At 43.8% G+C, this 72,089-nt stretch overlaps 1 protein-coding gene and 2 pseudogenes across 1 annotated transcript; 2 read left to right on the top strand and 1 right to left on the bottom strand.

The window, feature by feature from the left end:
- The first annotated feature begins 1,623 nt into the window (after positions 1 to 1,623).
- Positions 1,624 to 31,443, top strand: LOC105942560 (leucine-rich repeat-containing protein 37A3-like). The gene is made up of 14 exons (XM_058676459.1): positions 1,624 to 2,352; positions 4,835 to 4,906; positions 7,555 to 7,626; positions 10,247 to 10,318; positions 10,806 to 10,886; positions 20,672 to 20,743; positions 21,210 to 21,284; positions 24,779 to 24,897; positions 26,105 to 27,810; positions 28,418 to 28,522; positions 29,842 to 29,891; positions 31,018 to 31,060; positions 31,131 to 31,234; positions 31,329 to 31,443. Exons 1-14 carry the CDS (start codon positions 1,739 to 1,741, stop codon positions 31,441 to 31,443), a joined length of 3,300 nt encoding a protein of 1,099 aa, XP_058532442.1. The 5' UTR covers positions 1,624 to 1,738.
- A 6,278-nt stretch (positions 31,444 to 37,721) lies between these two features.
- LOC131482391 (small nuclear ribonucleoprotein E-like) lies at positions 37,722 to 38,075 on the top strand (annotated as a pseudogene).
- A 7,938-nt stretch (positions 38,076 to 46,013) lies between these two features.
- LOC131482371 (small ribosomal subunit protein eS21-like) lies at positions 46,014 to 46,379 on the bottom strand (annotated as a pseudogene).
- Between the last annotated feature and the right edge of the window lie 25,710 nt (positions 46,380 to 72,089).

The following is a 72,089-nucleotide window of genomic DNA, read 5'->3' on the forward strand; positions in this document are numbered from 1 at the left end:
TGTTACTCTTAAACCCGTACAAATCCTAACCAAACCGGAGGCCGCAGCTCAATCCTCAATAACACCCACACAGCCGGAGTCTTTGAAACACCAGGAGGTGGTTGCAGCTCAGCAGCCAAACCCTACAGTTCAAGAGGTCCCAGTTCAGCCTGAAGAAATTCTTAAGGAACCTTCTCCAAGCCAGCAAGAGAATTTAAATCCTCATCAAGTACCCACAGCAGGTGCTGAACCAACCCAAGAGGAATATGCATTGCCATTTCCAGATATTGATGATGCTATTTCAACAACATATCCACCACTATTCAGAAGTCAGCCTTTAAGCATGCCTAAAACCACACAGAAATCCGTGCATATTGTACTTACCATAGGCTCAAAGGCCACTTCCCAAGTTTATCCTTCCCCTAGTCAGCAGAAGGGCCCTGCTAAGCTTAGAATTTCCATTGGGAAAGTTAGCCAGCCTTCCCAGGCTTCAAAACTGCCTGAAAAGGTGGAATCTTCTCCCGCTGAGCCTCCAAAGAATCTCCAGAAGGTGAAATATTTCCCAATGCAACAAGAAGTTCCAGCTAACCCACAAGACTTCCCTAAGGAGACAGAATTAGATGCAACCCAGCAGGAGTTTAAAGCTCGGCAGCCAAATCTGTCCAAAGTCACAGTTCCACCTTTGGATGTGGTACTTACTGTAACTCCACAACCTATTATTACGACAGGTGAACTTCCTCTAATCATGCAGAAGACCCAAACTCCAGGGACATCCAAGGAGGGTACAGGTCAACCCTCACTATATCAGAAGGTGACACTTGCCACACCAGCTAATAACAAACCTCAGTATCCAATAGCACCCAGTATTCAACCTTTGGATCTAGAGCTTACTGTAACTCCAAAACCCACTACAGAGGGAGAACTTTCTACATCAATGCAGAAAACCCCACTTCCGCTCACAGAAGCACCTACAGGGGCTACAGGTCAACCTCCAGTGTACGTTGGGGTAACAGCTCCAACAGCAGGTCGGGATCAAGCTCAACCTTCAGGATCATCCTACATCACAATTCAATCTTTGAAGCCATTACTTAATACTACAGAACCTTCTGGAGAGGGTGAGCAACTTACAGCCCTGAACAAAACTACCACTCCACACGCAAATCTAACTCTAGCCACGACTCAACCTTTGGACCTGGAAAATACTGTTACTCCAGAAACCAGCAGTATGGCAACTGAAACCTCTGCAAACACACAAGAGGCTTCAATCCAACCCCCTGAAGAAGGTACAACCCAATATCCAACCACAGTGCAGCCTCTGAACACAATGCTTACCATAACACCAAAACCCATGATGAAAGCTGACCCTTCTATAGCCCTGAAGAAGACTACAGTACTCTCTCCAACGTACCAGGAGGCAGCACTTTCGAAACCTGACCAAGTTCAGGCTCAGCCCCCAAACCTGACAGAAGTCACAGTTCAGCCTTTTGACCTAGAACTTACCTTAACTCCAGAACCCAATGTAGAAGGTGAACCACATTCAACGATGGAGGAAGCTACAGCTCAGCCTCCAAAGCCACCTACTGAAGTGGTGTATCAGCCTCCGGTTTTTTATGAGATGGCAGTTCCAAAACCAAGTGAAAATCAAACTCCAGTGTCACCCAATGCCAAACTTGAACCTTTGAAGCTAGAAATTATTGTAACCCCTACACAGCCTGGACATTCTACCGACTTGACAGCTGCATCTCCTTATCCTTTTTCAATGTACCCACAGGTGACACTTCCAGAGACAGACCAAATTCAGACGCAGCATACAAACCTGCCACAAGCCACAGTTAAGCCTCTGGACCTGGAAGTTACCATAAACCCACAATATACCAAAGAGGTTAAACCTTTTACAAATGTGCAGATGACCCGAACTCAGCCTCCAGAGCTGCAAAAGGTTTCCACTCAATCCCCAGTAAATAATGAGATGACAGTTCCAATTCCAGGGTCTGATCAAGTTCGACATTCAATATCACCCAGTGCCACAACTCAGCCTTTAAATACGGACCATACCGGAACTTCAGTGCCTGCTACAAACCTGAAGAGAACGACAGGTCGGCATTCAGATAAGGTTCAGACTCAGCGCCCAAATCTACCTAGAGTCACAGGTCAACCTTTGAGCGGGAAACCTACTACAGCTCAATATCCTGTAAATTACACCCCAGAAAACACTGCGTATGTACAAAAGCAACAGAACACCACCAAAAACTTGTGTCAGATATGTAGCTGCAAAGATCAGACACTTTCATGTGTTGGTCTCAGCCCAGCGCAGAAGCTCAGCGAAATTCCCGTACCAGAGGCCGGCACCTACAATGCCACCTTCATCACCTTGTAAGAATTACCTCTCCTCATATTTCCCTATATCCTGCCTGGCATGGCAGCCTTTTCCTTGGGTTCTGCCTGGGCTTACCTCATGTCCCCAACCTACACTGACTTCTTTTTTTAACCTTTTGCTTGTCAACTTATCTTCCTCCTCTTTCTACTCATGTGCCTCTTCTGCAGCCTCACTCATGACAGCCCTGACTCCTTTCCTTGACCAGTGTTTACTAAAATTCACCATATTGTTGCTTCATTGTTTCACTCCTACTCTCATGCACACCCCTCAACCGAACTTAATAGAGATGATACATAGCTCTTAAGGACAAATTTCGGAATCAGGTTGTTTGGTTTTTGAACACAGATCTTTCACTTATTACCTTTGGGACATTGGGAAAATTGTCCAGATATAATTCAGTTTTCTCAGCTGTAAAATTGGTTATGGTAGTTTTCATTTCCTTAAACTAGTATATATATTTAGAAGAGTGAACAAACACTTCTATCACATACATGCGAATGTTAGCTAGTAATAAATATTACTGTTACTCAGCCCCTCCGTCACAGCCTGAGTTCAACTTTGTTTCTCTAGCAGCCATTCTGCGCCAGAGTACTGTAGGTGCCACAGATAGAGCATGGATAACCTAAACCTTCGCCTGGGACTCAAAACATGGCTCTCATTTGTTAAACAGAGTCAGACAGGGAGTCCAGATGAAGCAAGGGCTGTATGATGGAATGATCAAGATGTAGAAGACAGTCTGACTACAAAAGATTAATCAGAAAACAAAGATACTGTATGAACAATCTTGACCACCAGCTGTGAAGATTAAGGATATGTAATGAGGAATTGAAGAGTCGTTAGAAGTTGCTGAGCAAGAGAAAGATAATTCTAAATAGGAGGATTTTTGAAAATTTTCCTTTTTAAATGTCTTTATTTAAGTGGTTTTATATAAATATGGACTTGAGAATCAGCAAGACAAAAAGAGGTCTCGTCCATCACCTCATTCCCTAAATGCTGGGACAGAGATAAAGGTAAAGACAATAAGTCACACAGTTGAAGCTGAGGAGTTCAGCAGATCCTTTTAAATGTATATCATCTATGAATACATTCCCCAAAAGTACAAAGAACATATTATAAAATGCGACAATCTGAATCCTCCATAGCCTTGATTATCCCATCCTCCAGATCCTATCACCTGGAGAGTAACTCACGTTACTGTTTCGCTGTGTGTCCTTCCTTCTGATCTCTTTTCACGTTTTGGTTTTGTTCATAACGAAGTGCTCACTCATGGCTCAGTGATTGGCCCTTCTCCCCTATGTCACATTCCAAAAGACCTTCCACAGCAACAATTAGTGTCTCTGTTTTTTATTTTTAATGAAGATTTGCTTATTTTTATTTAAATACAGAGTTACAGACAGAAGAGGAGACAAAGATCTTGCATTCGCTGGTCCATTCTCTACATGGCCACAATGGCTGCAGCTCAGCCATTCTGAAGCCAGCTTTTTCCAGGTCTCCCATGTGGGGACAGAGTGCCAAGGCCCTCCTCTACTGATTTCTCAGGTCACAAGAAGGGAGCGGGATAGGAGGGGGAGCAGCTGGATACAAACCAGCGCCCACACAGGATCCCAGCACGTGCAAGGCTACCATGCTGAGCACCCCTCTGATTTTCTAAAAAGATTTATTTATTTTTATTGGAAAGTCAGACATACAGAGAGGAGGAGAGACAGAGAAAGATCTTCCGTCTGCTGATTCACTCCCCAAGTGTCTGCAATGGCTGGAGCTGAGTTGATCTGAAGCCAGGAATCTGGAGTTTCTTCTGGGTCTCCCATGAGGGTGACTGCAGGGTCCCAAGGCTTTGGGCTGTCCCTGACTGCCTTCCCAGGCCACAGGCAGAGAGCTGAATAGGAAGCAGGGCCACTGGCATAGGAACTGGCGCCCATATGGGATCCGAGTACATGCATGGCGAGGACTTTAGCTGCTAGGCTACCACACTGGGTCTCCACAAACCCCCGCCTCTAATTTTTAACTGTTTATTCATTCAGTAGATGGAGCAATTCCAGTAGAGGACGCATGGCCAGAGCATCGCTAGTACTTGCCACAGGGTTTCATTATTTTTACTTGTAACAATAAATTCTGCCCACTTCAGTTGGATGATAATTTTCTTATTGACTTTTAGAAGTTTAGAGAACTAAGTGGTTTTGGAAAAAAAAAATCCTTAATGCCCAATGTAACCTACTACCACTATCTGCACAAGGACTGGAAAGGAAGTCGAGCTTCTGAGACGACACCTCAGTTCTTGTGCCAGTGGCTCTATGTTATTCATCGACTGAGCAAACTGGGAGGCAGAGAGCCATGGGAATTACAAGTGCTGGTATTTATAGAAAGCTGACAGTATCTTCTATATTTAAATGTTCCCCTTGAGGTTGCCACGATTCTTTCCCTTGGCCTGTTAGGTTTTTTTCCTACCTACTTAAAGACATAAACTGTGCTCCCTTACAGAAATTTCCAAGGAAACTCTATTTCTTACATCGATGAAAGTGTATGGAAAGCATACCGTTGGGCTGAGAAATTGTGAGTATGTGCTTCCAAATTTTGGATACAAAAGGCTAATTGCACTGTAAGATCTCTCTTGTTCCAGTACCTTGAGAAACAGTACCCCCACAATGTCATAGTCAACACCCACTGACTGTAACGCTGCCATTATGTTAACTAAGCACAGGGTCTGAAATTAGAAACCTCTGAAATTCACATTTGATTATATCAGCAATACATTATATTCTTTGTAGATAAAAAGTAATAGGGATCATTAAAACCTTCTACCATTCTTAACTCCCTAGCCATGAGGTCAGCACTGCACCAGCTCAGTAATATTCTTCCAGACATTTTCCTATGCATTTACCTACATACATACTTACATGCAGAAAAATATGTTGTGTGCCTATTAAATAATGACATCCTGCAACTTGATTCTTTCATTTCATAATGTGTGCTGGATCTCCTTCCCTCATGGTACTCAGATGGGTATTCTATTCATTTAAACTCCTGCATGCTGGTCCATAGTATGGCCATATGACTTTTATTTAATAATGCTTCTGTTGATGGATTTTAGATTGTACCCATTTTTCTTGCACTGCTGCAATATTCCCAAACACAAATAAGCACCTTTGCAAAATGCATTTCTCAAAAGCAAAAAGTTTGGATGAAGACTGTGGAAACATGAAATTTAAATTGCCCTCAGAAAAGCTGTGCCCACTTACAGCCCAGTGAACAAAATATAATGGAACTCAGCTCCCTACATCCTTTTTATTGGAAAGGCAGATTTACAGAGAGAAGGAGAGACAGAAAAATTTTCTTCTATCCACTGGCTCACTCCCCAAATGGATGCAATGACCAGAGCTGAGCCTGAAGCCAGGAGCTTCCTCCAGGTCTTCCACTTGGGTGCAAGGTCCCAGGCTTTTGGGCCGTTCTCTGCTGGGAAACCAGGCCACAAGCATAGAGCTGGATGAGAAGTGAAGCATTGGGACACAAATGGGCACTCAAATGGGATGCCAGTGCTTGCAAGCAGAGGATCAACCAGCTGAGCCATCACTCCAACCCCCTCTGTTTTTGTTTTCGTTTTTTTCTCTAAGATTATTTGTGAGAGAAGGGACAGGGTGTGAACAGCACAGAAAGGTTGAGACAGAACGAATGAACCAATCAATGGGTCTCACTCATCCACTGAATCACTCCCCAAATGTCTAAAACAGTCAAAGCCAGGAGCCAGCAACTTGATTCTGGTTCTCCCACAAGGATAGCAGCAAATCAAGCACTTGGGTGCTTGACGCCTCTGGCCTCGGTACGTCAGCAGGGAGCTGGTTCCGGAGCAGGGGATCAAGCACTTGGGTGCTTGACGCCTGTGGCCTTGGGTGCTTGACGCCTGTGGCAGGGAGCTGGTTCCGGAGCAGGGGACCAAGCCTTGAACCAGGCTCTTCCATAGGAAGCCCAGGTATTCCACAAGGTGGATTAAGCTGCTGTACCACAACACTGACTCTTCAGTCTTTTACCACTGGATACTCCCCATCTTCTGCTAATATGACAGGCAAATAAAGGGGTCCCATCTGAATTTGTATTTATCTGATTACACGTAAACTGAATGTTTTTATCTATTAAAAACTTATATTCTGTAAGGTTACTGTCCATTGTCCTTTTACTGGATTGTTTTTATCATTTTCTTACTGATTTTTGAAAGGAATGAGTTTAGATACATAACTTTGTAAAAAAATACTTCAAATCTGGAACAATTAACACACTTTTCATGATAGTTTGTATGTCATATCATTGGTTCAACTTGCATAGAAAAGTCAGAAATCATTTTTTAATAAAAATTTAAAAATACAACAAAGAAGAAGGATTATGGCTGGAGATAAGTTTTCTCCTTAGTCCTAATATCTCAATGTCAAGTGAAAAATGCTAGAATCAGGCAATGGAGATTTCTGATCTGTGGATTTCTTAAATAATACACTTAGTGTGTATCAGCCTTGACTATATCTGGTTTTGAGATTTTATTTCTCAAATTTGTAAGAAAAATGAAAGTCATCTGACAGGAAAAAAACACTAGTTTCCTCTTTAGAGTGAAGGAGGGACTAGGAAAGGCAAGAGATGACAGTACAAGAGATTTTTTTTATTTTATTTTACTTATGGCGGGGGGGGCAGTGAAAGAGAGAATACTCTGATACACTGTTCACTCCTCAGATGGCTGTCGTGGCTGGGACTGGGTGAGAGCCAGGAGCCTGGACTTAACCTTGGTCTCCGACATGGATGCCAAGGATTCAAGTACTCAGCCATCATCACTGCCTTTCAAGTCTACCTTAGCTTGTGGCCCTGGCACACATTAAACATGGGACTTATGGGAGTAAGGTTGGAAAAAAAGAGAAGGAACTGGGCAGCACCTCTCTTCATGTTCCAACACACACATTACGGGCTCAAAAGTGGAATTACATGTATGATTTGGTTGAAGGGTGGATAGCGTGCGTGTCTGTGTGTGTGTGTGTGTGTATTATATACAGAAATGGACCAAAAAGAGAGAATTTGAAAAGCAGACATCACTCACCCTAATTTAGAACAGGACAGGGAGGCAGCACTTTCACCAAAGCTTCCTCTATATACGCAATCACTCCTAGAAAGCGAAGAGTTGCAGTTAGCTTTCATTGTGACACCGAAATGTCTTTCTCATCTTCCAGAATCCTCAGTGAAAACGAGTTGACTGAGTTACATCAGGACACATTTGAAGGTCTGACATCCATCCGGCATTTGTAAGTTAGTTGGTCGTATGTACTTATGAGATTTTAGCTTTATTATGTAAGAAATAAACACAGGTCTGAACTGAATGATCTCTGAAGTTTCTCCTGTAAGTCTGTGCTACGGGGTATCATATCATCTCTACAAGAGGATACCTACCACACACTTTGCATTTTCAAAGTGACATAGATAAGAAACAGAAAACACTTCATTTATAGAAGAGCGTGATATGAATAGTTGTTAAGAATCATATGGCCTCTACCATAAATATCCATACACCGACTGATGATATTTATATTTAATGGATGACCCATGGATGAAATCTGATCTAAGGTCTGTTGTTATATTGGCCACAAATTAAGAATGATTTTTACATTTCTAAGAAATTATAAAGAAAAAAAAAAGAAACAAGAAAATGTAACAGACACAAAAAGTCACAAACACCACCTGGCCTTTACAAAACAGGTTTGAACAGGTTGGTCATATACAACAAAGGGAATAAAACAGTCTTCATCAGATTAACCTTGAACGACTGAATCATTTGCCAAGCAGGTGAATTACAGAAATAATGTCATCAAGAATATTAAGCTACCAGGAGAACAGACTGGTGTTAAGGATTTCAGTAGTCATATTGAAAACAGATATTAAAATAACAGTTCCTGGTGTTGGCATCTGTTCACCATCCAATCTTTCTGGGCTCATTACCGGTCCCCTTTGGCAAACAGATTCTTCTTTCAAACATACAAGGCTTAAGGAGAGTAGGTGTAAAGAACCTGACAGGATACTAACCGTCATCCTCTGAATGATCAGAACTTCTAGGTCTTAGTGGGACAAATCCAGCTGGGCCTCTGCCATCAGGGCTTCCAAACCCTACAGACTGGAGAAAAATATATGAGAATACTGCTAAGTACTAGAACTTCCATTGTTGCTTCTAGAAAATTCTTTGTAAGCTCATTATTTTATGATACACATCACTCATAAAATGCCAATCAAGTTTTTTAAAGCTAAGAGTATGCTAAGGACTTTTCATACTATTGATGAAACCACAAGTGAGGAAGACAGATTCTGCCTTTCTAGGAGATCACAATTCTGCAGAGAAACAAAAACATGTGCTCAAACCAAGACCCAAATAACACGAAGTAGATGAGAAAGTGTGGCCAAAGTGCTGCAGAGGGACCATGAAATAAGAAACCCAAATTCTAAAAAAAAAAAAAAAAAAAAAAAAAGTCACTTTTCCTCATTGTACTTACTCCTCAGCTACTCGTGTGTTTTACAAACACCTGGGTTTAGTTTACTCCTGTAAGTCGGTGTTAAACAGTGGACAATGTAGATGAGCAAGAGCAACTCATGCTTTCAAGAAGTTTACACTCTGGAGAAACAGGTGAACAGGTGGCAAAATAGTTAAGGAGCCAAAGGAGCACAGACTGTTTTCACACAACGAAAGAGTAGAAGAGACTGCCAACTAGGCCAGGGAGAATGGCCAGCTGAACAGGACCTCAGGGCTACTGGGTATCATCAGACAGAGAAAGGAGAAATACGTGGAAGTTTATAAGGGACAGCATGAGTACCTGTAGAGTACAAGCAGGGAAAGCAAGAGCTTGAAGCCACGTCTTCCAGAACCGTGGATGCTAGCGAGGCACAGGAGTCACCAAGCGGCAAGTATGTTATCACAGGAGTGCTCTAAAACAAACTGGAGCTTGCATCAGAATTACCCGGAGAGCTTGCTAGAACTTGGGTCTGAACTCCACCCCCAAGGCTACAGCTTGAGTTCGTCTAGCATAGGGCTGGGAATCTGCGTCTTCAGTAAGAACCTAGGTGATGCTGGTGATTAGAAAAGCAGATTCTGTCGCTTCTCGGCCTTTTGGCTGAGATCAAGTGTAGACAAGGGGATTCCAGAAACGGAGACCCCACAGGATGACAGTTACAGTCAATCAGCTGAAAAGTGAGGAACCAACTGTAATCAGCAGAAATAAGGGCGCCAGGACTAAGGGGGAGTGTTCTCAAGTAGGAATCCAGTTCTGTTATTTTCTGACGTCTTATCACTGTACAATTAAAGAAACTGCTTTCAGGGAATGTCAAGCAATAACAAACCAAAATTAAGTTTAATATACTAGAAAGCATCATTCTATAATTTATAATTTGTATACCTATAATTTTGCCATGTCACTCAATTCAAAGTCATGAGTTAGTTGGGGAAATACTTTGCTTTCAAATTATTTGAAAGAATATTTTTTTTCTGGTACTGAGTAAGTCAGAAAAACAGAACTAAACCAGGGAAGGTGTACAAATGTGAGAATATGCCTTTCAAAATATTAGAAATTAGCGAGAGATAACTTTGAGCTCACGATTTGGATTGATGAAGACTGTGGAAGGCCATCTAATCAATTCTGCTCTCAGAAAAGCCTGCCTTCAAAATCTATGTTGACCTATAATTGTGTATTTAGGAAGCTCCTAAAAGTGAAATCAGTAAGAGAGGTTAAGACAAAGGGTTAGTACCTTCGTAAAGTTCAAATACAAGTCCAAAGCTTTGGCATTTAGAAAAAACTGTATATTCAACATTATCAAATATAAATTTTATTATTATTACTGACTGGATACGCAATATCTAATGAAAACAACACTCCTCTTTCCTAGAGATTTATCCTGCAATAAAATAGAATTTATCGAAAGACGTGCATTTGAGTCACTCCCTTTTGTGCAGTCTATGTAAGTTACATTTTCATTATATAGAGAGAATTTTACTAAATCTCAATTGTAAAAATACCTTGCTGTTCATTTGACAATATGGTTACAATTCTACTTTAAATTTCTTTATTGGAAAATTACTAAAATTACGTAACAGGTCCTTTTAGTCTCTCACAAGAATATTATGAGATACACGGGTCAGGGTGAATCATTACAGAGCAGGGCTGCTCAGCCGTTTGGCAGCTGTGCACCTGCTGCTGGCATCTAGTGAGCTGATGTCACACTTGCTACAAAACAAACCTCCACCGGAAGGGACTGTCCCTAAATGTCACCCCGGCACTCGGGCAAGTCTCGTCTGCCTGCACCTGCATTTTCCTTACTGTATAACGTGTGGAAGTGATATTACATCTGTGTAAATTAGGCTCACTGCTGAAAAAGAATATTCTTTAAAAATGTATTTCTTCTTCATCATCTTCCTTAACTTGTATCTTTTTTTTTTGTTTGGTAGAGATCTTCGTTGCAATTTACTCATAAAACTGAGCTTTGGGACATTTCAGGCGTGGCATGGAATGCAGTTTCTGCACACCATGTAAGTAAAGTAGAGGATAAGCACATTTAAAAACAATTAAAGTGGGCTCGGCGGCATGGCCTAGTGGCTAGGGTCCTCGCCTTGATCCCATATGGCCGCTGGTTCTAATCCCGGCAGCTCCACTTCCTCTCTGTCTCTCTTCCTCTCAGTATATCTGACTTTGTAATACAAATAAAATAAATCTCTAAAAAAAAAAAACAATTAAAGTGGAAACATTTTATACAGTTACGGCTATCTTGGTATTAAGCCCTCTCCATATAAACTCTGAAACGAGTGGTCTTAGCTTTCATGCTTTTTAAATTTTATTTTTCACATTGTTTCCACAGTTGAGAGGAACACATGGCCATGTGGGCCTCTGATTCAGGCGGGGAGAGTCAGGTATAGAGAAAGGTGGGTGCGACATGTGTTTCAGTCTTTTATTCAAATGAGGAAACTGAGGTTTAAAGTGCCTGAGACACGTGTGTAACAGGAAACATGGTCTGCTTTCCAATTTTTGGCAAGCGCAATGGAAGGCATCGAGCAGCTAATTCTCAAATTAGCACTGGCGTCACCCTCGACAATGCGGCCCTGATGCATCCATGCATCATCCTTGGAATGCCACTTCTGAATTTACCTTCAGTTCCTATCCATCCACTGTTTAAATGTATTCACCGTGTATCTGTATATTTTAAAAAATCTAACACAAATTCCTCTGAGAGCAAAAAATTCTGGTGTTTTCTTAGGGTCACTTGCTTTTCAGTAAGAATGCAAAAGAATTCCTGAAACCAAGCCAAAGTTGCCCAGATCATGAAGTTATACATTACCTTTAAAGAAACCTGGGAAGCAGGGAAAGTGGTGGATACATTCTGTTTACACTAGCAGTTTTTGGTTCTGGTCTTTTGGCTCCTGGTTACTGTATTCTATCTGCCGTATGTTGCTGTCTCACCCTAAGACAGTGCTGAACCTGTGACTGTGAAGTGAAAATGAGGCACGCTATTGTCAAAACTCGGGGAAGTGGGAAATAAGGAAGGAGACGGGATGGGAAGTAACACTACACTAAGCCTCTGCTGACCTACAGGCAAAATCTGACCATTTTATATAAGTAAATTTAGGCATTTAAAAAAAAAATAGGAACACAGGATGAGGGACTACACAGAGCGGAGGAGGAACTGGTTAATTTGTCAAGTTTCTGTTACCTAACTAAGCATTCGCTTCATGGTAACCAAGAAAAACAGAGCTAGCTGACACTGAAAACCGATTCTACTATGTAATCTTTTTTTCTTTTTTTAGATTTCTTTTTTATTTTTTCATTGGAAAGTCAGATTTACAGGGAGAAGGAGAGACAGAGGAAGATCTTCCATTCACTGTCCACTGGTTCACTCCACAAGTGGCCACAACGGCTGGAACTGCCCATCCGAACCCAGGAGCTTCTTCTGGGTCTCCCACATAGGTGCAGTGTCCCAAGGCTTTGGGCCGTCCTCGACTGCTTTCCCAGGCCACAAGCAGGGAGCTGGATGGGAAGTGGAGCAGCCAGGATTAGAACCGGTGCCCATATGAGATCCCGGGCACGTGCAAGGCGAGGACTCCAGCCACTAGGCTACCACACCAGGCCCTCTGCTATATAATCTTAATGTCACTAACCCACAGTAGCTTCCAAGGACACTTGAAACAGTTACACTCCACCAAGTGTGTTCTGAGAGTTGGCCTCATTCAATGAGATCCTTTTATTAGACAAACCTGCTCCAGGAAACATTCGCCACCCTGAGAAGCAAGTCTATTGCCTCTTTGCTGAAAAGCACATTTTCCAGGGAAGGTGCCAGTAATCTTATGACCAATGACTGGGGTCTTTATAAAATTAAAAAAAATACTAATCCCTAAAATAATGAAATCCAGAAAAGAGGTCAGGCTGAGAGAGAGTCACCATAACTTGGAGCCTAAAGTTCAAGACTGTACACTTGCACAGACCCCTTCCAAGGTCCCAGTGGGGTGTTGGCAATTCTAGGATTCATAATCTTGGATGTTTTTGTGATAGAAACATCTGCATTCACCCTTGGTTTGCATGTAACTGCATCTCAATAAATAATCTTCTGAATGAAACTTGTGACTGACAAACAGCAGTGTGGTAGGATCAGTTTACTGGGTATCTGGCTAGCCACCTGAAAGGCATGCCAAGGGCTTACTGCCGACACCACACTCTGAATAGCCAAAACAATTATATCTCCTTCACCCAAAATCAATAACGAACTGCACCATGGAAAACAAGCAGTGGCTGATCATTTTCAACACTAAGGATACTTTTCTGCTTCTCTTTCATCCATGCATGTGAGTCCAAGCCCAATGGTTTATTTTACAAAATTATTTGCCATTTCTTTGGTTCTGGCAATATAAGTTCTATAAATTTAGGAACTGAAGGACTTTACAACAGAGAGGCAATACCTTACTAAAATGGGGCACAGCCACATATTTGCTTACCTCCATTATATCAACACTGTGCAAAAAAACCTCAAGCACCGTGAGTGAGTAGGAAGGAAATCCAAGCTTTCTCCAGACTGGGTCATTCACCTGTGGCCTCCTATGGAAGATACAGCCACGTTCCTTTGGGGAAACTGTGGAGACAACCTAAGTTCGCATGCTGCACAGTATAACCAACCATCCCTTTTTGGTATGCCCTGGAATTTCAGTAGCTTCCTCCCAAACTCAGAGAGGCACAAACAGGAAAAATAGTAATTCATGCCTGCCCTTTGGGGCATCTTGGGGGGGGGGGGGTGCTAATTAACCACAGTATTACTCCCAGAAATTCTGAAACTCTTTTCATATTCTTCTCATATGATATTCTCTTCCCTCATGTTAATTCTTCCTCCACTCATACAATTTTTAAGGTTTTATTAAAATAAACAAAACAATGCCCAGTGCAATGGTTCAGTGGCTAAATCCTCACCCTGCATGTGCCAGGATCCCGTATGGGCACCAGTTTGAGTGCCGGCCGCTCAGCTTGCTTCCCATCCAGCTCCCTGCCTGTGGCCTGGGAAAGCAGTCAAGGATGGCCCAAAGCCTTGGGACCCTGCACCCGCGTGGGAGACCTGGGAGAAGCTCCTGGCTCCTGGCTTCAGATTGGCTCAGCTCCAGCTCTTGCGGCTACTTGAGGAGTGAACCAGTGAATGGAAGCTCTTTCTCTTTGTCTCTCCTCTCTGCAAATCTGCCTTTCTGACAAAAAATAAATACACCTTTTAAAAATTAACAGAACAGATTTAATGGCCTCCACAATCACACTTCCCTCACTCTTCCTCTCCACCAAAAACTCCTTCCTCTCTTCCTCTGTTTTGCAGACATAATTTTAGTCCATTCTATGTTCACAGGCTTAATTCACCATTAACCATAATATTCAAACAAGTAAAATTTGGAAGACCACAGCTCCACGGGAGTATAAACAAGACCTAAAATTGACAATCACATAATTTCATTCTTACACTTTTTTTAATTCTATATTAACTGCTACATATCAGAGGAAACATGCTTTAGTAACTACTTTATTAGGGTGACTGTTTTAGGAACCATACTAAGTACTTTACACAAATGAGATCGCATACCTAATGTTCTTACAATACTACTTAGCACATGGAACAAATCTACATACATTGCTTCTAGCATATTCCGCTTTCCCAACAATTCTTGCCATTCAGAATAACAATTCCTATTTTGTTTGCTGAGGGAGTTTAAACTCAAAAGAGACCCTGAATAACTTGCCTAGACTCACACTTCCAATAAGAGACAGGCTCCACAAGCAGCTGCATTGTGTTGTACTTTGGTGCACTGTATCTTGAACTTGTCTACCCTGAACAGTGCCAGCAGAGCAGCTCCACCTCCCCTGTGCAGTCCACACAGCCAGAGCTCCAGACCAGGCCATCTCTGGGCACCCCGAAATCTCCAGCGCAGAACGAGTCCTTCAGCTGCCTGATGTGGTTAAGGCCAATAAGTCAAACTCGGACATATTCCTTATCAGTCACTTCACTACCAAGTGACAGAAAGAGATTTCAGGCCCAGGTCTGCCTGATTCCAGGGCCTGCCCTTCCTTCGTGGCTCCCCACGTGAAGTCTTCTTCAAGACTCTTCTGTACTCAGGCTTTCATTAAAATGTAAGCAATTTCAGATTCCTCAGACTTTGCCCTTGAATTAAATCGACATAGTCAGGGGCCTTGCTCTGAGAAGCTGCACGGGTCAGGGATCACAGCACACAGCTAAAGCAGCACTCTGCCTCCAGCCGTTCTGCTCTCTTCTCTGACTCCTCCCTCTAGATAACAAGGTCCTCCCTGCCTGCCTAGCGATGCCAGCTTAGACCGTGTCGGAGACTGTACTATGTTCAATGTATTTTCACTGCCTGCTCGGGTCATGCTTTATGTAACTCTGTAGGAATTCAGTATATTCAGAACAGTAATGATTTTGTTTCCTCGGTTAACAGAAAGGGAAATGTAGCCACCTGGTTTGGCCTTTTTAGAGGAATGGGGGGGGGGGGGGAAGCAGTGAAGAGATGTTACCTTATCTTCTAAGCCAGTTTATGCCTTCCCATTGTTCTACATCAAAAGTTAATGCAAAAATACCTGAGTTTCTGTTCTAAAAAGGAAAACTTTAAAACATCATGTAGAATAATATTTCTAAAACTTTGATTCTGAGACGGTTGCAGGAGCTATGAAAACTTGGCCATATTTTGTTCCCACAAGCCCATAAAAAAGGCAATGAAATAAGAGTCACTATACCATCATTTACAAAATGAGGGAAATGGGTCAGAAACAGAAATGATCTCCAGTGCACATCCACGTGAACCTGAGAACACATGGCTCACGGAGGAGAGCTGCTGTAGAGCCCTCTGATTTGAGCCGAGTGCTTTCCTGCACACCGTCTCTCCACCAATAGTGAAGGAAGATGTGCCTGACGATGGCAAGAAGCAGTGGGATAACAGAGCGGCCCCACACTTTGATTTGACAGAAGACAGATGCCAAGATCCTGTGCCAACCACAGAAGGGCTGCCTTTAAGGGAAAGTGCTGAACCATTGGATACAAGGTCATGGGCACTGCCAAGGAACAATGAAGCACTGGAGAACCGAGATCATTTGAGAACAGAGAATAACAGACTCCGCAAAAACGGGCTGTTTAAGGCTTGCATCATTCTTAACAGCTGCAGCAAAGGCAGTTCCAGAGGCCAAGGAGCCTTCTTCCACAAGGCTCACTAGTAATCTTACAGACCATGGTGCCAAAAAGAAAGGAAGAGGGTGGGGGAGGATAATCCAAGTCCAGCTGGAGAAAGCATGCTTTAACCAGTCCTCTGATACTGTTTGTAGCCTTCTTGGTAAGTATTAACTGACTTGATGAGCTAAACAAGTTAACAATATTCATCCTACCTGGAAGAGTGGAGTCGGACAGAGATGACAGGAGCGGGAGGCTCTTTCACGCATCATGAACCCTCACGCCGATCATGGAGGAAATGATGCCTCCCTCATCACTGCTTCCTCTAGCAGCACACTTGGATTCTGGTACCTGCGTTTTAAAATATTACAACGTGGTTCTTTTCCAAATTGAAACATAATTAACTTACTAGACAGCATGCGGTTCAAAGCTGTGTAGTATGTTCCTTCCCAGGGCTCCAGGGTAACTTGTATGAGCCCAGTAGGAGCCCAGAATGTGTCTGTTCCCCCAGAAAGAAGCACAGTGCCAACTAGAAATTACTCCCCATTTCTCTCCCTGACCCCTGGTCTGGGAAATCATTAATTTACTTTGGGTCCCTATGGATTTTCTTATTATTTGGATATTTCATATAAATGAGTCATACACTAAATGGCCTTTGATGTGTGGACTCTTGCACACAGCGCACTGTTTTAAAGTTCCCTCTAAGTCTAACAGGTTCCAATGCTTTATCCCTTCCTCTCACTGATTACGCCCCAAGTACAAATGGAAATGTCATTTCACCTAGTCATCCTTCCATAGACATGTGTGTTATTTCCACTCCAAGCTATTACAAATACTGCTACTATGAACACTCGTGTACAAGTTTTCGTGCAGGCATGTTTGCTTTTAATTCTTCAATTAGATTCCCAATTAAATTGCTAGGTCTTATGGTTAACTTATTTGAGGAACCACTAATCCCTTTTCCACATTGGCTACTCCATTTTACATTTGCACTTGCCATGTATGAGATCTCGTTTCCATGTGCCTTTGTCAACAATCGCCATTGTATGTTTATGATCATGACCATCCCAGGGAGAGGCTGAAGTGATATCTGATTTGTATTTCATTTGCCTTTTCCTAACAACTTCAAATGTTGAGCATTTTATATGAATGTTGAATATTCACACATCTTCATTAAATACATGCTTATTCAAATCCTTCTGATTTAAAAATTGAATTGTCTTTTTAATTGAGTTACCAGAGTTCTTTATATATTCTGACCATTCTGCATACTAGAACTTTACCAGATACAAAGTTTTCCTATACCTTCTTCCATACTGTGAATTTGTTTTAGCCTTCCTTAAAAATTATTCATTTAATTCAATTTAAAAGGGCTATAGGGACTGAAAAACAGAAAACAGAACTCTTCCACTTGCTGGCTCAGACCCACAAGTCCTACAACAACCAGAGTGGGGTCAGGCCTGAGCAGGTGCCAGGTATCAACCCAGGCCTCCCGCAAGGTCCTTGAGCCATCTCTGGCCACAGTATGTCCCTCACAGGGTACATGCTGTCAGAGACCTGGGTTGGAAGCAGGGTATCCATGACTCAAACCAGGGCTCCAAAACTCAGACATTGCAGCAGCCAGCAAGCACCATGGGCTAGTAAGCACAGCTTCTACCTGTAGTGCTGCAAGCCATACGGGCACTGGTTCGAGTCCTGGATGCTCTACCTCTGTTCATGGTCCAGGGAAGCAGTGCAGAATTGCTCAGGTCCCTGGGTGCTGTACTCATGTGGGAGACTGGGAGGAGCTGCAGCTGGGAGTCAAGCCTGATCACACCTGAATTAACAGGGCAAACACCCAGCCCATGTACGGATTGTGACCTGGAAAGTTCTTCCATACATCTTTTATTTGTTATCCACTTTGCCTGTATTATTTTCTTTCTCCTTTAGACACTTTGGTAGTTGCCAAAAGGAAAAAAAAAAGTGCTTTTAAAATTCTAAGAGTGATTTGCAAATAAACTCACTCTTAGAATATAAACTTCCCGAGGGCTGCGGGAGAGGACGTCTAGCTCGGATCCCGAACCCAGCCCGCCATGTGCTCTTGACTCATGGCGGGCTGGGCCGGACATGCCTGGGTGCGGGGCCTGCTTCCTTCCTGGGTGAGTACGCCAAGGGGGGAGGCCTCCGTGACTGGGTATGTCCGGGGCCCACCCACCGCCCTCATTGGGCGGTGAACGGGATTGGGGAGGGGCGCAACCTTGGGCCTGCGGGTTTAAATCTCTGGCTGCCAGAGGCGACCGGAGGGCTGCGGGAGAGGACGTCTAGCTCGGATCCCGAACCCAGCCCGCCATGTGCTCTTGGCTCATGGCGGGCTGGGCCCGGGTGGCCAGTGAGCCATTTGGCGCCAGGCTGTGCCTGCTGGCTGCCCGGCCGGGGAGCTCTTGGGTAATGGATGTCTGAATCGCTGCTTAGATAGCTCTAGGCTGACCCCACTGTTTCTGGGATCTGAGTCAATCCTAAAGATTCCCAATGCCAGTAACTCTTCCTTTGAAGAACTTCCAATCCCTTAATAATGCTGAGCTTTGAACACCTATCAAGTAAAAGATAAGCTCTGGCGTCTCTAGCAGGCTAGCACCTAATGGTCCTCAGAGCAACCACGTGCAGGTGCGTGATTTACGGCTAGGAATAGGCCCAATATGGGAGGTAAGAGGACACCACAACTGGGATGAGTTTCCCACCAAGGGGTGTATGTGCTGGAATGGGGGCTGCATTCTATCTAAGAAACAGTGGTAGTCACCCGAGGCACTAGTGTGGGCTGGGATTGGATGCACCAGGCCGGTTCAGATCCCAACACCATCTGGTGTTATGGAGAACCAGGGTAGGTGTGGGACTGACTAGGCTGGGTCTCAATCCCTTTCTGAGCCATGTGTGAGCTGTATGTGGGTAGGGACGAGCCATGGCTGGGCTGAAACATCCAACAACAAGAACCAGAATGGGGTGAAAGCCAGCCAGGAAAAGCCACTGTTCCTGCTACGACAGGAGGTGAACCAAGTAGGATTGGCTCAAGAACCCCCTGGCAAGCGCAAAATCTGGCACTGGGAGGGGTTCTGATGAAGGAGCCTGGGCAACTCCTCTGGCAGAACACAGTCCCTGCAGGTAAGCGCAAGAAACATGATAGGAAACAGCCCAGAAGAGGCCATGGAAAGTTTCCCACTGGCATACATTCGGCATGGGTCAGGAGCAGACCAGGCTGAATCAGTTCATGTCAACCACTGGCAAATCCGATCACCAGAACAGAGTGTGGCTTGAGCCGGGTTTGGTTGCGACAAAACCAGTACACATTATGGAATGCCAGGGCGTGGTTGCCTGTACTGGATATGAATGCAGCACCCATCCAGCACACGTGAGATCCAGCAAGGAAGGGGCAGAGCTGGCGGGGGGATTAAGGGGCTGGTCCCCTCGCTGGACAGCTACTCCCACTGGAGAGCGTGGGCTGGGATAGAGACAGACCCGACTAAGCAAGACTACAACACCTGTGCGCTACATGTGGACTAGATCAGGGCCGCAGCATCAGCTGGCAGAAGCTGGCACTGGGGACTAATTCTGTCGAGTCAAATCACAGGACCACCTAAAGAGTGCATAAACCAGGACAGAGAGACCTGGGAGGGAAAAGTGGGTTCCCCCTTCTTGGGTCACTATTCCCGTGGGAGGGCATGAAAACTAGGACGGGAGCTGGGATGGCTACATAGAGAGGCACTCAACAACATCCGTGAGGGCTGGATGGTTGAGTTGGTTAGATGGAACTAAGCTTTAATACCCATTGACAAGTACCAGAGCCAAATGGGATGTGGGACAGACTGGACTAGTCTACTACACATACTGGCAAACCAGGGTAGGGGGTGGGCTTGGTGGGGGTTATTGTGGGTCGCCCCAACTAGGCTGCAGCTCCCACTGGTTGATGTAAGGGCCGAACCAGACTGGACTGCAACACCCATTGGTTCCAGTGCAACTCGGGACTGAAAACAGAACCAACACAGCAATTGCAACCACCAGCTGATCGGGGTGATGGACTGTGCCGGGCCCTGTGCTTGCTAGAACATACAAGAAACTAATCTGGAAATACCTCAAAGTATCTTTGGAGATCTCCCCAATCGAACTGCTGGACTCAGAACTCTAACCAAGAAAAGACAGAAGACAGAACAGGACAATCATTCATCTCAGCTATATGTTGGCAGTGAAATATGGGGCAAACGGAGACTTTATGATGGACCATATCAATCAGTGGACGACCTCATTGAGCAAAACTGGCAGCGATTCATAACTGGAGAACTATTAACACCACTTGAGCACATATCTCAGAACACGCCCCACATCCGGGACTTGGGGTGGGCGGGAAACCAGGTGGGGCTTCTCCCTCAATGTCCCCCTTTACCTCAGATACATGATGGAAACAATATGGACATAATAGCATTATCCACTTCCCTACCCCTTTGAACCTTTTTTCTTTTTTTTCTTTTCTTTTTTTTTTTCTTCTTTTTCCTTTAACTGTAATTAACTATGTAAAGATTGTCAACAAAAAAAAAATATAAACTTCCCCGTTTTGTGCATACTGAAAAAGCAGATAACTAAATTTCACTGCATTTTTTTCAGAAATCTCAATCGTAATCCTCTGACCAATGTTGAAGATCCCTACCTTTTCAAATTGCCAGCATTAAAATATTTGTAAGTATTAAAACAACCTTCTTTACCTTCATCAAAAATTAAATACTTTGCATTGAGACTATAAAGTTAACATTTTAAACTAAGATAATGAAAATAAACAAAGTTACTGACCAAGATAAGGACTGAGAAAGAACTGGTGATGAGTAAGCCAGCACGCAGGGGAGGCAGCGTTGCAAGCAGGTGTATGTTAGAAACATACATCTAGAAGCAAAGAGAGGTTAACTGTTATGCATGAAAATGAAAAGCAAGATAATGGCAAAAAAAGTGCAGGTTTTACTCTTCAATATCAAGGTTGTTGATTTTAATGAAGCAAACAGTAGAATTATTTCAACCAGGGCTTCCTGGACAAACTCTTAAGCTGTCTTGTTTCTCTGAAGCCAACACTGATGTAATCACATCTTCCCAAACCTAAGGGTGGAGCTGTTACTGGGGTTCACAGCATGAATTGTCTGGCTTTCTCCTGCAGAGACTTAGGAACAACCCAAGTGACGCTCACCACAGTCGAGAACCTCCTCATGATGACCCTTCAACTGGAAAGCCTGTAAGTTATCTTGCCTTTGGATTTACCTTCACCCACTTCTGTAGCTTTGGGTTGTTTTTCTTGAAACAGATCTATTGAGGATTCATTTTCATAAGTTAAAATTCACACTTTTAATCTTCTACAAAGTTTGAAGAGCTTTGGCAAGCGCGGGGTTGTGGAGTCACCACCAAATTCCTAACTCACAACACTTGTAACATCTCTGAAATGTCCCTCAGCCAGTCCTCCGCTCCCCTCCGCACTTCCTTCAAAGCACCCGACCTGTTTCTAGGGTTACTGTTATTATCCATTGCTGGATAAGACTCCAGTTTGTGAATGTACCAACATAGCCATTCATCAGTTTAGGCAACTGCGTTGACCAATTTTTACAATTTTAATGCTGCTACAAACGCTCATGGTGAACTCTCCTTCATGATCACGTCCATTGGTTTCTGCTCCAGCCTCTTCCTCCTCAAGCTCTGGAAGCATCTTCTCGAGCTGAGCTCCTGGACACTTCCCATTGCCATCCCCTCCTGAGATTTAAAGCCCCCTCTCAGCAAGGTCTCCAAGTCAGTCAAGGCCATGGTGCTCTCTGCCTTTCTTCTTGGCCACTGATGCATAGGGGAAGTGCTAGAGTTCCCTGTAATCCTTTGCAATCGTGGCCACAAAAGATTAAAGCAACTGTAATGCTGGAGTTTATTACTGGAGGTCCTCAGGAATTTAGACAATTACATACAAAGCAGGCCAGCGCATCCCAGTCACGATTCACCTGCAATGGTCTTTTTTTTTTTCCTTTTCCAGGTAATTTAATACTGCTGCATTTTTTTATTACTTATTTTGCATTATGTGACAGTTTCATAGGCTCTGGGAATCCCCCCACCCCTCCCCACGCCCCTCCCCCCTGGTGGATTCCTCCACCTTGATGCAGTATTAGAGTTCAAATTCAATCAAGATTCTTTCCTTGCAAACGTATACCAAGCATAGAGTCCAGCTACTTATTGTCCAGATGGGTTGAACAGTTTCTTGGGGAGACCATTTCTGGTCCGAAGTTAGAGCTGGTAGAATATCATCCCAGTCAATTAAGAGTCCCAATATAACATCAACAGCAATTTGCAACATTATCTGCAATGGTCTTCAATGCACAATTATTCTCCAGTAAGGATAAGCCCAAAAGATACACAGGTATTTCTTTTAAAAATAATGATTTCAAGTTTATCACTATTTATATCATCCCCAGTTCATCCACTTTAGTAAATAGTACAACTAGAATACTCCCTATGTAAGACACAGTGTTCCTGCTAAAAACACTCCCTCATGGTGGTTGGTGATTTGGCGTGGTAGGTTAAGCTGCTTGTGATACTGACACCCGATGGTGGAGTTCCAGTCCGAGTCTCAGCTGCTCTGTCTCATATCCAGTTCCCTGCCCTGGAACCTCTGCCAACCAGCTAAGAAACCGGAATGGAGTTCTGGGCTCAATTCTAGGCCCTGTAGCACTCTAGGGCACAATAATATTATAATAAATATTACCTTTAAAAATAATTAGTATATCTCTTCCCCCTCTTTCTTTCTCTTTTGTCATTCTGAGTTTTAAATAAAAGTTTTAAAAACCTTAGCCGCTTTAAAAAAAAAACTTTCCCTGGTGGTTACATTTACAAAACCAAATGGAAGTATATTCCACACAGCAAGCAGGAAGGCAATGGGAAATGGCCCAGATGCCTGAACCCTTTGCCACCAATGGAGAGACCCTGACAAAACTGCTGGCTACCGGCCTCAATCCAGACCACCACCCATGGAGAGACCCTGACAAAACTGCTGGCTCCTGGCCTCAACCAGGATCACCATCCATTGAGTGAGACCCTGACAATACCGCTGGCACCTGGCCTCAACCAGGACCACCATCCACTGTGGGAGACCCTGACAACACTGCTGGCTCCTGGACTCATCCCGGACCACACAGAGTGATATGGACATTTGGGAAGTGAAAAGTACAACAAATCATAATAAATCATTTCTTTAAATTCAAAACCATCAAAAAGAGTAAAGAATAGCACAAAAATACAATGCAATAGAAACACAGGCACTTCAGTATGGGCTGTAGACATCCCAAGCTGCTCACACTTCACATGAACTCAACTGTTAACTGTCCTTCCTTCCTTTCTTCTCTTGCTCCTTCCTTCTCTCTTTCCCTCCTTTCCTTCCTTCATTTCCTCTTAGCCTAGTCCCAGAGATGTTTAATCAGATTAACAGAGATGTTAATCCAGAAGGTTTGGTTGACACAGCAAATAATGTGCAATATAACACACACACATATATATGCTTACATATATATAGTATACATATCACAAACAATGGGGACATCAAAACATCCACCACGGGCCCGGTGCCATGGCCTAGCAGCAAAAATCCTCGCCTTGAAAGTGCTGGGATCCCATATGGGCACCGATTCTAATCCTGGCAGCTCCACTTTCTATCCAGCTCCCTGCTTGTGTCCTGGGAAAGCAATTGAGGATGGCCAAAAGCCTTGGGACGCTGCACCAAGGGGACACCTGAAAGAGTTCCTGGCTCCTGGTTTCAGATCAGTGCAGCATCGGCCATTGCAAATCTGACTTTGCAATATAATAAAATCTTTTTTTAAAAATCCACCTCCTAAACTTGGTTATTTTTAACAGCTTTTGCTACAGTTTTAAGATTTATTTATTTTTATTGGAAAGGCAGATATACAGAGAAGAGGAGAGTCCGAGAGGAAGATCTTCCGTCCGATGGTTCGCTCCCCAAGTGGCCACAACGGCTGAAGCTGAGCCAACCTGAAGCCAGGAGCCAGGAGCTTCTTCTGGTCTCCCACATGGGTGCAGTGTCCCAAAGCTTTGGGCCGTCCTTGACTGCCTTCCCAGGCCACAGGCAGGGAGCTGGATGGGAAGCGGGGCCGCCAGGATTAGAACCAGCACCCTCCTGGCACATACAGCCATTACATTTTGGGTACTTACTGAGCAACCCCTTCCCCATCTCAGGGCACTCGCTGGCAGGAAGTGGAAATCGGAAATGGAGCCGGGAACTCCACCATGGGATACCGGTGACCCAAACAGCATCTTCATTGTGGGCCAAACAGCTGCTCTCGCCAAAGCACTTTCACTCACTCCAACAAGGATGAGCAATGCTTTTTCTCCACGTTTTTGCCAACAGTTACTACAGGACCAGAGTAGTTCCGAAGACGGAACACTCCAAACATGGATTAAGAAAGGGAAAGGACCCCAGAGCTTGGGGGAGGTCCTCCTGTGCACTCCCAAGCCAAAGTGAGACTTCCAAAGTGGATACTCGTAAATTAACCAACAAGTCAGTGACACCAAATACACACCACACCCACTGCCCCTCCTTCCTTGCACCATTTCAGAGCAGCAACTGCCCATCACACTCCTGCCCACATACCTCAACAACTCCTTCATCAAAGAGGCTTGCCTCTTTGACCTACTCTCAAGTCACCCCTTTAGAACTAACATCATTCTCTGTGTTTCCGTTTCTAGGATCTTGCCTAGCCGTTTGGCCTGCTGCCTCTGCCAATTTAAAAACAATATCGAGGTGGTGTGCAAGACAGTCAAGCTGCACTGTGACAGCGAATGTCTGGCAAATACTACACATTGTCGTGAGTTTCAACTACCTGATGATAATTTCTTTTTAATTTTAAATGTCTTATCTTTAAATTGAGAATCAGTGTTTATAATAATGTAATCATTTTTATTCACTCGTTCAGATTTAAACTCCCTGTATTTCTAGACTACTTCCTTGCTGAAAGTCAGGCTCCGAGTCACTGCTGTATAATTAAATAAGTAACTTGCATATGCATAAAGGACCTGAAAAAGAAGTGGAAGAGAAAGACAATAACTCATTTGTGTGTTGCTGGGTTGGTGGATGCCGAGCCTCAAGCACCCACTGTCTTCCAGGACACATCTCCATCACCCGGTTTTACTGCTGGTTTTCACAGTTATATAAGAGTACGAGTGATGCTGCTTTGTCCACAGCCTGAGAGTTTCTGGTTGCATAATCAGAAATGGCTGCCTGGTTCTTCCGATGGAGTTGAAAGGCTTTTCCATTCATAAACTGTTCAACTGGGAATCCACTCCGAGTCTCGCGCTTTACTAGCGACAGAACACTCACGTGCCTTTGGTGGTTTCCTGCCTCTTGGGGAACTGCCACTGGCTTTGTGACTGCTTTCTTCTCTAGACAGCTTGGCTGAGGTCTCTATCTCTGTACACCCTCCAGGACAGTTTTTCCATCAGTTATACTGCTCCCTGCAGAAGGAGTATTCTGGATCTACGTTCACATTGGTGGGAAAAATCCACACCGAGACGGGGTGTGGGGCCCTGGTTTGTCACTTCAGTGCTCACGCCTCTCTTGTGGACGTCTGCGGTCGCGGACACCTGCGATGGCCACAAGAACATAGGCCACTGGAGGGCTGCTAGAGGAAGCAGGAGGCAGGACAGTGGGCAGCATGGTTATGAAGCAGGGGAAGACCCACAGAAGGGCCAGCTGTATCTTCTGGCCTTCAGCTTCCTCCGAGTATTGAGCTTTGGCTATTGGAAAGTACTGAAATAATCCGGAACATAGCTACTGTCTTCTACACTATAGATTTTGTGACTGTCATGCTTTGAAAATTTGCTTTTTCTCCTTTTGGGGGGGATGGTGAAGGGGAGTGGGTTGTCATTTTATAGGCTTAAGTTTGGGTTCATTTTTCCCTTTAACGGGTAAATGATACCCAAATATTACCTTTGGCTCCTAACTCCAGGATATAAGACTATAGACTGGCATACATACAGCTTCAGTTATCAAAAAGCAGTCTCTTCTTTTGACAGTTGAAGAAGCATCTATTGGAAATCCAAAGGGAACATTCATGAAGATACTGCAGGCCCGGAAGACCAACACTAGCAAGGAACTGATTATTGAGCCAGAAAATCTGTTATCAGGAAAAATTAGCATGGACCTTCAAGGCTCCATGAACGAACTGCAAGACTTTACTAATGAAAGAGACGTTCTTGGCGCACTAAATCTACAAAATGTAGAATCAACATTATTACCACTCATTAAGCTGCTTTTTTCAAATGTGCAAGATGGAGACAAGTCCCTCAGCTTTGTGAAAACCCACATCAGGAAGCCCTTTCCTTACAAAAACAAACGGAAAAGGCTCTATTTTCTCGAAAAAATGCAACAAAAAACAAATCAGGCTAAAAAAGATAAAAAAACTGCCAAGCTAATGCAGTCTACCCTGTTAGGTCCCAAATTTGAGCGTCAAATTTTCCTAAGGGAATCCAAAACTGCTCCATCAGAGGAGAGCAGCCTGGAGGCCATTCCAGGCGGAGAGCAAAGGATGCAAAGAGTGAAAACAATTATCCAGGGGCCAAAGGGCTTGAGGAAAAGGCGCCGGCAGCAGAGGCAGAAGCAGGGCCTCAGCAGGAAGCAGAGCACACAGGGATCTGTGGAGAGCCTGGCAGAAGGCAGGCTGCGAGGAGCAGACCCCCGCGCGCTGCAGGAGCTTCCTCCACTGCAGAAGCCCCGGCAGCTGGAGGGAAACGGCTTCCACAGGGAGCCCTTGCTCACAAAGGAGCACAAGCTGAAAGTCTCCCCTCTCCTCAAAAAATATATCATCAGCAGGTCCTCTACCCGCTCTGACGAATCTCTCTCTGAGGCCAAAAAGAAAGAAAAAGTCTTAACTGACACCATTTTTGTTTTAGAAGATGCCAACGCCAGAACAAAAAACGAGCTTGGAAAACCAATCTCACATGCCCGGCGCGTTCATAAAACTCGCTCACATCCGGTCCTCAGGACTCCCAATGCCAAACCGAGCCGCAAGTCCAGGAGAAAAAATCCCTTCCACAGGCTGAGGTCTGCCAAGAGGCCTCCGTTCCCTGCACTGAGGAGCCTCATCAACTCCCCTTCACGGGAGGAATCCTCATCTCCAGGGGACCTGAGTTCCCAGGGAAATCCTTTCCCAGAACCTTCTATAGAAAACACTGGTGAAGAAAACCATCTTGTAGGAAATGCTTTCGAAGGCAACGTGTTAGGAGAAAACACTACAGGGCCTGAAGAAACCTTCCGCAGCAACACCATCCTTGAAAATCCCTTCGTTGCAGATCCTGCTGGGACCATGTTCAAGGTAACGCCAACTATTGAACAAGACAATGAAATAAACTGGGAATACCCCAACCTGGACACTGGAGCCCCCACCACGCCCAAAGATCTCACCTACCCTTTGATGTTATCCAAGGGGGAGCAGCTTGAAATTCAGCTAAACCAGCAGCTACAGTCCCTCATTCCCAACAGCGATGTGAGAAAGCTCATCTCTACAGTTATCCGGACTCTGAAACTTGACTGCGCTGACCCCCGTGTGCGACTGTCCTGCGCCAAGCTCATCTCCATGACGGGCATCCTGATGAAGCTCCTCAGCGAGCAGCAGGAAGAAAAGGTGGCCAACGAGCAGTGGGACGTGGACCAACTGAGAACGGACACGTACATCAACGAGAGCGAGGAAGCCCTGGGTCAGCAGGAGCAGAAGCCAGACGAGGTGAGGCCTGCATTTCTCCATCATTTAGGAGGGGCTCCTCATGCACGCCTCGTCTTGATAGGGTAACTTTGCTGTAGAGAAGGAATCAGACCTCACACACATGATCGATTGTAGAAGAAAAAGAATAACATTACTGTTATGCAATATGTTAGATATGACATGTTCTTTTTCTAAAAAGATTTATTTATTTTTATTGGAAAGGCAGATATACAGAGAGGAGGACAGACAGAGAGGAAGATCTTCTGTCCGATGGTTCACTCCCCAAGTGGCCACAACGGCTGAAGCTGAGCCAACCTGAAGCCAGGAGCCAGGAGCTTCTTCTGGTCTCCCACATGGGTGCAGGGTCCCAAAGCTTTGGGCCGTCCTTGACTGCCTTCCCAGGCCACAGGCAGGGAGCTGGATGGGAAGCGGGGCTGCCGGGATTAGAACTGGTGCCCATATGGGACCCTGGTGCATTCAAGGTGAGGACTTTAGCTGCTACGCTACGGTGCCGGGCCCAGATTTGATATGTTCTTTTAAAACCTTTCAAGCCACTGACCTGGAAGAATGGGGTTTGGCACAGTCAACATATTTTCTCCCTGTCATTTTAAACTGTGCTGTTTTTCAGCTCAAAAAAGAAGTTCCAGCACATGCGTATCACAGCAAACTCATCCTGGCAGTGTCTGTGACGGCAGGTATTATGCTACTGGTTATCATCTTCTGTCTCATTGAGGTAAGGACAGATCATTTAGATTCCAGACTACATCTTTTCTTTATAATAGATTCAGAATCCTCAACCTGAACATCAAAGCCACTTGCCCACATGCTACTTCTCAAAGTTTCTCTTTATCTACCGGAAATGTGGTTTATTCTTTCCTTGAAAAGTGTGTTCCAGGTTTTTTTTGAAAAAACATTTTTATTTCAAAAGTAGTTACCGAGAGAGAGAGAGAGAGAAACAGAGGGAGAAACAGAAACAGATCTTCCTTCTACTCCCCAAATGGCTGCAATGGCCAGATCCAGGCCTGTGTGGAGCTTCTTCAGATTTCCCACATGGGCACGGGGGTCCAAGGACTTGGGTCATCCTGCATTGCTCTCCCACGCACAACAGCAGGGAGCTGGAAGGGAGATGGAGCGGCCAGAATGCAAATCAGTGCCCATATGTGATGCCAGCACTACAGGCAGAGGCTCTCTGACCTTTTCAAACATTCCATCGTTATTGTGTATTTTTCCTTCCAGATGGCAATCGGTTCACTTTGGTAAAAGGCTTTTGTAGAATCTGAATAAGGCTGCACTGAATTTATAGCTTACTTTGAAGAGAACGGACACCCTTACACTATTCTAGAAACGTGACATCTTATGGCCTTCACACAAGCTTTAGTGTTCTTATCAGATAAAAATTGTGCAGTTCTGTTAGGTTTACTCCTGGGCTCCTGTGCCTTTTTGTTGTTTTTACAAAAGGACGTTCCTCCATTTTCCCTTTAGTCATCGGTGGTGGCACACAGCAAGCTTTTGTGAGTTATATGCTGATCTATTGTCGTGGCATGTAGTCACCTTCCCAAATTCACACACATTACTCCCAATAAAATGTTAGTCCATGACCTTGGGATTTACAAGTCGTCCCCCATCTCACATGCAGTTGGTGATGGCTTTACCTCCTCGTTTCCTTTTCTTAGTGCGCTCACTTCCGTCGCCTCAACAGCGATGAATAATAGCGATCTAACAAGTACCCTGCTCTTGCTGTCAGCTTTAATAAAGCAGCAGTGTTTGCATTTCTGATCTTCTTTTCCTCTTTTAAGAGGACTTATTGAGAATTAGCAGTTGAATATTACCTAAAGCAGTCAACAGACTGTATTAAGTCCCGAATGTTTGTAAGACCCTAAGCCAAGTACTGTGTAAGATTATAAGAGCTATTAACAAGATAGAATTCCTACCCTCAAAGAAAAGATTATCTTTCTGGGCATGTGAGATTTTTCAAAAAGAAAAATGAATGTAAAAGGTTGGAGACAGCATGGTTATGGTGGATAATGATGACTGTGTGTCTTTCCAAAACAGATTTACTCTCATAGAGTGACAGCAGAGGAAGATATAGAAAAATCTTCGTCGTAAGTATCAGTCTGATCATTTTTAAATTACATGCTTAGAAATTAGAGGGGGTATTTAGCACTCATATAGTTACACAGTCTTCTTTTACACTGAGGAAGTTGCCAGCGGCAGGAGACTGCTGGTCCTCATGACTGCCTACCTCCAGCAGGACTGAGATGGGATGAGCAACTCTGCAGGGATAGAAGAGCTGGGGAGAGGCTTGGGTTACGCTGTTTCTTTGGCCAGTGGGTATCTGCCCAGTCCAGAGGCCTTCTTAGAGGCTCTGGAAAAGGGTTAGGGAAGGCAACGTGGCAACGAGGGCAGCAGGAAAACATGCAAGTCATTCCTAAAGTGGAATGAAAATTTACTTTCTCATCTTACCGGTTTTCACACCTCTCTCCTTTTCTTTACACTTTTTAGGGTTGTAACTGGAGACAACGTTTAGACAGTAGTTCGCCTCTCTGCCTCGCCATAAGTGGGGAAACAAAAGCAGAAAGGGACAGTATCTTGCCCCATTATCACACTCCCAGTGTTCCTCAGCAGTTGGGGTCTTCTCCCTTGAACACTTCGAGCTTGGGCTGTGTTACACACACACCTGGCAGACGCAAGTAGTTCCAGAAACAAGGGACTCTTTCTCTGTTCTATTCCTACTCAAAGAGTACCTTGTGGTTGTGTGCTAGCTTTGTTCTTTAAACTGGTTTCACAACTCAGTTTCCCATCACCAACAGATGTGAAAAATCTATGAGCCAAACCACTTTGGTTTGACCCAAGCATTGCCTAATATGATTCAATCTGTATGGGGATTAAAACAACGATGAAAATAGAAATATCTGTCCCTTAACCTCCCCTACTCTCCCACTCCCCAGTGACCGATGCATGTGAGGCTTGGTGTCAAGTGCCTTCTGCCCAGTGTGGATGTGCAGTTTATTTCCTGCACACAGACTCCTGCCTAGGAAAGGAGCTGGATCGACAGTGAACAGTCTCCACCAGAGACAGCACAGGGCTCTTTCCCGCACAGGGCTCTGGGAAGCCCCACGCAAGGCGAATCACTTTCACAATCCCGGGGCCTAGTAAGACCAGAGATGCACAGCATGGGAAGTGAAAAGTGGCACTAATCTCTAATTGCTTTGTACGTTTTTCCTCCAGGGGCCTTTCGCAACGACCATCTAGGACACGCTCAAAGAATGAGGTAAATTTGTGGAGCATGCAGAGCGAACCCAGGGAAACACAAAATTCACATTTCCTTTTCTCTGTTCTAGGGCTTCTTCCGGTTCAGGTCTTTTGGTGCCAGACGCAAGAAAGCCAAGGACTCAAAGCCCCCAGGGAAGACTGAAAATAAAGAGCTTTCCAATACGGATGCTGGGTAAACGACAGGACTTCCAACCCCCTTCCCGGAATGAGGAGGCAGGTGGGCTGCGGGACCAGGCTGAAGGCCTTCCTGGGTTCTCTTCCCACAGAGAGTTCAGCGAGGTTCCTGCTGAGAAGACGCCCCCTACCGAGTCGGCGGCGGAAGGTGAAGGCGAAGAGGAGAGCGACGACCCGGAGGAGGGAATCACCAACTTTTTTTTCTAATATTGGCATTATAATCACTTATAAAACAATTATTTCCTTATATTCGTGTGTGTGTGAGAAATTCATAAGCAAATCTAGCCACACTATAAAATATTTAAATATGCTTAAAAATTTACATGCAAATAACAAGGGTCAGAGGCAAGAGATGCCCCAGATGGAGGCAGTCCTCCTCAAGGGCTTCTGGACAAAGAGCAGCTCTCCGCTCACTCCCTGCAGAGGGTCATTCTCTGAGCATCTGAACACACATCCTCCTCCGTGCTCTCTCCCCTGGTTCGCGGAGAACCAGGCATCAGCAACAGAACAGGACCTGGCCTCCTGCTCCCAGAGGGGACCCTCTCTGGATCACAAAACCTCCCTACCCTGTGCGGCTGAGTCCTGCCTTTCTTCCCAACCTCACAAAATCTCACACAATGTGTCTCCTGCCAGAGTTCCCCGGGCACCAGCCCAAGTTACTACCCAAAGTTGCTCACTGGGAATGAAAAACACTCAAGCAAGCCCGAGTCGGAAATATAAGACTACTGGGCAGCAGCAGCCACTGCCATTTATGATTAGCTTGCTTGGTGCCAAGCTCTGGGACAGGCATTTGACATGCTTGCAAAATCATTTATCCCAAAATAATTGGAAATAATTGGAAGCATACTTTTTTGTTGTTGTTATTTGATAGAAAAAGAAACAGGGCTCAAAATATGTAGGTGATCTGCCCAAGACTGCACACTCAAAAATGAGTTTTAGCCCGCTGCTACTAAGACTCCAAAGCCTTTCTGCCACTCATGGTCCTGCTATAGGACACAGGGACATAGACAGGTACAACCAGGGCTGCCTGCCCACGAGGCAACAGAAGAGATTATCACACTGCCATGACACCATGGCTGCGCCTCTGCACTGAGCTCCAGCTGGAGCCAGGCGCGGCACTGGGGATGTGGGCCCACTACCAAGCCACAGGACAAAAATGCCCCCATTGGCCACATTCCACCACTGTGGAAAGAGCCACACTACCAACCACAGGACAGAAACGGCCCCCACTGGCCACATTCCACCACTGGAAAAAGGTGGGTTTATTTGAATAGATGTTGGATGTTAACAGGGGACTGACAAGAAATCATAAATAGAGACCCTTTTACTTAGTGAGCTTTCCAAAGTCTAGGTGGAAATTCCATGTACCAGCAGGTTTCTACTTTAGCATATTTATAGTATTTACAATCTGGCTCACAATGTGAAATTCTATGTAAATACTATTTCAAATCATGTAATTATTATTCTCAATAATAAAAAAAAGCCTACCATATTTCTAATAATAATTTTGTGAATGTCAACATTACTTTCCATTTACACATCATTTGATAACCTGAAAAAAACACATTGCAACATTCTGTTATTTAAAGTATATTACCTAAATCAGAATCACAGCTGACCTATCAGAAGAAACGCTCCAAGCAAGGAGAGAATGGGGTAAAACCTTTCAAATCCTGAAACAAAACAACTGCCAACCAAGAATAATGTACCCAGCAAAGCTCTCATTTGTATTTGAGAATGAAATCAAATACTTCAACAGTAAAGAGAAACTCAAAGAATACATCAACACGAAACCAGCTCTGGAAAATCTCCTCAGGAAGGTGCTAAACCCAGAAAAAAAAATGCAAACCAAAATCAAAGATGGCAAATGGGAAGACCTCCCCACTAAAATCCATACAAGGAAAGTCAACCAATCAGAAACTCTAATAGTCGCAAATACACACTTGCACACTTACACACACTCATGGGATCCCAAAATCACACCCTCTCAATATTGTCTCTAAACACAAATGGACTAAACTCACCAATCAAAAGGCATAGATTAACAGAATGGATCATCAAACAGCACCCAACTATATGTTGCCTACAAGAGACACATCTAACCAGAAAAGCCTCTAAGAAATTTGAAGTGAAGGGATGGAAAAAGACATTTCATGCCAATGGACGAGAAAAAAAGGCTGGGGTAGCTGTCCTAATCTCAGATGACCTAGACTTCAAGCTGACAGACATCAAAAAGGACAGAGAAGGACATTATATATTGGTGAAGGGATTGATCCACCAGGAAGTAATTACAATCGTGAACATATATGCACCAACTTCAAATGCACCTAGCTACGTGAAGCAATTACTTACAGATTTAAGAGGAGACATAGATATACACACAACACTCCGCTAACAACTATAGACAGATCAACAAAACAAAAACTCAACAAAGAAACAACAGAGCTAATACAAACATTAGAACAACTAGACTTAGTAGACATTTATAGAATTTTTTATCCTAAGACCACAGATTGATATGTACATTTTTTCAGCAGTGCATGGCACCTTCTCCAGGATCGACCACATGATAGGACACAAAGCAAACCTAAATAACTTCAAAAAGATAGGAATCATACCATGTATCCTCTCAGACCACCACAGAATGAAACTGGAAATCAGCAATTCAAAATGCCCAAGGAAATACAGAAACATTTGGAGGTTGAACAATATGCTATTAAACGAACAATGGGTCAGGGAAGAAATTAAAGATGAGATCAAAAAATTTATGGAAACCAATGAAAACTCTGATACAACATTCCAAAACTTGTGGGACACAGCCAAAGCAGTGCTACGGGGTAAACTCATCGCAATTGGAGCTCATGTCAAGGCCCAAGAGAGGCGCCAAATACAGGAACTAAACACACACCTCCAGGAATTGGAAAAGCAGCAGCAGATGAGCCCCACACACAACAGGAAACAAGAAATCATCAAAACAAGGGAGGAAATCAACCAGATAGAAATAAAAAAAACCATACACAAAATCAATGAATCAAAAGGCTGGTTTTTTGAAAAGATAAACAACATAGACACCCCGCTGGCCCGACTGGCAAAGAAAAAACAAGAGAAGGCAAGAATTAACAGCATCAAAGATGAAAAAGGCAACATAACAACAGACACCGCATCCATTAAGGACATAATTAGAAATTACTACAAAGCACTGTACTCCAAAAAATCAGAAGACCACCAAGAAATGGAAAAGTTCTTAGACACACACAACCTGCCAAAACTTAGCCCAGAGGCAACAAACGACCTGAACAAACCTATAACTGAAGCAGAGATTGAATCAGTGATTAAAGATCTCCCAACAAAGAAAAGCCCAGGTCCAGAGGCTTCACTACAGAATTCTACAAAACATTCTGAACAGAACTAACCCCAATCCTCTACAAACTCTTCAATACAACAGAAAAGGAAATACCCTTCCAAACTCATTCTATGAAGCCAACATTACCTTAATCCCAAAACCAGACAGAGATCCTACAGAGAAAGAAAACTACAGACCTATCTCTCTGATGAACATTGATGCTAAGATACTCAACAAAATCCTAGCCAATAGAATTCAAAAACACATCAGACAGATCATTCATCCAGATCAAGTAGGATTCATCCCTGGAATGCAGGGGTGGTTCAACATGAGGAAGTCCATCAATGTGATACACCACATCCAAAAACTGAAAAACAAGAACCACATGATAGTATCAATAGATGCAGAAAAAGCTTTCGACAAAATACAGCACAACTTCCTGCTACAGACCCAAACCAAGGTAGGCTTGGATGGAAAAATCCACAACATAATCAAAGCAATATATGAAAAACCCAATGCCAGCATCATACTGAATGGAGAAAAACTGGAACCCTTCCCACTGAGATCTGGAACAAGACAGGGATGTCCACTTTCTTCACTGCTGTTCAATATAGTCCTAGAGGTACTTGCTGAGGCCATAAGACAAGAAAAAGAAATCAAAGGAATCCAAATGGGAAATGAAGAAGTCAAGCTTTCACTATACGCAGATGACATGATTCTTTATATAGAAGAGCCAAGAGACTCAATACAGAGACTGCTAGAACTTGTACGAGAGTTTGGTAGAGTGGCAGGGTACAAAATTAATGAACAAAAATCAACAGCCATAGTGTATGCTAACAGCCCCAAGTTGGAAAAAGATCTAACCAGCAAAATACCATTCAAAATAACAGAGAAAAGTATGAAGTATCTGGGAATAAATCTAACCAAAAATGTAGGAGACCTATTTGAGGAAAACTACAAACTACTTAAAAAAGAAATTGAACAAGATCTAGAAAGATGGAGTAACATCCCATGCTCCTGGATAGGTAAAATCAATATCATTAAAATGTCTATACTGCCAAAAGCAATATATACATTCAACGTAATCCCAATCAAATTGCCCAAAACATTCTTCACGGAACTGGAAACAATGATCCAAAGGTTCATTTGGAAACACAAAAAACCACGAATAGCTAGAACCATCCTGAAGAATAGGAAGTTAGCAGGGGGAATCACAGTTCCAGACCTCTGGACATACTATAGGGCAGTGGTTATCAAAACAGCCTGGTACTGGCACAAAGATAGAGAGGAAGATCAATGGAGCAGAACAGAAACACCAGACGGGAACCCACACAGATACAGCCAAATAACCTTTGACAAAAAGACAAACGACAACCCAGGCAAATGGGAAGGTCTGTTCAATAAATGCTGTTGGGACAACTGGTTGATAGCCTGTAGAAACAAAAAGATAGATCCACATCTCTCACCATACACCAAGATCAAATCTAAATGGATAAAAGATCTAAACCTACATCCAAAAACCTTCAAACTTTTGGAAGAAAATGTTGGAAATACTCTGCAAGATCTAGGGGTAGGTCCCTACTTCCTAAGAAGGACTCCAAAAGCAATATAAATCAAGACCAGAATAAACAAATGGGACCTCATCAAACTAAGAAGCTTCTGTACAGCTAGAGAAACAATCAATAAAGTAAAAAAGCAGCCCACAGAATGGGAGAAGATCTTCGCACACGACATAGGTGATAGGGGGCTAATCTCCAGAATATACAAAGAACTACAAAACAGCCAAAACACCAAAACAAACAAGCCACTCAAGAAATGGGCACGGGAAATGGGCAGACACTTCACAAAGGAACAAACCCACATGGCAAATAAACATATGAAAAAATGCTCAAGTTCCCTGGCAAGAAGGGAAATCCAAATTAAAACATCAATGAGGTACCGCCCAACGCCAGTAAGACTGGCCCACATGAATAAAAGCACCAACAACACTTGTTAGCAAGGTTACGGGGAAAGGGAACCCTACTCTACTGCTGGTGGGGCTGCAGGCTGGTACAGCCTCTATGGAAATCAGTATGGAGAACATTCAAACAACTCAAAATCAACATACCGTGTGATCCAGCAATAGCACTCCTAGGAATATATGAGAAACCAACATGCACTCCTATGTTCATAGCAGCACAATCAGTAATTGCAAAAACATGGAAGCAGCCAAAATGCCCATCAGCAGAGGATTGGATAAGAAAGCTATGGTCCATCTACTTCATGGAATACTACTCAGCTATTAAAAAAAACAAAATGCAGTTCTTTGTGGCCAAATGGGCCAAACTGGAAACCATAATGCTAAGGGAAATGAGTCAATCCCAAAAGGTTAAATACCACATGTTTGCCTTAATTTAAGATGATATGATGTTATGTATAACATGTTTTGAATGTTATATGTTGTATATAAACTAAAAGTGAAATGTCAATGAGGTGGTCACAGAAGGTGGTTAAGAACTCACATTTATTTTTAACATATTGGTTACTCATTACTATGTCAATTAATTCCATAATGATGTAAATTTTTGCTGATGGTATGTTGGAGCTTTTAATTGACTGGGATGATACTCTGCTGGCTCTGCCTTCAGACCAGAGAGGGTATACCTAAGAAGCCGTTGAACTTGACTGGACAATAAGATGCTGGACTCTATGTTTGGCATATGCTTGCAATGGGGGAATCTCAACTGAACTTGAGCTGTGGTTATGCAACAAGGTGGAGGAATCCACCATGGTGGGAGGGTTTGGGGAGGGTTTGGGGAGAATCCAAGTACCTATGAAACTGTGTCACATAATACAATGTAATTAATGAATTAAAAATAATAAATAAATTTTAAAAAATAAAATAAAATAAAAAATAAAGTATATTACCTGTATCATCTTGCTAAAGTTCCCATATTAAAGTAACTAAGGAATAGCCTAGTGCTCCAGAATCAATACTTCGGCAGGGTTGATTTCTTCGAAGACCTCTCTCCTGGGCTTGGTTACCATCTCAACCAAAACTCCCAAGACTGAGTCTGTGGAATACTACTCAGCCACTAAACAATGAAATTCTACAGTTTCCAACAATACAGTCCCAATTAAGAGACCATTATGCTCTCTTGGGAGGGGGCCGAGTGCGTCCAGTGTGGTCTTTGTGAGATTCCATCATGGCGTACCGGGGCCTGGGCCAGAAAGTACAGAAGTGGAAGGTGCAGCCCATCAGCCTCATCTTCAGACACCTGCAAAACAGGTCTCGCATTCAGGTGTGGCTGTCTGAGCAGGTGAACAAGCGGACAGAGGGCTGCATCGTTGGCTTTGATGAATACATGAACCTCGTACTAGATGGTGCACCAGAGATTCATTCTAAAAGTCAAGAAAACAACTGGGTCGGACCATGCTAAAAGGAGATAATATTACTTTGCTACAAAGTGTCTCCAACTAGAAATGATGAATGAAATGAGAAACTATGGAGAGGGCAATGCTGCGTTTTTATTAGATGTCCTTTTATTGGGAATATAATTCTGAAACACTTGTTCATAATGTCTTGATTTTCATTAAAAATTTTACACTGTTAAAAAAAAGAGATCATTATGTTCAATGAAATAAGCCAATCCCAAAAGAACAAACATCCTGTGTTCTCTCTGGATAAGGCAACCTTCACGCAAAACACAAGACCAACAGATATACAGGCAAACATGTATATACATATATTCATCTAGAGGAAGCGTATAATGGAGACTAGCATACCGAGAAGTAAGGGTACACTGCAGTATGCTACTCCAGATTAAAAATGAACTTTCAGTGAGACTGTGAGATATATCTCTACAACAGCACACTGGGCTTTCTACCATTGCCTACGCCTACTACGTCACAATACATTTAAAAAGAATGAAGGACTTGGGTCTGCTGCTGACTGACTATACTATAATAATACAGGAGAGAACATTCGGGACAAGGGGCCATAGGGAGCGTAGAAGGTGAAATCCCTGTGTCTATGGAACCGCATCATGAAAAAAAAAAAAAACGATTTAAGTCTGTCTTGACCAGCTTGCTCTGGTTGAACAGGATTTGTGTCCTAGCCTAAAACCTGGCCAGTCTATGGATAATCTTTTTCTTCTTTGCCCTGGCAGTAAGCTGGAAAGGAAGAGAGCAATCCAAGGTCAGGTGACACACAACAGGGCCACCAAGGGCGGCCTCTGCCTCCATGTACTGAGAGGCAAACCATAGTTCATAAGATCTGCTCTCGTCTGAGGCCTGAATGACAGGGCGAGGTCTATCCAAGGCCAATGCCATGACATGGATGAAACTCATTGGTTCCTAGAAAGCTGTCAGACAGAAAGTGCATGAGGCAGCGGGCAGTTATGAAAAGGCAGGCACAGAAAAGAAGTCGTGTTTCAGAGGAGAGGCTGAGTGGCCGAGACAGTGTGTGTGAAACAAAAGGAACTTGTTCTGGGGAAAGAGGTGACCAGAAGAGTCCCTGGCAACCACCTGAACCCCTATCAAGGAGACTGCTGACATGACAGCAGGTGCATGCCAACCAGAGGCTGGGCTTCCAGCTGAGCAGGAAGAAGTAGAGGCCAAGGATGTAGGTGCAGAGTACACGGGGAAGAAATTAGTTGATTTACTTGCCAGGAGGAAGCAAAAGCATTCTACCGAGAAGACAGCACATGGGCAAAGACACACTGGGGTGTGTGGGCTGCTGCTCTGGAGCACGAAGTGCAAGGAGTGAAAACGGTTCATGATCCTGCAACAGGCGACAGGCCCGGTCATGAACTTGACCAAACAAGCAGAGAACACTCGACCATGCTTCAGTCTTACAACAGTGCTGGCGGCCTAAGAGAGATGGAGAGATAAACCAGGCAGCCCACACTAAGCAGGAAGCTGGGATAATGTGTCAAACACAAAGCCTGGATTTTCCCTTTCAGATGACTGGCAGCTACATGAGCACAATAGAAAAATGGGCTCCCCTTTCCAGCAACATGATTTTCACCATTAACCAGTACGCATGGATGGTGGCCTACAGGTGTTCTGCCTCACCATCCCTTTAAACATAATGCATCTCCAGGCAGGCACTTTCTACAGATACTCTGGCCTAAATGCTCCTCTGAAAATTAAGGGGATTCAGTCTGCTCTTCCATTGCTCTGGTTACACAGCTTCTCCTAGAAACCCTAATTTACATATGTACAATTTGGTGCTAACATTCCCTTCATGTGACACAGAGTCCAGGGAAGCCTATGGGTGCATAGCATGGCAAGCACTACAGCAGTGAGGCGATGTGGAACCCAGGGCCAAAACCCATAACCTAGGCATCATTATAGCAGCTCAGAGCCTCTCAATTCTGCTTGCCTCAGACAGTTAGGGTCTTCAGTGGAGTGTCCTCACAGCGTGACAGCTGGCTCCCTGACAGTGAATGGTCAGGCACAGAGCAGCCCGGCCTCAGAAGCACAGGGATAACTTCTGCCACTCAGCAGGGTTACACGTCAATCGCTCCATCTCTTGAGGAGAAAGATTAAAGAATCTGTAAACAGGCCCGGCGGCGTGGCCTAGCAGCTAAAGTCCTCGCCTTGAAAGCCCCGGGATCCCATATGGGCGCCGGTTCTAATCCCGGAAGCTCCACTTCCCATACATCTCCCTGCTTGTGGCCTAGGAAAGCAGTTGAGGACGGCCCAATGCATTGGGACACCGCACCCGCGTGGGAGACCTGGAACAGGTTCCAGGTTCCCGGCTTCGGATCAGCGTGCATCAGCCCATTGCAGCTCACTTGGGGAGTGAACCATCGGACAGAAGATCTTCCTCTCTGTCTCTCCTTCTCTGTGTATATCTGGCTGTAATAAAATGAATAAATCTTTAAAAAAAATAATATAAAGAATCTGTAAACAGGACAAGGCTGTCAGAGGCGTGTACAGATCACACACACCCGCCCTGGAAGATCAGGGACTGCCTCAAATCTCCCACCTCAGATGGATCAAAAGCAGGTTCGTGTCCCAGCTGCTCCACTTCCCATACAGCTCCCTGCTTGTGGCCTGGGAAAGCAGTGGGGGACGGCCCAAAGCCTTGAGACCCTGCACCTGTGTGGGAGACCCTGGGGGAAGCTCCTGGCTCCTAGTTTCAAATCGGCTCAGCTCCGGCCATTGCGGTCACTTGGGGAGTGAACCAGTGGATGGAAGACCTTCCTCTCTGTCTCTCCTTCTTTCTGTAAATCTGACTTTCCAATAAAAATTAATAAAACTAAAATTTAAAGTTTTAGGAAACTCTTCAGTATCAATCATAATTATATAACTAAACATCACAAGGGCTCACTGTAAACAAATCAAAAATACTCTTGGCCCTAAAAGCAATCTTCTAAAGCAAGATACAAAACATCCTAAGCTCTTGGTAGCTCTTGAAGAAAGCATCAAAAAACACATCACGATATGTGTCATAGTTATCACGCGGAATTTAACCATTACAACACACATGAAAGATGATCATTATATTTCAAGCACAGAAACAGCCAACATCAAAACATGCAAATAAATACTAATAATTAAAATTATCACTGACCTCCCAGTCCCTCCAACATCTCAGCATTATGAAATTTAACTTATGCCTAACACGATAAAGCATTCCATGATTGCTTTTAGTCATACGCTAGTCCTCAGACACAAGGACTGCATTTTCCTCAATGACCATTGTTTGAAATAACATAAATAACAGGTGAATTGTCAACATATTGCAAAGGCTCATTCCTGCCCTTTCTTGGCCGGTGTATCCTTACAGGCCAAAGCGTGTATGACGGCTCTGACTTACACCTAGAAACCTGGCATCCTGGGCTGCCTTGTTTACAGCTAATGCATTCATCAACTCTGTACTATAACAGAGAAACATTTCGGTGAGGCACAACATTGATTACAATCTCCACCAGCTATCCGGTACCCTGGTCCAAATCTAGTGGAATATTCCCGGAAAAGCTCTCACTTCTTTCCCTTCCACTCCACCTCTTATCAGTCCATTCCTAGGAATTAATCACCTCCTATGCCTACGTGAAACAGGACTGACTCATCCACCAGCACTCTCCACCAATTAGGATGAAAGCCCATTTCACCCTTACAATAAAATTTAATATACCCTGGAATTTCTCCTTTTCCTCCTCACCTTAGTTCTCCTTTCCAGGCTTGTTGGAAGACCCTGATAACACCCCCCCAGAAAACCTCTTTAAACCCTTTTCCACATTAAACCAGGTGCACCTCTGCAATCCTATGACCCATCCCAAATAAGCCAGGAGGAGTGAACCCTCACTCTAGCGGCCCCAACCTTAATTCTACCCATTACTCCTATCAACACACTGAAGCATAGCATTCTTCCCTCTAAGTCACTGCTCACTCTAAACCCTGCTAGTACAGCTTGTCACACCCAAATCAATCAGAGAACACCCAGTGTCCACCTCCTGATGACATCCAAGAGTGTCACCATGTACTGCTCCAGCTGAAGATGAGAGAAAAACCAGGACCAATGTGAAGCTGTTCAAGGAGAAGGACGATCTCAGAGAAAAAGACCAGAGCCAATGAATGTCAAATTCTGGCATGGGGTCATCTCAACTTCTGGCCGTGGACTGAAAGGAAGAGCAAGGCAGGACAAGAGGCTCCGGAGCACTGGGAACTAGGAATTCTTCACAGAAGTCCCTGGAGAGACTGGGAGTGAAGACTAAAGTCCTGGGGCACAGCTGGGCAGACCCTGCTGAGCCGGCAGAACCCAGGAGTGTCTCACATGTCTACGAGGAGCTCCGAGGAATACCACCCCGGCTGTTGTTGTGTCAGATTTTGAAATCTCCAGAAAATCATCAAGTCTGAAGTCGGAGCTAAGACATAAAGGTGGTTTATTTAGGTTAACCTGGGTCTCCCAGCCACCTGCCAGGTGTCACGTAGACTGTCAGGCCTGGAGTTCACACAGCCCCCAGCCAAGCCATTAAGGCAGAATCACAAAAGGCAGAAAACATCCAGGTTCTTCACTGTGATCTGCTGCTGGGTTCTTAACACCAAAATCACACATGAGGACTTTCTTTCCATCCACGAATATATTAGTAACCATGTTGTGAAATCCACCATGGACACAACCATGAGAAAACAACAGTCTGTCCTGCATTGCATTTACTCACCCCTCAAAAACATCGCAACTCAAACTATCTCAAGATTGTAAAACACCTTATTTTACAGGGAAAAAAAATAGCATCATCAAATTAGGCAGTAATTTGATAACATAACTGTCAGCAATAAAGATACTAAGTAACATGACCAATTCTTCAAATTTCTGGCATAGTTCTTTTTTACAAAAAAAAAAAAAAATTGAGTTGCCCATGTTGCCCAACAGCACCGTGACAGTCCTGGTTAGCACAGAAACATGAATGGAATGTCTAAAGATTTTTTGGAAGTTTTCTTTTTTGCAAAACCAGCCTCACAATGTGAATAAACAGAGGAGCAAACCAAGTTTGCTATCTTCCTCAGAAACTTACTCATGCTGTTGTGAAAACGCTGCAGACCTCCGAGGCAGAATCCAGTGAGATGTACTACGACTGTGCAGGATGGCCTTCTAGAATAACAGATCAACTAGGAAGAACCCGAGACACAGACATGTGTGTTAGTGCACAGTGTGTCGGAGCAAGTGACCAGAACTTTCTCCAGCTCCTGTCCATCAAGTACGACCATAAACCCTAGAAGCCCCACCAGACACACCCAGAGGAGAACTGTCCGCCGTGGGAGCACCCACAGCACAGCGCGGGCACCACTCTATAGAAACAGACCCACCAGCTGGTCCCCCAACTACTGCCTGGCAGGGCCCTTCCTCCTGGAACCCACCTGACCCCTCTGAGGACCCGGGGCGACCCCAATGCTCAGCAGCAGATCCCCAGCAGGACCCCCAGGGGCAGATCCCGGCCCCGGGGAGTCAGGGGCAGGGCTGCTGGGCCTCCCGGTGCACAGAGGCCTAGGCCGCAGGCAGTGTCTGCAGCAGGTCCTGCAGGCCGGGCTGGTCCGAGAAGACACGAAGGGACGTGGGCAGACTACGCTCCGCCCGTGCGGCCTCGGCCCTCAGCCTGGCGCCCCGGGTCCCCACCGTGGTCACTCCTCAGCCTGAGGCGTCGGGAGGACGGCAGGGCGCCGGCCGGAAGGTCCTCCATGGGGCCCGCCCTGCTCCTCACCTTGGACACCCCCATGGGGCCGCCCTGTCCCTCACCTCGGACACCCCCATGGGGCTGCCCTGTCCCTCACCTCGGACACCTCCGAGGCTGGCCGCCTACACCCGGGCCTCGGCCTGCAGCTGAGGGCGCCCCTCAGGTTAACAGACAGGATGTGACGAGATACAGACATCCGGGCCCAGAAGACAAGATGGCGGAAGGGTTGGGGCGGGAGAAGCAAAGCAGGATGTTCACCCACCGCCTGGACCTTCATCCTGACTGGAGCGCGAGGGAGAGCCCCAGCCAGTCAGAAAACGACGAATGGACCCTCGGTGTGGCTTGGCACGACAAGCCTACACCTGCAATGCCAACATCCCATAGTAGCACCCATGTGTGTCCTGGCCCAAGTGGGAGACCTGAGGGAAGCTCGCGCCTCCCGGCTTCGCCCAGAACCAGCCCTAGTCAGTTATTACAGACGTTTAGTCAGGGGGCCCACAGATGGGGAAATCAATCTGTCATCCATATCTCTCTCTTTCTCTCTCTCTTTCTCTCTCTCCTGTCTCACTCTTTCTCTCCCCTTCTGCAACTCTGCATTTCTAACAAATAAACAAATACTTTTTTTCAGAATTAGAAAAAAAAAAAAAAAAAGACAGTGGCGGGGTAGGAAACTTCTGGTGGCACTCAGGCCTGGCAAGCAATGGTGAAACGCAGCCTGGGACAGAATTTTGGTCCTTGAAGGTCTTGACTGGGAAGGAAAATTAAAAGGGGAGATGGGGGTGGAGAGAGGCAGAGGGATCCTCGCTAGCATTATCCCTGGCTTTGGCTTCAATGACCCTGGAGAAAGGACAGGAAATCAAAACTTGTCCTTTGACCATGTGATTTCCAGAGGTTCCTTAAGGATCCAGGTTCCCCAGGGCCAGTGTTTGGCATGGTGGAAGCTCTTGGGGTACCTGCACCCCATCTGACTCCTGGCTCCTTTAACAATGTCAGCTCGTGGCTAAGGTAGCAGGTGATGGTTCAAGCACTTGGCTCCCTGCCTTCCATGTGTGAGACCCTAGGCTCAGTTCTGGTTCCGGGGTTCAGCTGGTCCCTGCAGTTTTAGGCATTCAGGGAGTGGGCTAACCAATGGGCAAAATCAATTTCTCTCTCTCGCTTCCCCATTTCAAACCAAAGTCAATAGGTAAATGTAAAAAATGTTTTGGGCCTGGCATGGTAGCATAGCAGATAAAGTCCTTGCCTTGCACAAACCGGGATCCCATATGGGCGCTGGTTCTGATCCCGGCTGCCCTGCTTCCCATCCAGCTTCCTGCTTGTGGTCTGGGAAAGGTGTAGAGGATGGCCCAAAGCCTTGGTACTTGGGACCCAAATGGGAGACCCTAAAGAGGATTTGGGCTCCTGGCTTCAGATCAGAGCAGCACCAGTCATTGTGGTCACTTGGGGTATGAATCATCGGACGGAAGATCTTCCTCTCTGTCTCTCTTCCTCTCTGTATATACCTCACTTTGCAATAAAAATAAATCTTTAAAATGAAGTTATTTCAGGTCCTGCAGCAATTTACAGAAATTATTTTATCTTTTTCCTTAACAGAAATAGGGAGTATATTTTAAATTCCTCCCCTAAGTGCCTGTTTGACAAGCACTAACAGTCTATGAAATAAAACCCAGGCAGTGGAGCTAGCAATGATCCAATCCTCTAGGTGATTGCTTTCATGCTCAAAGTTCCAGGATCACTAGGTAAAATTATCAAAAAAGAACAGATCTAAGCAAATGGGTTTGAGACCCTGCACAAAATAAGTCTAAACAAATCAGAATCCATGAATGAAGCAAAATGTTTTCAGTTATCTACAGGTTTGTAAAGCAATGTCCACTGGGTTAACATCATTCATTCTGCCACGAAGTGAGACTCCAAAGTTATCCAAATCTCCCTGTCTTTGAACCTGATGGAAAAAAGTATAAATCAATTCACACACTTTTTGTACCTATAGGGCAGCAGCTTTCTCAATGACTTACTCTCTTACATTCTATAGTATGAAAATTTAGTGCTCAGGAGAATGGTTCTGATTTACCGTTTATCGTGCTTGGGCATCTAGGCTTCCAGAAAGCGCATTTTGTTGTCATTAAATCAGGGACGTTCTCGATTCTTATCACGTCAAATATTTCTTCTATTCCTTATGCTCTTTATTCTCCATTCTGCTTTTTTTTTTCACTGCGCATGTATTACAACATTTGTAACTTCCCAGAGATTTGGGATGTTCTCTAATTTTGGTATTTTTTTTTTTTTTTTGGTTTTCTGCCTTTATTGGTCAAGCACCCAACGAAGGACCCCGATCCCACCAGCATCCTGGATTCTCAGAAGTTCTTGGAGACGATGCCGTCGGCTTTGGCCAGACGGAGGATGGAGTCGTCAGACTCCCCCATCCTGCGGATGGCCCCGCAGATCGCGTAGGTCTTGAACTGGCCATTAAACCTACCCATGACCTTGTCCACCTCGGCCACGTTCATCTGGATGGACGCGTGGTCCTTGGCCCCAATGATGCGGTTGCTGAGCATTTCCGCGGCAGGTACAGGTCCACGAACTCACCGGCGTCGTTCTGCATGTTGAAGCTGCACCTGCTGCCGCCAAGAGCGCGAGGAGGAAAGCTAATTTTGGTATATTTTAAAATCCTTTCTGTGTTGGAGATTTTGATTAAGCTATCCTCAACTCCAGATATTTTCCTTATTGGGCCCGGTGGCGTGGCCTAGCGGCTAAAGTCCTCACCTTGAACGCCCCAGGATCCCATATGGGCGCCGGTTCTGATCCCAGCAGCTCCACTTCCCATCCAGCTCCCTGCTTGTGGCCTGGGAAAGCAGTGGAGGACGGCCCAAAGCTTTGGGACACTGCACCCGTGTGGGAGACCCAGAGGAGGTTCCTGGTTCCCAGCATCGGATTGGCACGCATCGGCCCATTGCAGCTCACTTGGGGAGTGAATCATCGGACAGAAGATCTTCTTCTCTGTCTCTCCTCCTCTCTCTGTATATCTGACTTTGCAATAAACATAAATAAATCTCTAAAAAAAAAGATTTTTTCCTTATTGGTGTCCAGTCCATCAGTAAGCCCAGTAAAGGCTTTTTTCACTTCAAAGTATTCTTTCTTTTTCTACCTCCAGGACGTTTTAGACTTGTTTCTTAGAATTTCAACTCTTACATGTCGCACACTGATTCAAAACTTAGCACACTGATCACATTGTTAGCCTGATAACTCCAATAATCCTATCACACGTGAGTTTAATTCAGATGCTTGATATTCTTTCATAGTACATTATCACGTTAGTCTTACTCATAATTTATCCTGATAGTCAGATATGTGTTTCTTTCAAACTATCCTGCTTTGAAGTTTAACTTATTATATTTTACCACTCCCGAGTGGCTCCATTTCAGTCCATTCTATTTGTACAGCAAGCATTGACTATGTGGCTAATGTTGCTGACAGGACATAGTCAAGTTTTAAAACTATATACATGAGAGATTAACAGAATACATACGTTTTGTTCCTGTTTAGCTGCTGATTCCAGCTGCGCTGCCAAATGTAATCAACACATCTAGAGTGATTTCATATTCTCTCCAACCTTAAAAAAAGAACAGAAAAACATCAATTTACATTCATTTCAGAAGACATAGTCATACCGGTTTATTTTTTAACTTATTTACCTTTTTTTTTTTTAAGATTTTATTATTATTGGAAAGCCGGATATACAGAGAGGAGGAGAGACAGGGAGGAAGATCTTCCATCCAATGTTTCACTCCCCAAGTGAGCCACAACGGGTCGGTACGCACCAATCCGATGCCGGGACCAGGAACCTCTTCCGGGTCTCCCACGCGGGTGCAGGGTCCCAAAGCTTTGGGCCGTCCTCCACTGCTTTCCCAGGCCACAAGCAGGGAGCTGGATGGGAGGTGAAGCTGCCGGGATTAGAAGCGGCGCCCATATGGGATCTCGGGCACGTTCAAGGCGAGGACTTTAGCCGCTAGGCCACGCCACCGGGCCCTTAACTTATTTACCTTTAAAAACTATTCATTATTGGTACAATTTAGGTCCTTTCAATTAAAAAGTATATAAAAGTTGTGATTCAATTTCTATAGGAGGAAATTCTCCCAAACAAAATAGCAGGAAGTCAGTATATTCCGGAACGTGGCCTACTAATGGCCTATACCCAGTGAGAGTTCTGCTTGCCTACCCTCTTTTGTAGCTGGAGCTGATCAAGCATTACAACCCTACCATTCTGCAATCCCTGAGTGTCACACAGTGTATATACATTCCAAATATCTCTACTGGAATCTGTGAACTTTGATTCTAAGTAGACTTGCCAAGAGCTGGATAGTCATTCAAGCTTGTCTAACAGGAAATAAAGAATGTCCTGGGAACAAACAGATTACAAGTTTCATGATTTTCTTCTACTAGAACAGTGATTTATAAACAAGCAACTGGATGTTGAAGATGGCTGAAAAACTTGCTGATTCAGAGCAGGGACAGATGACAGAAGAAAGGCAAAGAAGTAAATAACCAGGAACAGTGAAAGAGAAGTTTGCAGGGGAAATTTGACAGAAGAAAGAGAGGGAATGCCAAGCAGCATGGAAACTGCAACAACACAGCAACAAACAGGCACACAACTCCTGAAGCCAAGCTGGAAGTGACTCCAATTCCAGATACCCAATGAAGCAGCCGGCACCCCACTAAGGCATAGAAGCATGGCTTAAAGTTTAAAATCATGTTCCCACTCTTCAGAATTTACCCAAATGAAATGAAATCAGCATCCAACAGAGTTATTTGTACACTCATGTTCACGCAGCTCAATTCACAACAGCTAAAATACAGAATTAACCCAGATATCCCTCAATGGAAGACCAGATTAAAAAATGTGTTGTCTATACATGATTGAATTTTACTCAGCCAAAAGAGTGAAATCCTGTCTTTCAAAACAAAATGATGCAATTGGGGACCACCATGCTTAATGAAATAAGCCAGTTCCAAAAAGACAAATTCTCTGATATGTGCAACTAATACAGAGTACAAAAATGTAAAAGAACAGTGACTCAATTGGTTAATCATCTGCCTTGCAAACAGCAGGATCCCATGTAAGTGCTGGTTTGTGTCCCAGTTGCTTCTTTTTCCATCCAGCTCCCTGTTTGTCACCCAGGAAAGCAGTGGAGGATGGCCCAAGGCCTTAGAACCCTGCATCTACATGGGAGATCTGGAGGAAGTTCCTGGATCGTGGCTTTGGAATGGCTCTGCTTCAACCACTGAGGCTATTTGGGGAGTGAATCTGTTGGGTCTGGAATTTATCCCACCGCCTTGAACAGAGGAGTTCCACACAAGATAATGCAAAAGCAAAGGAACTTTATTGCTAGTGCCCTACGGTCCAAGTCTCATCAAACATAGCGGAGTATTGACACAGTCCCTGACCATACATTTTCATATAGTTCATATAGGGTTTTGGCTGCAATTCCAGCAATGGGCCACTGATTCTACGAACAGGCCTTGGCAAGACTGTACTTGGTCATTTTCTATGACCCGTGACCACTGTGATGGTCAGTCTCTCTTATCCATGCTCACCCCAGCAGTCAGTGTCTATTACCATGACCACCTGATGACTAGGGACCTTTCGAGTTTCCTCTGATTTGTCAGCTCTGGCTAGGGTGCATGGTGGCCCACTTTGGGGAAGTAAGTGCCTCAATTCTAGGCAATGAAACTTAGGCCTAGCCTGTCCGAGGCCTGTCTGAGGCCTATTATGGCTTTACCTTGGTTCCCCTTGTAGCAAGCAAAGCTCCCATTACAGAAGCCAAACTTAGCAATTAGCTTAACAATTGATCAATCAGCATCATTCTAAAATAATACATCAACTTTTAATTACCATTACTTATCCAACCATCGACTAATTGCTATCTCTTAACACCTACATGTTTGCTTTAATTACCTTATTGCTCGTTATTTATTTAATGCTATCCCTTGACCTTAATCTCTATAAACACCTAACGTTCTTTTAACTCCTACATATTTTTGCCATTAACTTAACTTTATTTTCTTGTTTTCCACAGCCTCACAAATCAGCAGATAGAAGATCTTTCTGTCTCTCCTTCTCTCTGTAAATCTGCTTTTCCAACAAAAGCAAATAAATCTTTTTAAAAATGGAGAAGTGAGATGGACATTGAAAATTCAGCCTTTATCTATACTCCTAAAGAACATTAGGTTCTTATCTCGGTTTTGTTTTCTATTTTTATAGTGTTGAGAGTAGTACACCTGATTGAGAAGTGAACTCAAAGTATGCCATTCTAAAAACCTGTGAAAGAAAACAGTTGGGAGGGAGGAAGGAGAACACAGCTGGAGGGTCATGGAGAAAGTATCATGACGCTTCTGAAACTGTGCTGTGACATCTGCAGCATTTGTTCTGTTGATATGAATGCAATAATTTTTAAAAACCAGAAATGGAGAAAAACAACTCTTTCCACAAATGCCTACAAAGAAAGAAAGAGACAACATAACTCCTCAAAAGGAACATGTCAATATTAGAATGTGAAAATTTAAAGACTGATGAAATACCTCAAAATAACTTCAAAAAAAAAAAAAAACTGAAACAATCCAGGGGAAAAGCCAGGTCCATTCAACAAATGCTGTTGGTACAACTGGATAGCAGCTGGCAGAATTAAGAAGCAAGACCCGCACCATCACACTGTACAAAAATCAGCTCTAAATGCATCAAAGACTGAGATCTGCACTCAGAAACCAGCAAACGGTTAAAGGAAAATATAGGAAGCACTCTCCAAGAAACAGGAATGGGGAAAGACTTCTTAGAAAAGACACCAAGGGCCTGGCATGATAGCTTAGTGGCTAAAGTCCTCGCCTTGCACATACCTGAATTCCATATGGGCACTGGATCCAACCTGACAGCTCTGCTTCCCATCCAGTTCCCTGCTTGTGGCTTGAGAAAGCAGTGGAGGACAGACCAAGGTCTTAGGACCCTGTACCCACGTGAATGATCCAGAAGAGTCTTGTGACTCCTGGGCTTTTGATTGGCTTAGCTCCAGTCTTTGGCCACTTGGGGAGTGAATCGATGCATGGAAGATCTTCTTCTCTATCTCCTCTGCTCTCTGTAGATCTGAATAACATAACATAACATGCCATACCATACCATACCATACAATACAATACAATACACCTTAAAGAAATAGAATGGATGCCAAAAGCACAGGCAGTCAAGGCCAAAATGAAAACATCAGACTACATGAAACTAAAAAGCTTCTGTAAAGAAAAGGAAACAATTTAAAAAGTGAAGAAACAACCAACAGAATGGGAGAAATTTTTTGCACACTTCACAAGTGATAGGGGACTAATACCCAGAATTTATACACAGCTTCAGAAATCCAGGGAAGAAAAAAAAAACCTGTTAAAAATGGGCAAAGGAAATGAACAGGCATTTTTCAAAAGAATATATTCAAATGGCTCACAGACATCTGAAAGGTCAGTTGTTGACCTTATTTCGTGGCTTCTCATTTAAGGGAACGAATAGTGGAGAGAGAAAAAGATGGCCAACCATGGAGGGTTGATGTAGAGGGAAACGCAGAGAGAGAGGGCCAAAGATTGCCGGAAGAAGGAGCAAGTATAGTTAAAAATAGTATAAGCAGGTGTGCGAACCTCCCAGGACATTGCGGAATCAACAAGATCCACGCAATCTGGAGAATCAACCAAAAATAACAACAACAAAAAAACCAAGGCAGCGCTCGGCAGTTGGCTTAGCGTCGCCTCGAAAAGGGTGAGTTGGGAACCCAGCAGGGGAAAGGCCAGCGGGAATTTTGACCAGAGAATATACAGGAAACTTTGGGAAGTCATTGCACAAAGCCCCTCCAGTGGTGGCTAGAGACTGCAGGAGTGCTGAAACCTCTAGCACTGGTGGCGATATTGGTAACCTTGGCGAGACCCAGGCAAAGACAGGGACAGCTAACTAACACACATTCCCCCATAACAAAACGCTGAGGTACTGGAAGGGCACTAGGACCCTGAAGTGCGGTGGTCGGCAGCTGCGGCAGCGAGGGTGAAATCCCCAGGATCACAGCTAAACTAAATTCTGGGCCAACCCAGGCCGGTGGGGGTGGGGGAAGAGGCCGCGGAGCGGGGCCACCAGATCCCGTACCTCAGACAAAAAAAAAACAAAGCAAAAAAAAAAAATCCAAGAGACCAGACCCGGGCGCCTAGGCGCTGAAACCTAAGGTGCTGAAACCTAAGGCGCTGAAACCTGAAACCCAGAAGGGAAACAAAAAAACAAAAACTCCCTGGGCCAGAAGGAAAACAAAAGCCTAGGCTAACAAGACCTCAGGAAACCCACTAGGTGGCAACAGAGGTCAAGGGTGAGAATCCAGCAACACCTTGGGCCACAAGTATGAGACGGAATAAGAGAGTTAGTGATGTAGACACAGCTTACTCCACCCCAAAAAGCCACCATAAAGCCTGGTCAATTGCAGAGATTACAGATGAAAAAATTAAAGACGTCTCTGATAAGGAGTTCAGAAAAACAATTATAAAACTCTTCAGAGACAATGAAAAACGATGGGACGAGCTCAAATATTTTAAAAACCACATAATCACAGAAACAAAATCACTCATAAACGAGATCCTACACTTGAAGAACAAAGTTGAGAGCTTAGCCAACAGAATTACAGCAGCAGAAGACAGGATATCCGACTTGGAAGATTCCCAGAATGAAAGCAGGCAGATTATTAACCAACTAGAGTCACAACTACACAAGGCAACCAAGACGATCCAGGAGATGAACAACAACATCAAGAAGTCAAATATCAGAATACTGGGGCTCCCAGAAGGAGTGTAAAGAGAGACAGGCATACAACCATACTTGAGGAAATTATGCAGCAGAACTTCCAAAATACCTGGACCATGAACCCAATCCAAATTCAGGAAGGCCAGAGGACTCCCCACAGGGTGGACCCAAAACGATCCACCACAGGACACGTGGTAATCAAGCTACCCTCCAATGAATACAAAGAAAGAATCCTAAGGTTAGCACGAACCAAAGAGAAGCTTACATTTAGGGGCAGGACCATCAGAATCACTGGCGATTTCTCAGAACAGACACTCCAGGCAAGAAGGGAGTGGAACAAAATCTTTCAAGTACTGAAAGAGAACAACTGTCAACCAAGAATACTCTACCCAGCAAAGATTTCATTTGTATACGAGAACGAAACTAGATACTTCCACAGCAAAGAGAAATTAGAAGAATATGCCAACACAAAACCAACTCTACAAAATCTCCTTAGAAATGCGCTACTCACAGAGAAAAAGGAAGCAAGCCATAAGCAAGGATGGCAATCAGGGAGATCTCAATAAAGTCCATCCACAGAAATGACAATCAATTACCAACAACCTCAAAAACACAGGCATATGTCACAGCAAAATTATAATTTCTCAATATTAACCCTCAACACAAATGGCTTAAATTCATCACTCAAAAGGCACTGATTAGCAGACTGGGTTAAAAATCAGGGCCCAACTATATGCTGCTTGCAAGAAACACATCTAACCAGAAGAAACTCCAGGAAACTAAAAGTGAAAGGGTGGGAACAAATATTCCATGCCAATGGACGAGAAAAAAGGCTGGTGTGGCAGTCCTGTTCTCAGATGATATAAACTTCAAAGTAACGAACGTCAAAAAGGACAGGGAGGGGCGCTACATCTTCTTGAAAGGGAGGATCCAACAAGAACCAATCGCAATTCTTAACATATATGCTCCTAGCCCGGATGCACCCAGCTACGTAAAACAACTACTTTTGGACTTAAAGGGAGACACAGATGAACATATGATAATTCTGGGAGATCTGAACACCCCACTAACACCAATAGATAGATCAACACAGCAAAAGCTCAACAGAGAAGCCACAGAACTCACACAAACAATAGAACAACTGGACCTAGTAGACATCTATAGAATATTTCATCCTAAGGCCACAGACTACACCTTCTTCTCAGCAGTGCATGGCACCTTCTCCACGATAGACCACATAATAGGACACAAAGCAAGTTTAACTAACTACAAAAATATCAGAATCATACCATGTACCTTCTCAGACCATCACGGAGTGAAACTGGAAATCAACAACTCAAAATGTCCCAGGAAACATGTAAACTCCTGGAGGCTGAACAATATGCTATTAAACGAACAATGGGTTAGAGAAGAAATTAAAGACGAGATCAAAAAATTTATGGAAACCAACGAAAACCCAGATACAAAAGTCCAAAACTTATGGGACACTGCCAAAGCAGTGTTACGTGGTAAGTTTATTGTAATTAGCGCGCACGTCAAAGCCCAAGAAAGGCAACAAATGCAGGAATCAAGCACACACCTCCAGGAACTGGAAAAGCAATAGCAGAAGGACCCCACAAACAAGAGGAAACAAGAAATTATCAAAACAAGACAAGAACTAAATCAGAAAGAAATTTTAAAAACCATTCAGAAAATAAATGAATCAAAAAGCTGGTTCTTTGAGAGGATAAACAAAATAGATACCCCACTGGCCTGACTGACAAAGAAAAACCAAGACAAAGCAAGAATTAGCAGCATCAAAGATGAAAAAGGCAACATAACAACAGACACTACTACCATTAAGGAAATAATTAGAAATTATTACAAAGAACTATACGCCAACAAATCCGATAACCACTTGGAAATGGAAAGATTCCTAGACTCCCACCACTTACCAAAAATCACCCCAGAAGCAACAGACGACCTGAATAAACCCATTGCCAAATCAGAAATAGAATCAGTGATTAAACAGCTCCCAACAAAGAAAAGCCCAGGCCCAGATGGTTTTACCGCAGAATTCTACAAAACATTCCAACCAGAGCTAACCCCAATCCTTTACAAGCTCTTCAAAACAATAGAAAAGGAAGCAACTCTTCCAAACTCATTCTATGAAGCCAATATCACCTTAATCCCAAAACCGAATACAGAATTAACAGAGAAGGAAAACTACAGACCGATCTCCCTGATGAACGTTGATGCTAAGATTCTCAACAAAATCCTAGCCAATAGAATACAAAAAAACATCAGACAGATCATCCATCCAGACCAAGTAGGTTTCATCCAGGGAATGCAGGGATGGTTCAACATAAGGAAATCCATAAATGTGATACATCACATCCAAAAACTGAAAAACAAAAACCATATAATAGTATCAATAGATGCAGAAAAAGCCTTAGACAAAATTCAACACCACTTCATGTTAAAAACCCTAACCAGGGTGGGGATAGAAGGAACAATCCACAATATAATCAAAGCAATATATGAAAAACCCAATGCCAGCATCATACTAAATGGAGAAAAACTGGATCCCTTCCCACTGAGATCTGGAACAAGACAAGGCTGCCCACTATCACCACTGCTATTCAGTATAGTCCTAGAAGTACTTGCAGAAGCCATAAGACAAGACAAAGAAATCAAAGGAATCCAAATGGGAAATGAAGAAATCAAGCTTTCACTATTCGCAGACGACATGATTCTCTACATAGAAGAACCAAAAAACTCAATACAAAGACTCCTAGAACTCATACGAGAATTTGGCAGAGTGGCAGGATACAAGATAAATCAACAAAAATCAACAGCCATAGTGTATGCAAACGGCCGCAAGATGGAAGAAGATCTAACCAACAAGTTACCATTCAAAATAACAGAGAAAAGCATGAAATATCTGGGAATACATTTAACCAAAAGCGTAGAAGACCTTTATGAAAAAAATTACAAAACACTCAAAAAACAAATAGAACAAGACCTCGAAAGATGGAACAACATCCCATGCTCCTGGATAGGCAAAATTAATATCATCAAAATGTCTATACTACCAAAAGTAATATATGCATTCAAAGCAATCCCAATCAAATTACCCACAGCATTCTTCATCGAACTGGAAAAAATGATGCACAGATTCATCTGGAAACACAAAAAACCACGAATAGCTAGAACCACTCTGAAGAACAGGAAGTTAGCAGGGGGAATCACAGTACCGGATCTATGGACATACTATAGGGCAGTGGTTATCAAAACAGCCTGGTACTGGCACAAAGATAGAGAGGAAGATCAGTGGAACAGAATAGAAACAACAGATGGAAACCCACACAGATACAGTCAATTAATCTTTGACAAAAAGACAACAACCCAAGCATATAGAAACGTCTGCTCAATAAATGCTGTTGGGGCAACTGGTTGATAGCCTGTAGAAACAAAAAGATAGATCCACATCTCTCACCATACACTAAGATCGAATCTAAATGGATAAAAGATCTAAACCTACATCCAGAAACCTTCAAACTTTTGGAAGAAAATGTTGGAAACACACTGCAACACTTAGGGGTAGGCCCTCACTTCCTAAAAAAGACTCCAAAAGCAGTAGAAATCGAGACCAAAATAAACAATTGGGACCTCATCAAACTAAGAAGCTTCTGTACAGCAAGGGAAACAATCAACAAAGTAAAAAAAACAACCTACAGAATGGGAGAAGATCTTTCCACACGACATAGGAGATAGAGGGCTAATCTCCAGAATATACAAAGATCTCCAGAGAAACCAAAACACCAGAACAAACAAACTGCTCAAGAAATGGGCACGGGAAATGGGCAGACATTTCACAAAAGAACAAAACCCAAATGGCAAATAAGCAGATGACAAAATGCTCAAGTTCCCTGGCAATAAGGGAAATTCAAATGAAGACAACAATGAGGTACCACCTAACGCCAGTAAGGATGGCACACATACATAATACCACCAACACTTGTTGGCGAGGATGTGGGGAAAAGGGAACCCTTCTCCACTGCTGGTGGGACTGCAGACTTGTACAGCCTCTATGGGAATCCGTTTGGCGAATACTCAAACAACTGAAAATCAACATACCGTATGATCCAGCAATAGCACTCCTAGGAATATATCCAAAACATCTCCTACACAAGAAACCAACATGCATGCCTATGTTCATAGCAGCACAATCTACAATCGCAAAAACCTGGAAGCAGGCAAAATGCCCATCAATAGAAGACAGGATAAGAAAGCTATGGTTCATCTACTCTATGGAATACTACTCAGCGATTAAAAAAAAACGAAATGCAGTTCTTTGTGGACAAATGTGCCTGACTGGAATCCATCATGCTAAGAGAAATGAACCAATCACAAAAGGTTAAATACCACATGTTTGCCTTAATCTGAGACGAAAAGATGACAACTTGGAAGATAGTACCTGTATATTGTAATAATAGTGCAATCTCTAACAACCTGTATCCAATGCAATAAGATAACGCGATATAATCTATAAACCAACAATTAATGTCAGAATACTTAAGATCTACATCGAGGAGACTCGCAAGATGGCCGACATAGGAGGAAGACTATGAGGGAGTTCACAGACAGAGAGGGCTAGAACGCGACATAAGCGTAAGTGGAGCAGCATAGAGCTACAGGGAGAAGAACGTGAAGTTCCCTGGACAGTGTGGAGCCAAAAAAATCCACACAACTCGGAAGAGCAACCAGGGGAAAACAAAACAAAACAAAACAAAACAAAACAAAACAAAGGGCAGGGAGGATGGCTTTCCGCTCCTGACCTGCTGAGTCACCTTTGAGTGCAGACGCTGAGAGCCGCAGTCGACCCACAGACCTCAGGGCCCACAGACTCTGTGGCCGTGAGGACCAGCAGTGATCAGGACCCGCTGGCACCTGCCCACTCTAGCCGCCAGGACCCGCCAGGACCTGCACCCGCTGCAGACATCAGGACCTGAAGTAATCAGGACCCGCTGGCATCCGCCCACCCTAGTCGCCAAGCCCTTCCAGGACCTGCACCAGCCACAGCCTCCAGGTTCCATCGGGACCCGCCAGGACCTGCACAGGACGCAGTCGCCAGGAGACGCACCCGCAGCGAGGGTTCCCACCAGAGGAAAAGGCAGACTGCAAGAACCTGAGGTTTGAGTGAGTTGGGTGGGGACAGTGGTGGGTTGGAGGCTCCAGGAGTTGGCCCCCCAGGGGCATGCACAGAGCCTGAACATCCTTGGTGCTCATCTCCCAACCCCCCCCCTCGAGACTCCAGCATCTAGGGACACAGGGCGAGTGCCTGGAAACTGCCAAAACTGTGTCTGGGAGGTGACGCACAGTGGTCCTGTGCACTGAGGAGAAAGGCAAAAGGCACACGGAATACTCCCCCGTGCCTTTGTGGTCTGGCTCTCAGCTGGGCGGGGCTATCCCACAGGAACCCGAGCACGCCTCTGGGCTGGGCAGTCCTGTGCTAGCGCTGGGGCGATCAGGCCTGCGAGGGGGCACTTCCAGAGAGCACCTGGAACACCCCACGCCCTATAGTCCCGTGCTTGGGAGATGCACCAGGTGGGCACTGCGGACCAGCGTGCAGGAGGCTTTCCCAGAGAGCACCTGGAACCTCCACGCCCTGCAGTCCCTGGCACTGGGGACACACCGAGAAAGCACCTAAAATCCTCCGAGCCCTGTGATCCCACGCACAGGGGGCATGCACAGAGAGTGCCTTCACTCCCCCACGCCCTGTGATAGCATACCTGTAGGGGACGAGCTGAGAGTGCGCTTTGAATCCGCTGGGCCCTGGAAGTGGCGCCCTGAGGTCCAGTGTTCTGGAGACGCAAGAAAAGTGCCTTGAAAATTCCCACACCCTGCTACTCCATGCCTGCAGACTCCGATCTCTACGGGATAGTGCTTGGAGACCCCTCAGCACACTGGTGCCTAGGTCTCTCAAAACAGAAACACTAACACAATGAGAAGAAATACCAGAAAAGATAATGATCCAGATGAGAGAGCCAACACCCTACCAATAAATGATCAAAAGCCAATGTCTATTTCGGAGATGCGAGATGAAGACATAGAAGATCTACCAGACGAGGAATTCAAAAAAATAATGTTAAAATATGTCAGAGACAATGAGAAGCATTGGGAGGACTTCAAGGAATTCAAGAACCACATAGTCGCAGAAATACAACAAATGAAAAGTAAAATCCTTGACTTAGAGCACAAAATTGAGAGCCTAACCAACAGAATAAATACAGCAGAAGAGAGGATCTCTGAAATGGAAGACACACAAAATGAACATACCCAGTTCATTAAACAGCTGGAGACAAGTCTGAACAAAGCCAATAAGACCATACAAGAAATGAAGGACAACCTCAGAAAATCAAATATTAGGATTATTGGCCTTCCTGAAGGAGCGGAAAAAGAGTCAGGAATGCAAATGGTGCTCAACGAAATTATACAGGAAAACTTCCAAAACACTTGGAACATGAACCCAGCCCAAATCCAGGATGGTCAGAGGACTCCCAGCAGATATGACCCAAAGCGATCTTCACCCAGTGCAGGCCCTGGTCTCCCAAGGATTAACTCCACAGCTTAGCTTGTTTCTCAGAGCGTTACAGGATTGGCAATTTTGGCCTGATACATCTAGCCACTGGCTTAACCACAAGTTCCTGCTTCCTATTTGTCAAGTTATCTGCCAAGGGATTGAATAAAACTCAAGGGATTTAGGGTGGCCACTAGAGGATTGGATAAACACTGGGAGGAACTCAAGGGATTTAGGGTGGCCACTACTGGGAAGAACTCGAGGATTTAGGGTGGCCCCTTGAGGACTGGATAAACACTGGGAGGAGCTAGGGAGAGTATAAAAGAAAGCCTGGAGTTGCAATAAAGATCAATCTGTCATTGATCGGCATTCTGTGTACTGCGTGTTGTCTTGTGTTGGCTCTCTGTGCGTTGTCTTTTTTGTAACCCTAGTCCCACCGCTCGGCTCGGGGTACGTGGCAACGTGGGCGTTGCCAACAACCCAGACATATGGTGCTCAAGTTCCACTCCAACGAAGACAAAGAAAGAATCCTGAGACAAGTACGAAGCAGAGAAAAGATCACATACCAGGGAAAACCAATCAGAATCACTGCTGACTTCTCTGAAGAGACTTTACAAGCAAGAAGAGAATGGACAAAAATCTTCCAAATCCTGAATCAGAACAACTGTCAACCAAGAATACTGTACCCAGCAAAGATCTCATTCGTATTTGAGAACGAAATCAAATACTTTCATAGCAAAGAGAAATTAGAAGAATATGACAGCACAAAACCAGCTCTACAAAATCTCCTTAGAAATGCACTAAATCCAGAAAAAAAGGAGGTGAATCATAAGCAAAGATGTCCAACAGGAAGGTCTCCCCACTAAAGTCCACACAAGGAAGGGCAATTACACAGATATCAACACCCACAAAAACAAGTATGGCAGGGCAAAATCACAACCTCTCAATTTTAACTCTTAACACAAATGGCATGAACTCACCAATCAAAAGGCATAGATTAACAGAATGGATTATCAAACAGCACCCAACTATATGTTGCCTACAAGAGACACATCTAACCAGAAGAGATTCGAAGAAGCTGAAAGTGAAAGGTTGGAAACAGATATTTCATGCCAATGGACGAGAAAAAAAGGCTGGGGTAGCTGTCTTAATTTCAGATCATGTGGACTTCAAGCTGACACACATCAAAAAGGACAGAGAAGGACATTATATATTGGTGAAGGGACTGATCCATCAGGAAGTAATTACCATTGTGAACATATATGCACCAAATTCAAATGCACCTAGCTACGTGAAGCAATTACTCACGGACTTAAGGGGAGACATAGATATACACACAATAATAGTGGGTGATCTTAACACCCCACTAACAACAATAGACAGATCAACAAAACAAAAACTCAACAAAGAAACAACAGAGCTCACACAAACAATAGAACAACTGGACATGATAGATATTTATAGAATTTTTTACCCTAAGACCACAGATTATACATTTTTTTCAGCAGTGCATGGCACCTTCTCCAGGATCGACCACATGATAGGACACAAAGCAAACCTAAATAACTTCAAAAAGATAGGAATCATACCATGTATCCTCTCAGACCACCACAGAATGAAACTGGAAATCAGCAATTCAAAATGCCCAAGGAAATACAGAAACTCTTGGAGGTTGAACAATATGCTATTAAACGAACAATGGGTCAGGGAAGAAATTAAAGATGAGATCAAAAAATTTATGGAAACCAATGAAAACTCTGACACAACATTCGAAAACTTGTGGGAAACAGCCAAAGCAGTGCTACGGGGTAAACTCATCGCAATTGGAGCTCATGTCAAGGCCCAAGAGAGGCGCCAAATACAGGAACTAAACACACACCTCCAGGAATTGGAGAAACAAAAGCAGAAGAGTCCCACACACAATAGGAAACAAGAAATCATCAAAACAAGGGAGGAGATTAATCAGATAGAAATAAAAAAAACCATACACAAAATCAATGAATCAAAAAGCTGGTTTTTTTGAGAAGATAAACAAGATAGACACCCCACTGGCCCGACTGACAAAGAAAAAACAAGAGAAGGCAAGAATTAACAGCATCAAAGATGAAAAAGGCAACATAACAACAGACACCGCTGGGTGGTGGCTGGGAACTCGCATTTACTTTTAACATGTTGGTTACTCATTACTATGTCAATTAATTCCATAATGATGTTAATTTTTGCTGATGGTATGTTGGAGCTTCCAATTGACTGAGATGATACTCTGCTGGCTCTGTCTTCAGACCAGAGAGTGTATACCTAAGAAGCCGTTGAACTTGACTGGACAATAAGATGCTGGACTCTATGTTTGGTATACACTTGCAATGGGGGAATCTCAACTGAACTTGAGCTGTGGTTATGCAACAAGGTGGAGGAATCCACCATGGTGGGAGGGTTTGGGGAGGGGTGGGGAGAACCCAAATACCTATGTAACTGTGTCACATAATAAAATGTAATTAATGAATTAAAAAAAAATAAAACACACAAATCAGAAAAAAAAAAATAGTCAAAGAAGTCCTGCGTCTAATATTAAGAAAATGATACAGGTGCTTTGCTCCCTACATAATTTATACACAAGAAAAATATGACCTGGCATAAATCCTTTAGAAACAAACTGTTTTCTCTACAGTGGAATTTTCTTTTAAATACATAATTCCAGAAAGACACATGTAAAAAAAAAAAAAAAGAATTAACAGCATCAAAGATGAAAAAGGCAACATAACAACAGACACCGCATCCATTAAGGACATAATTAGAAATTACTACAAAGCACTGTACTCAAAAATCAGAAGAACAGCAAGAAATGGAAAAGTTCTTAGACTCACACAACCTGCCAAAACTTAGCCCAGAGGCAACAAACGACCTGAACAAACCTATAACTGAAGCAGAGATTGAATCAGTGATTAAAGACCTCCCAACAAAGAAAAGCCCAGGCCCAGACGGCTTCACTACAGAATTCTACAAAACATTCTGAGCAGAACTAACCCCAATCCTCTACAAACTCTTCAATACAACAGAAAAGGAAATACCCTTCCAAACTCATTCTATGAAGCCAACATTACCTTAATCCCAAAACCAGACAGAGAGCTAACAGGGAAGGAAAACTACTGACCTATCTCTCTGATGAACATTGATGCTAAGATACTCAACAAAATCCTAGCCAACAGAATTCAAAAACACATCAGACAGATCATTCATCCAGATCAACTAGGATTCATCCCTGGAATGCAACATTCGGAAATCCATCAATGTGATACACCACATCCAAAAACTGAAAAACAAGAATCACATGATAGTATCAATAGATGCAGAAAAAGCTTTCGACAAAATTCAGCACAACTTCCTGCTAAAGACCCTAACCAAGGTAGGCATAGATGGAAAAATCCACAACATAATCAAAGCAATATATGAAAAACCCAATGCCAGCATCATACTGAATGGAGAAAAACTGGAACCCTTCCCACTGAGATCTGGAACAAGACAGGGATGTCCGCTTTCTCCGCTGCTATTCAACATAGTCCTAGAGGTACTCGCTGAGGCCATAAGACAAGAAAAAGAAATCAAAGGAATCCAAATGGGAAATGAAGAAGTCAAGCTTTCACTATATGCAGATGACATGATTCTTTATATGGAAGAGCCAAAAGGCTCAACACAGAGACTACTAGAACTTATACGAAAGTTCGGTAGAGTGGCAGGGTACAAAATTAATGAACAAAAATCAACAGCCATAGTGTATGCTAACAGCCCCAAGTTGGAAAAAGATCTAACCAGCAAGATACCATTCAAAGTAACAAAGGAAAGCATTAAGTATCTGGGAATTAACCTAACCAAAAATGTAGGAGACCTATTTGAGGAAAACTACAAACTACTTAAAAAAGAAATTGAACAAGATCTAGAAAGATGGAGTAACATCCCATGCTCCTGGATAGGTAAAATCAATATCATTAAAATGTCTATACTGCCAAAAGCAATATATACATTCAACGCAATCCCAATCAAATTGCCCAAAACATTCTTCACAGATCTGGAAACAATGATTCAAAGGTTCATCTGGAAACACAAAAAACCACGAATAGCTAGAACCATTCTCAAGAACAGGAAGTTAGCAGGGGGAATCACAGTTCTGGACCTCTGGACAATCCTTATTTCAACTCACATTTCTTTGACATAAATGATGTTCAAATAGTAACAGCTAACTTCAATACCATTTGGGCATCTTACAAGTTTTAAAGTACTTAATTCTCACATTAACACACTGAATAGATACCATTACCCAATCTTTAAGGATTAGAAAACTGAGTGCAAGGGCTGTTTAAGAAAACTGTTCACCATCACACAGATACAGAGCCTCACACCAGGTAACAAGCCCAGTCTGACCCCAGAATCCGGATTCCTCACCCTCCTTTCCTCTCCATAAAAGTTCAAGAACTCTCTCCGGAACACCACATCTCCATCCACAAATGCCTACTATACAACTCTTAATTTAAAATTCCACATACACCACAAACTTAACATGTCCCTCAGACACAACCCTCTTTCAATTTTTCTCATCTCAACAAACAGTAATAGCAGCCAGGTATATCACCAAGTCAGAATATCAAGTCACTCTTACAACTTTCTAGACTTAATGCTCTCTTCATTATAAAGCATTGAACACAATTTCTATTTTCCATTTTGAAATGAAATTCATACTCAGTAAAACGTCCTACACATCCACAAATATGTTAATTTTAAACAAAAGGAGACTTAGCAAAAAAACTGTAAAAATGCACTTTAAAATGTAAATGTTTAGGCATAATCTCTCTATAAAACAAATAACTCAAAAATGAATAAAATTGAAGGTTCAAATACAGTGTTGCATAAGCAATGTGATAAGTTATGAACATGATTTAATATTTAAAAAAAAATTTAAAGCCCAATTCTAAGCCATTAAAAAGAATGAAATTCTACCATTTGCAGCTGGATGGTCCCAACTAGAGAGCATTGTGCTCAGTGAAACAAGTCAATCCCAAAAGGACAACCACCATATGTTCTCTCTCGTATAGGGCAGCCTTCATGCAAACTTAAGATCAATAACCCTTTCCATACTGCTATTCTGCATCCTCTCTGTTTTGATGGGTTTTTTAAATTATTTTCATCTCTCCCAGTTTTTTTCTCTTGTCAAATTCATTGCTGGCTCATGGATCACATAGTGGCATCATTTTACCCAAGAGGTTTTTGTGTTTTCTTTCTTCATTTCTTCACCCATGTGCTGGTTATTCAGTGGCACATTTTTTGACTCCTTGGTGCTGTACATTTTTTGTTTTAACTTCATATCTGTTGTTGACTTTGTTCCATGTCTTCTCATTCAAGGAATGTATAGTGACAGCGGGAACAAAGCCTATCATATTCAGATGTGAAGATATAATGAGTATGCATCTCTATGTCCAAATCAAAGATGGACTCCCAATCAAACTGTTGAACATATCTAGACAATGGGATGATGAACTGTCTGACACTGTCTGTACCGGCAGTGTTGGGACGCACTTAACTAACAGATTGATGGATTTATGACTGCTAATGATGGGCTATCCTATTGTAATAATATGGGGGAAATCAATCAGTGGGTAGGAATTTGAGGAGGGGGAAAGGAAATCCCAGACCCTGTGGAATTGCACCGTGAAACTCAAAATTTAAAAAAAAAAAAGTTCGTTTCTTACTATGCCAAACAATTGTATCAATATTAAATGTGTACTTCCTAGGTTAAACTGACAGCCATATTTCTAAAATTTTCACTTTGTTAAAACACTGCAAAAATTATTTTATGTTTATATGTAAATACGCATAAAACTGAATTTGAATTTAAATAAAAATAGGAATCTCCTTGACCAACCTGAAAGTTCTTAGGATGAACACAATTCTTCACTGTTGGGACTGTCCTGAATGCTAACCATCTAGCATGCGGGCCATCATGCAATGAATGGCAACACCTTTCAATCTGAACAAAAATGCCCTCACAAAATCCCAAAGAGAATGACACTGATCTGTGAATGATACCACTGACTCTCACAAGCCACTGTCACGTATATCCAGTTAACTGCCCCCTAGATCCACAGCCAGGCTCTCATTTGATCTCATACACTTTCTGCACTTCATGGTTTTTTTGCAAGATGTATTTATTTTTATTTCAAAGCCAGATTTACAGAAAGAAGGAGAGACAGAGAGAAAATCTTTCATCTACTGGTTCATTCCCAGAATGACCTCACTGGCGGGAGCTGAGCCGATCTAAAGCCAGCAGCCAAGAGCCTCTTCTGGGTCTCCTGTTCAGGTGCAGGATCCAAAGGCCTTGAGCCATCCTGGTCTGCTTTCCCAGGCCACAAGCAGGGAGCTGCATGGGAAGTGGAACAGCCAGGATGCAAATTGGTGCCCATATGGGATCCAGATGTGTGCAAAGCAAGGACTTGAGCCACTAGGCTACCGTGGCCAGACCAATGTTCTTTATGTCTTGTTATCCCTTACCTGGCCTTACATTTCTGTCTTTGTGATTCCCATCTGCTCAATCTACACAAAAAGCAAAAATGAATTATCTATTCTGTAAAAGTGGAATACTTATACTTGGAAAAATACAAACAGTATTTGTAGAAATAAATGTTTTAGGGACTGGTTTTGTGATGTAGCACGTAAAACTGCAGCCCATGAATACTGGTTTGAATTCCAGCTTTTTGATTCAACTCCCTACCAGTGCACCTGGAAACACTGAAAGATGTGCCCAAGTCCTTGGGTCCCCGCATCCAAGTGGAAGTCTGGGAGGAAGTTCCTGGCTCCTGGCTTCAGCCTTGTCACTGCAGCCACTTGGGGCATGAACCAGCAGATGGAAGACCTCTCTAGCTCTGCCTTTCAAATAAATAAAGTGAAACTTAGGGGGAAAAAGAAATTTAAAAAAACTCTAAACAAATAAAATATCCCACAGATAGGCAGACTTGAGATGGCACTATGCCCTAAGCTAATGTACAAATCCAAAAAGCAATTTCTATAAAAGTCCCCAGTTTGTAGAGATTGACAATCTGATCTTAAAGGTACCCATGGCATGGTCTAGGCAGACAGCCTGTTTAGGGTCAGTTGAAGCCACACATCCCCCACCTGTATAATACCATTTGCCCCCTTGAGTGTCAAACAATCTGTACCATCATTAAGTAGGACCTGGAGGGTGGTCTTGTGTTGTCACCACTCCCCTCTCAAGCCCCATCCAAGCCACACTGGGAAGGGCTCACTCCCTTGGTGGTGCGCTTCTTCACTGGCACTTTGGCTCTCTTCACCTCTAAAACTCTCAGCCTCTCATATACCCACTGCTCTCTCACTTCACACGGACGGACTCTGAGAAGCAATCTCTCCCTGACCCTTTCACATTCTGGCTCACTCACCCCGAACATGACACTCATTTGTCTGTGTTCCTCCCCATCGGAATAAACGTTACCACTTGTCTAAGCCATGCTGGTACCTGTGCTTAAAATGCTTTTAAAGTAAGGGGCACGAATTTAGAAAATAAATATTTGGCAGAAACCTAGACCACAACATCCAGAATAGCCTCCTCCCACATCCTGAAAAATAGCAACACAGGAGAAGGACTCACAATTCTCCATTTCAAAACTCTACGGAGCAATGTGACTCAGATTGTGCAGTACTGGCACAAGGAAGACAAGAAAATGAGCAGAGCAGGATTCAGAATCTAGACATGATGTCATACGTTCAAAGTCAAATGATTTTTGATTGGGTTGGCATTGTGGCACAATGGATTAGGCATGCGAGCATTCCCATATAATGCCAGTTCGAGTCTCCACTGCTCAACTTCCCATCCAACTCCCAGTGAACATGCCTGGGAAAACAACAGAAGATGGCCCATGTTCTTGGAGCACAGCACCCACATGGGAAACCTGGCTCCTGGCTTCAGCCAGGCCCAGAACCGGCGGCTGTGGCCATTTGAGGAGTGAATCAGAGAATGGAAGACCTCTCTCAGTCTCTCCCCATCTTTCTTGAAATTCATTAAAATAAATCCTTTTTAAAAATGATTTCTTTTTTTTTTTTTTTTTTTTAAAGATTTATTTTATTTTTATTACAAAGTCAGATATACTGAGAGGAGGAGAGACAGAGAGGAAGTGGAGCTGCCGGGATTAGAACCAGCGGCCATATGGGATCAAGGCGAGGACCTTAGCCACTAGGCCACACCACCGAGCCCCAAAAATGATTTCTGACAAGATGTTACTACATTGTTCAGGGGAACAAAAATTCTCCAGCATTGTTTCTGTGACAATTATATGGCCATCTGTGGTAAAAATAATGTTGGCTCTTTACGTCAAACTAAAAGTAAAAAGTAATGCAAAATGAACAAAGACCCAAACATACACTAGGTATTATAAAATTGTTAGAAGCAAGTATAGCAGCACACCTTCATAACCCTGGAATAGTAAACTACTCTTTTTTTTTAAGATTTACTTATTTTTATTGGAAAGTCAGATTTACAGAGAGAAGAGACAGAGAGAAAGATCTTCCACCTGTTGGTTCACTCCCCAAAGAGCTGCAATGATCAGAACCTAGCCAAGCCAGGGGCTTCTTCCCGGTCTCCACGAGGGTCCAGGTTCCAAAAGCTTTAGACAGTCCTCTGCTGCTACAGCTGGATGGAAAGTGGAGCAGCCAGGAAAGCAGTCGAGGATGGCCCAAAGCTTTGGGATCCTGCACCCGCGTGGGAGACCCGGAGGAGGTTCCTGGTCCCAGCATCGGATCGGCGCGCACCGGCCCATTGCAGCTCAGTTGGGGAGTGAATCATCGGATGGAAGATCTTCCTCTCTGTCTCTCCTCCTCTCTATATGTCTGACTTTGTAATAAAATAAATAAATCTTAAATATATATATATATATATTTATAACATGATACCTAGCAATTCCACTCTATTAAGAGAAATGATCACATATGTCCACACGAAGTGTTATACCTAAACAGGCATACTATTATTCCTAACAGCCAAAAACTGCAACCATCCACTGTTCAACTAGTAAACAAGTAAAAAGGTACAAGGGAATACTGTTCACCTATAAAAAGCAAATGAAGTGGTGCCCACCACAGCAGTCTAGCAGCTAATCCTCAACTGGCATGCTCCAGGATCCCATATGGGTACCATTCAGGCCCTAGCTGCTCCAGCTTCCCACCCAGCTCCCTTCTTGTAGCTTAGCAAAGCAGTCAAGCATGGCCCAAAGCCTTGGGACCCTACACTCACATGGGAGGCTCCTGGATCCTGGCTTCGGACTGCCTCAGCTCTGGACACTAAGGCCACTTGGAAAGTGAACCAGTGGATGCAAGATCTCTCCCTTTCTCTCTCTCTCTCAACTTGCCTTTCCACCATAAAATATTTTTAAAATATTCGCCCCCCAAAAAAGTTTTATTTTTAATGGAAAGGCAGATTTACAGAGAGAAAGATCTTTCATCCACTGGTTCACTCCTCAAGTGGCCACAACAGCCCCAGCTGAGCTGCCAGAAAGCAGGAGTTCCTTCCTGGTCTCCCATGTGGTTGCAGGATCCCAAGGCTTTGAGCCGTCCTCCACTGCTTTCCCAGGCCACAGGCAGGGAGCTGGAAAGGAAGTGGAGCAGTCGGGATACAAACTAGAGCCCAAATGGGATCCTGGCACATGCAAGGGAGGGATTTTGGCCACTAGGCTACCACGCCAGGCCCAATTTATCCACTTCTAAGAATCATGCTACAACTCACCATAAGACTGACACCAGACTGGAACAGCTCACATGGGTAGAGAATTCTTTTATAGTGAGAATTCAAGCAACACCCAGTTTCTTTTCCTGGCAGATATCCCAAGTGGCTACCCACTTTAGACCACTTCTTTTCTTTGGTGACCTTTTCAAAACCTCCTTTGCTGACAACAATCTGAATTTTAAAAAAAAAAAAAGTAAAAATTAGTATTTAAGTAGAGTCAAGCATTCTCTGCTAAATACATAAATTACTCTGGGCTACAATTTTAGATTTCAACAAATGAATGACAACAGTGATATCTGTAATATTTACAGGCAAATAAACAGATAATGATTATTAAAGCATCTTTGTTGTTTTTCTTGTTAAGATTTATTTTTTGGGCCCAGCACGGTGGCCTAGTGGCTAAAATCCTCGACTAGTACAAGCTGCGATACCATGTGTGTACATGTTCATATCCCGGTGACCCTGCTTCCCATCCAGCTCCCTGATTGTGGTCTGGAAAAGCAGTCGAGGATGGCCCAAAGATTTGGGATCTTGCACCCACATGGGAGACCTGGAAGAGGCTCGAGGCTCCGGGCTTCGGATCCCGTAGCACCAGGTTTTGCGGTCACTTGGGGAGTGAATCATCAGGCAGAAGATCTTCTCTCTCATCCTCTGTGCATATCTGACTTTGTAATAAAAATAAATAATCTTTTAAAAAGATTTATTTAATTTTGGGCCCAGAGCAATAGCCTAGTCACTAAAGTGCTCAACTTGCATATGCCAGGATTCTGTATAAGCACTGGTTCATGTCCTGGCTGCTCCAGATCCCATCAGACTCCATGTTTCCGGCCTAGAAAAGCAGTCAAACAAGGCCCAAACCCTTGGGACCCTGCACCCATGTGGGAGACCTGTAAGAAGTTCCTAGCGTCGGTCCCGGCGGCGTGGCCTAGCGGCTAAAGTCCTCGCCTTTAACGCCCTGGGATCCCATATGGGTGCCGATTCTAATCCCAGCAGCTCCACTTCCCATCCAGCTCCCTGCTTGCGGCCTGGGAAAGCAGTCGAGGACTGCCCAAAGCTTTGGGACCCTGCACCCGCGTGGGAGACCCGGAGAAGGTTCCTGGTTCCCAGCTTTGGATCGGCATGCGCCGGGCCCGTTGCGGCTCACTTGGGCAGTGAATCATCGGATGGAAGATCTTCCTCTCTGTCTCTCCTCCTCTCTGTATATCCGGCTTTCCAATAATAATAAATTATAAAAAAAAAAGTTCCTAGCGTCACACTGGCTCAGTTCTGGCCGTTACAGACACTTGGGGAGTGAACCAGCAGACAGAAGATCTTTCGCTCTGTCTCTCCTTACCTCTGTATGTCTGACTTTCCAAAAGGATAAATTAATTAAAAAAAAAAAACTTTAATTTTTGGAGAGGCAGATCAGATTTACAGAGAAAGAGAGGCGAAACAAGATGATCATCCACTGCTTCTTTACCCAAATGGCCATAATGGCCACAGCTGAGGTGAGCAGAAGTTTCTTCTGACTCTCCCACAGGGGGATAAGGTCCCAAAGTTTTGAGCCACCCTCTTCCTCTTTCTCAGACCACAAGCGGGCAGCTGTATGGGAAGTGGAGCCGCCAGGACACACACTCAACCACAAGGGATCCCGGCACTTCCAGGTGAGCATTTAGTCATTGAGCCTTTGTGCCAGACCCTCTCACGGGGTTTTTTGTTGTTTGCTTGTTTGTTAAGGTTTATTTGTTTTCATTGCAAAGTCAGATACACAGAGAGGAGAAGAGACAGAGAAGAAGATCTTCCGCCCATTGATTCACTCCCCAAGAGGCTGCCACAGCTGGAACTGAACCAATTATCTGAAGCTAGCAGCCAGAAGCCTCCCACATGGGTGTAGGGTCCCAAAACTTTGGACCGTTGTTAACTGCTTCCCCATGCCATAAGCAGGGGGGATGGGAAGCAGGGCTAACAGGACTAGAACCCACTCCCATATGGATCCTGACACATTCAACACAAAGACTTTAGCCACTAGGTTACCATGATGGACCCTCTCTAAAAAAGTTTCAAACTCTAAAATTTAATTCATATTAGAGTGCCTAACCTGAAACCAGACATTTAACAGATTTACTCAATTTGTACTTCTTGCCTGGTTTGAAGACCAGACTAATTTCTGTCTCTAACTAAATCCTCCGTAATATAAAACATAAAAGGCAGCAGATGAGGCTCAGCTGCCGGGTTCCACTCACATGGAAACCCAGACTGAGTTCCTGACTCCTGGATGTGGCTGGGCCCTGCGCTAGCAACTGCAGATGTGTGCACAGTGATCAGTGGAAGGGAGGTCTGCCTGTTTCTGATTCTCTGCCGTGCAAAGAAATTACAAATAAATCACAATGGGTTAAGAATAAACACGGCAACACTCTCAGCAGCAATCACAGAAACGAAGAAACAAGTTTTCACATCATTTTACTGAACTAAAAGGATTCATAATTTAATTTTTAAAATCTATATTCTTATTTGAAAGTGAAATGAGAAGAGCTCTTCCATCCACAGGAGCTTCATCCAGGTCTCCCACATAGGCGACAAGAGTTCAAGAACCTGGGCCACCTTCCGCTGATTGTCCCAGGCCATCAGCAGGGGTTGGATGGAGTAGAACAGCCAGGACCTGAGCAATGGGCTGGTGGATGTGCAGGCAGCAGCTCTACTCATCACAAAACCAATTCAGTCTCACACCATTTCAATTTCTAACCTCGCCAAACTAAGAACAAAAGCTCTCCACAAAAGCAAGATTCTTTGTACTAAAAATATGCATGTATGTGCATAATTTAAACCTAAAACAACAAACATGGAAGAGACAGACACATTTCTTCCACCCACTGGTCCACTCCCCCGATGGCCACAATGGCCAGACTAAAGCCAGAAGCTGGAACTCTGTCTGGGCCTCCACATGGGGGCAGGGATCTAAGGACCTGGGCCATCTCCAACTTTTCCCTCAGGTCATTATCAGGGAGCTGGATGAAGGCAGAGCAGTCAGGACTCACACTGGCAACATAGGCAGCAATTTAATCCACGATACCGCACAAGCCTCAAGAAGCAAGTCTCTACTTCACTTCCCACTGACCTTCTTTCTCATTGTGCTAGAAGAAATAGTCCATCAAAAACATAAGGGAAACAAAGACCCGCAACAAAAGAAGAAGCAAAAGGAAAGCACAGAGGTTCTAGCCTCATAACTA

The sequence above is a fragment of the Ochotona princeps genome, chromosome 17 (genome assembly GCF_030435755.1).
Source record: "Ochotona princeps isolate mOchPri1 chromosome 17, mOchPri1.hap1, whole genome shotgun sequence".
NCBI classification, from domain to species: Eukaryota; Metazoa; Chordata; class Mammalia; order Lagomorpha; family Ochotonidae; genus Ochotona; species Ochotona princeps.

What these genes read in the sequence shown, in the direction of transcription:
- LOC105942560 (XM_058676459.1), top strand. Translation starts at nt 1,739, where the DNA reads ATGTACCCACAGGTGACACTTCCAGAGACAGACCAAATTCAGACGCAG. An exon ending in CTCCCTTTTGTGCAGTCTAT is followed by an intron (nt 10,319 to 10,805) that starts GTAAGTTACATT and finishes TTTGTTTGGTAG; the next exon opens with AGATCTTCGTTGCAATTTAC. An exon ending in GGCAAATACTACACATTGTC is followed by an intron (nt 24,898 to 26,104) that starts GTGAGTTTCAAC and finishes TTCTTTTGACAG; the next exon opens with TTGAAGAAGCATCTATTGGA.